The 72,089-nt window shown below is 42.6% G+C and overlaps 3 protein-coding genes and 1 pseudogene across 4 annotated transcripts in view; 2 read left to right on the top strand and 2 right to left on the bottom strand.

The window, feature by feature from the left end:
• Positions 1-20,065: 20,065 nt before the first annotated feature.
• LOC115101136 (intracellular hyaluronan-binding protein 4-like) lies at positions 20,066-26,211 on the bottom strand. 2 transcript variants are annotated; one of them, XM_029620375.2, is made up of 8 exons: positions 25,792-26,211; positions 24,260-24,368; positions 23,807-23,941; positions 23,652-23,723; positions 21,666-21,737; positions 21,242-21,422; positions 20,542-20,736; positions 20,066-20,347 (listed from the first exon to the last, which is right to left on the bottom strand). In XM_029620375.2, the coding sequence occupies exons 1-8, from the start codon at positions 26,060-26,062 to the stop codon at positions 20,282-20,284; spliced, it is 1,101 nt and encodes a 366-aa protein (XP_029476235.2). In that variant the 5' UTR covers positions 26,063-26,211; the 3' UTR covers positions 20,066-20,281. The 2 variants fall into 2 exon arrangements, with proteins under 2 accessions (XP_029476235.2, XP_029476236.2); XM_029620376.2 differs by having other exon boundaries at positions 20,193-20,347; positions 20,542-20,733.
• Positions 26,212-27,020: 809 nt separating this feature from the next.
• Positions 27,021-31,974, bottom strand: LOC115146904 (zinc finger protein 600-like; annotated as a pseudogene).
• Positions 31,975-48,192: 16,218 nt separating this feature from the next.
• LOC115147017 (uncharacterized) lies at positions 48,193-51,337 on the top strand. Its single transcript, XM_029689007.2, has 3 exons — positions 48,193-48,882; positions 49,098-49,208; positions 49,572-51,337. The coding sequence occupies exons 1-3, from the start codon at positions 48,394-48,396 to the stop codon at positions 49,623-49,625; spliced, it is 654 nt and encodes a 217-aa protein (XP_029544867.1). The 5' UTR covers positions 48,193-48,393; the 3' UTR covers positions 49,626-51,337.
• A 9,449-nt stretch (positions 51,338-60,786) lies between these two features.
• Positions 60,787-72,089, top strand: part of LOC115101137 (phosphatidylinositol 4-phosphate 5-kinase type-1 beta-like) — an 18,029-nt gene continuing 6,726 nt past the window's right edge. Inside the window, exons 1-12 of the mRNA XM_029620377.2 lie at positions 60,787-60,982; positions 61,733-61,795; positions 62,312-62,442; positions 66,472-66,589; positions 67,059-67,211; positions 67,386-67,682; positions 70,552-70,748; positions 70,913-70,993; positions 71,095-71,143; positions 71,232-71,316; positions 71,431-71,571; positions 71,692-71,827. Of these exons, the coding sequence (XP_029476237.1) occupies positions 61,733-61,795; positions 62,312-62,442; positions 66,472-66,589; positions 67,059-67,211; positions 67,386-67,682; positions 70,552-70,748; positions 70,913-70,993; positions 71,095-71,143; positions 71,232-71,316; positions 71,431-71,571; positions 71,692-71,827 (1,451 nt within the window). The 5' untranslated portion in view covers positions 60,787-60,982. The remainder of the gene's footprint in view (positions 60,983-61,732; positions 61,796-62,311; positions 62,443-66,471; positions 66,590-67,058; positions 67,212-67,385; positions 67,683-70,551; positions 70,749-70,912; positions 70,994-71,094; positions 71,144-71,231; positions 71,317-71,430; positions 71,572-71,691; positions 71,828-72,089) is intronic.

The following is a 72,089-nucleotide window of genomic DNA, read 5'->3' on the forward strand; positions in this document are numbered from 1 at the left end:
CGATGTTACAGGAAGGCCATAAAGATCATCAAGGACAACAACCACCCGAGCCACTGCCTGTTCACCCCGCTATCATCCAGAAGGCGAGGTCAGTACAGGTGCATCAAAGCTGGGACCGAGAGACTGAAAAACAGCTTCTATCTCAAGGCCATCAGACTGTTAAACAGCCACCACTAACATTGAGTGGCTGCTGCCAACACACTGACACTGACTCAACTCCAGCCACTTTAATAATGGGAATTGATGGGAAATGATGTAAAATATATCACTAGCCACTTTAAACAATGCTACCTAATATAATGTTACATACCCTACATTATTCATCTCATATGCATACGTATATACTGTACTCTATATCATCTACTGCATCCTTACGTAATACATGTATCACTAGCCACTTTAACTATGCCACTTTGTTTACATACTCATCTCATATGTAAATACTGTACTCGATACCATCTACTGTATCTTGCCTATGCTGCTCTGTACCATCACTCATTCATATATCTTTATGTACATATTCTTTATCCCCTTACACTGTGTATAAGACAGTAGTTTTGGAATTGTTAGTTAGATTACTTGTTGGTTATTACTGCATTGTCGGAACTAGAAGCACAAGCATTTCGCTACACTCGCATTAACATCTGCTAACCATGTGTATGTGACAAATAAAATTTGATTTGATTTGATTTGAAGAACAATCTGGCATTAAATGGCCCTGTACTCTTATAATCTCCACCCAGCACAGCCAGAAGAGGACTGGCCACCCCTCAGAGCCTGGTTCCTCTCTAGGTTTCTTCCTAGGTTCCTGCCTTTCTAGGGAGTTTTTCCTAGCCACAGTGCTTCTACATCTGCATTGCTTGCCGTTTGGGATTTTAGGCTGGGTTTTTGTATAGCACTTTGAGACATCTGTTGATGTAAAAAGGGCCATTACCACAAGCCCGTCCTCCTTAATTAAGGTGCCACTACCCTCCTGTGCTCTGTATACCAGCTACGTGGCCATGGCAACATTTCAATTTAGTGGGCCTATTGATTTTACCATTAGAGATCGTATTATTCACAGAGCAAAATGTTGCTCGTCATCTTCTGTCCCAAGTCCTAGCTTGGTAGGGCAGTAACATGCTCTCCATTATGAGTAGGTATCAGACTGGCACGTTTTGCAAAAAGGGCTTATGTCACAGTAGCTGATGTTTTTTCTCAATACATTGCAGTCAATGTGAAAAGATGAGTGTCACAGGGTTGACGTTTATCTCAATACATTGCAATCAATGGGAAAAGATGAATGTCACAGGGTTGACGTTTATCTCAGTACATTGCAGTCAATGGGAAAAGATGAGTGTCACAGGGTTGATGTTTTTCTCATTTATCTCATGCATGTCTCTCTCTCACTCTCTACCTCCTCTTTATGCCCCCTCATTCTCTTCTCTCCCTCCTCATTCTTTCACACTCTCCCCCCTCTCCATCTCTCTCTCAATTCAATTCAAGGGTCTTTATTGACATGGGAAACGTGTTAACATTGCCAAAGCAAGTGAGGTAGATAATATACAAAAGTGAAATAAACAATAAAAATTAACAGTAAACATTACACATACAGAAGTTTCAAAACAATAAAGACATTACAAATGTCATATTACGTATATATACAGTGTTGCAACGATGTACAAATGGTTAAGGATACACAATGGAAAATAAATAAGCATAAATATGGGTTGTATTTACAATGGTGTTTGTTCTTCACTGGTTGCCCTTTTCTTGTGGCAACAGGTCACAAATCTTGCTGCTGTGATGGCACACTGTGGAATTTCACCCAGTAGATATGGGAGTTTATCAAAATTGGGTTTGTTTTGGACAGGAGGTTAGGAAGTGCAGCTCAGTTTCCACTTCATTTTGTGGGCAGTATGCACATAGCCTGTCTTCTCTTGAGAGCCATGTCTGCCTACGGCGGCCTTTCTCAATAGCAAGGCTATGCTCACTGAGTCTGTACATTGTCAAAGCTTTCCTTAAGTTTGGGTCAGTCACAGTGGTCATGGTATTCTGCCACTGAGTACTCTCTGTTTAGGGCCAAATAGCATTCTAGTTTGCTCTGTTTTTATTTATTTTTTATTCTTTCCAATGTGTCAAGTAAATATCTTTTTGTTTTCTCATGATTTTATTGGGTCTAATTGTGCTGCTGTCCTGGGTCTCTGTGTGGTGTGTTTGTGTTTGTGAACAGAGCCCCAGGACCAGCTTGCTTAGGGGACTCTTCTCCAGGTTCATCTCTCTGTAGGTGATGGCTTTGTTATGGAAGGTTTGGGAATCGCTTCCTTTTAGGTGGTTGTAGAATTTAATGGCTCTTTTCTGGATTTTGATCATTAGTGGGTATCGGCCTAATTCTGCTCTGCATGCATTATTTGGTGTTCTACGTTGTACACGGAGGACATTTTTGCAGAATTCTGCATGCAGAGTCTCAATGCGGACCCCAGACCTCACAACCATAAAGGGCAATGGGCTCTATGACTGATTCAAGTATTTTTAGCCAGATCCTAATTGGTATGTTGAATTTTATGTTCCTTTTGATGGCATAGAATGCACTTCTTGCCTTGTCTCAGATCGTTCACAGCTTTGTGGAAGTAACCTGGGGCGCTGATGTTTAGGCCAAGTTATGTATAGTTTTTTGTGTGCTCTAGGGCAATGGTGTCTAGATGGAATTTGTATTTGTGGTCCTGGCGACTAGACCTTTTTTGGAACACCATTATTTTGGTCTTACTGAGATTTACTGTCAGGGCCCAAGTCTGTCAGAATCTGTGCAGAATATCTAGGTGTAGGCCCTCCTTGGTTGGTGACAGAAGCACCAGATCATCAGCAAACAGTAGACATTTGACTTCAGATTCTAGTAGGATGAGGCCGGGCGCTGCAGACTTTTCTAGTGCCCGCGCCAATTCGTTGATATATATGTTGAAGAGGGTGGCGCTTAAGCTACATCCCTGTCTCACCCCACGGCCCTGTGGTAAGAAATGTGTGTGTTTTTTGCCCATTTTAACCGCACACTTGTTGTTTGTGTACATGGATTTTATAATGTCGTATGTTTTACCCCCAACACCACTTTCCATCCATTTGTATAGCAGACCCTCATGCCAAATTGAGTCGAAGGCTTTTTTGAAATCAACAAAGCATGAGAAGACTGACTTTTTTTTGGTTTGTTTGGTTGACAATTAGGGTGTGCAGGGTGAATACATGGTCAGTTGTACGGTAATTTGGTAAAAAGCCAACTTGACATTTGCTCAGTACATTGTTTTCATTGAGGAAATGTACGAGTCTGCTGTTAATGATAATGCAGAGGAATTTCCCAAGGTTACCTTTGACGCATATCCCACGGTAGTTATTGGGGTCAAATTTGTCTCCAATTTTGTGGATTGGGGTGATCAGTCCTTGGTTCCAAATATTGGGGAAGATGCCAGAGCTAAGGATTATGTAAAAGAGTTTTAGTATAGCCAATTGGAATTTGTTGTCTGTATATTTGATGATTTCATTAAGGATACCATCACCACCACATGCCTTTTTGGGTTGGAGGTTTTTTATTTTGCCTGTAGCTAATTCAAGGTAATTGGAGAATCCAGTGGGTTCTAGTAGTCGTTAATAGTTGATTCTAAGATTTGTTTTTGATCCTGTATATGTTTTTGCTCTTTATTCTTTGTTATAGAGCCCAAAAGATTGGAGAAGTGGTTTACCCATTCATCTCCATTTTGGATAGATAATTCTTTGTGTTGTTGCTTGTTTAGTGTTTTCCAATTTTCCCAGAAGTGGTTAGAGTCTATGGATTCTTCAATTACATTGAGCTGATTTCTGACGTGCTGTTCTTTCTTTTTCCGTAGTGTATTTCTGTATTGTTTTAGTGATTCACCATAGTGAAGGCGTAGAATCAGGTTTTCTGGGTCTCTATGTTTTTGGTTGGACAGGTTTCTCAATTTCTTTCTTAGATTTTTGTATTATTCATCAAACCATTTGTCATTGTTGTTCATTTTCTTCGGTTTTCTATTTGAGATTTTTAGATTTGATAGGGAAGCTGAGAGGTCAAATATACTGTTACGATTTTCTACTGCCAAGTTTACACCTTCACTATTACAGTGCAATGTTTTACCCAGGAAATTGTCTAAAATCGATTGAATTTGTTGTTGCCTAATTGTTTTTTGGTAGGTTTCCAAACTGCATTCCTTCCATCTATAGCATTTCTTAATGTTACTCAGTTCCTTTGGCTTTGATGCCTCATGATTGAGTATTGCTCTGTTCAAGTAGACTGTGATTTTGCTGTGGTCTGATAGGGGTGTCAGTGGGCTGACTGTGAACGCTCTGAGAGACTCTGGGTTGAGGTCCGTGATAAAGTAGTCTACAGTACTACTGCCAAGAGATGAGCTATAGGTGTACCTACCATAGGAGTCCCCTCGAAGCCTACCATTGACTATGTACATACCCAGCGTGCGACAGAGCTGCAGGAGCTTCTCACTCTCACCCTCCTCCCCACCTCATCTCTCTCTCCCTCCTACTTTGCCTCCCTCCCACCCTCCTCTTATCTTTACATTTACATTTACATTTAAGTCATTTAGCAGACGCTCTTATCCAGAGCGACTTACAAATTGGTGCTTTCACCTTATGACATCCAGTGGAACAGCCACTTTACAATAGTGCATCTAGGTCTTTTAAGGGGGGGGGGGGTTGAGAAGGATTACTTTATCCTATCCTAGGTATTCCTTAAAGAGGTGGGGTTTCAGGTGTCTCCGGAAGGTGGTGATTGACTCCGCTGTCCTGGCGTCGTGAGGGAGTTTGTTCCACCATTGGGGGGCCAGAGCAGCGAACAGTTTTGACTGGGCTGAGCGGGAACTGTACTTCCTCAGTGGTAGGGAGGCGAGCAGGCCAGAGGTGGATGAACGCAGTGCCCTTGTTTGGGTGTAGGGCCTGATCAGAGCCTGGAGGTACTGAGGTGCCGTTCCCCTCACAGCTCCGTAGGCAAGCACCATGGTCTTGTAGCGGATGCGAGCTTCAACTGGAAGCCAGTGGAGAGAGCGGAGGAGCGGGGTGACGTGAGAGAACTTGGGAAGGTTGAACACCAGACGGGCTGCGGCGTTCTGGATGAGTTGTAGGGGTTTAATGGCACAGGCAGGGAGCCCAGCCAACAGCGAGTTGCAGTAATCCAGACGGGAGATGACAAGTGCCTGGATTAGGACCTGCGCCGCTTCCTGTGTGAGGCAGGGTCGTACTCTGCGGATGTTGTAGAGCATGAACCTACAGGAACGGGCCACCACCTTGATGTTATTTGAGAACGACAGGGTGTTGTCCAGGATCACGCCAAGGTTCTTAGCGCTCTGGGACGAGGACACAATGGAGTTGTCAACCGTGATGGCGAGATCATGGAACGGGCAGTCCTTCCCCGGGAGGAAGAGCAGCTCCGTCTTGCCGAGGTTCAGCTTGAGGTGATGATCCGTCATCCACACTGATATGTCTGCCAGACATGCAGAGATGCGATTCGCCACCTGGTCGTCAGAAGGGGGAAAGGAGAAGATTAATTGTGTGTCGTCTGCATAGCAATGATAGGAGAGACCATGTGAGGTTATGACAGAGCCAAGTGACTTGGTGTATAGCGAGAATAGGAGAGGGCCTAGAACAGAGCCCTGGGGGACACCAGTGGTGAGAGCACGTGGTGAGGAGATGGATTCTCGCCACGCCACCTGGTAGGAGCGACCTGTCAGGTAGGACGCAATCCAAGCGTGGGCCGCGCCGGAGATGCCCAACTCGGAGAGGGTGGAGAGGAGGATCTGATGGTTCACAGTATCGAAGGCAGCCGATAGGTCTAGAAGGATGAGAGCAGAGGAGAGAGAGTTAGCTTTAGCAGTGCGGAGCGCCTCCGTGATACAGAGAAGAGCAGTCTCAGTTGAATGACTAGTCTTGAAACCTGACTGATTTGGATCAAGAAGGTCATTCTGAGAGAGATAGCGGGAGAGCTGGCCAAGGACAGCACGTTCAAGAGTTTTGGAGAGAAAAGAAAGAAGGGATACTGGTCTGTAGTTGTTGACATCGGAGGGATCGAGTGTAGGTTTTTTCAGAAGGGGTGCAACTCTCGCTCTCTTGAAGACGGGAGGGACGTAGCCAGCGGTCAGGGATGAGTTGATGAGCGAGGTGAGGTAAGGGAGAAGGTCACCGGAGATGGTCTGGAGAAGAGAGGAGGGGATAGGGTCAAGCGGGCAGGTTGTTGGGCGGCCGGCCGTCACAAGACGCGAGATGTCATCTGGAGAGAGAGGGGAGAAAGAGGTCAGAGCACAGGGTAGGGCAGTGTGAGCAGAACCAGCGGTGTCGTTTGACTTAGCAAACGAGGATCGGATGTCGTCGACCTTCTTTTCAAAATGGTTGTGACGAAGTCATCTGCAGAGGGAGGAGGGGGAGGGGGAGGAGGATTCAAGAGGGAGGAGAAGGTGGCAAAGAGCTTCCTAGGGTTAGAGGCAGATGCTTGGAATTTAGAGTGGTAGAAAGTGGCTTTAGCAGCAGAGACAGAGGAGGAAAATGTAGAGAGGAGGGAGTGAAAGGATGCCAGGTCCGCAGGGAGGCGAGTTTTCCTCCATTTCCGCTCGGCTGCCCGGAGCCCTGTTCTGTGAGCTCGCAATGAGTCGTCGAGCCACGGAGCGGGAGGGGAGGACCGAGCCGGCCTGGAGGATAGGGGACATAGAGAGTCAAAGGATGCAGAAAGGGAGGAGAGGAGGGTTGAGGAGGCAGAATCAGGAGATAGGTTGGAGAAGGTTTGAGCAGAGGGAAGAGATGATAGGATGGAAGAGGAGAGAGTAGCGGGGGAGAGAGAGCGAAGGTTGGGACGGCGCGATACCATCCGAGTAGGGGCAGTGTGGGAAGTGTTGGATGAGAGCGAGAGGGAAAAGGATACAAGGTAGTGGTCGGAGACTTGGAGGGGGAGTTGCAATGAGGTTAGTGGAGGAACAGCATCTAGTAAAGATGAGGTCGAGCGTATTGCCTGCCTTGTGAGTAGGGGGAAGGTGAGAGGGTGAGGTCAAAAGAGGAGAGGAGTGGAAAGAAGGAGGCAGAGAGGAATGAGTCAAAGGTAGACGTGGGGAGGTTAAAGTCGCCCAGAACTGTGAGAGGTGAGCCGTCCTCAGGAAAGGAGCTTATCAAGGCATCAAGCTCATTGATGAACTCTCCGAGGGAACCTGGAGGGCGATAAATGATAAGGATGTTAAGCTTGAAAGGGCTGGTAACTGTGACAGCATGGAATTCAAAGGAGGCGATAGACAGATGGGTAAGGGGAGAAAGAGAGAATGACCACTTGGGAGAGATGAGGATCCCGGTGCCACCACCCCGCTGACCAGAAGCTCTCGGGGTGTGCGAGAGCACGTGGGCGGACGAAGAGAGAGCAGTAGGAGTAGCGGTGTTGTCTGTGGTGATCCATGTTTCCGTCAGAGCCAAGAAGTCGAGGGACTGGAGGGAGGCATAGGCTGAGATGAACTCTGCCTTGTTGGCCGCAGATCGGCAGTTCCAGAGGCTACCGGAGACCTGGAACTCCACGTGGGTCGTGCGCGCTGGGACCACCAGATTAGGTGGCCGCGGCCATGCGGTGTGGAGCGTTTGTATGGTCTGTGCAGAGAGGAGAGAACAGGGATAGACAGACACATAGTTGACAGGCTAGAGAAGAGGCTACGCTAATGCAGAGGAGATTGGAATGACAAGTGGACTACACGTCTCGAATGTTCAGAAAGTTAAGCTTACGTAGCAAGAATCTAATTGACTAAAATGATTAAAATGATACAGTACTGCTGAGGTAGGCTAGCTGCGTTGTTGACACTACCCTAATCAAGTCGTTCCGTTGAGTGTGAAGTTTCTACAATGCTGCTTTTGGGGGCTAGCTGGCTAGCTAGCAGTGTTGGTTACGTTACGTTGCGTTAGGAGAACGACAATAGCTGGCTAGCTAACCTAGAAAATCGCTCTAGACTACACAATTATCTTTGAAACAAAGACGGCTATGTAGCTAGCTATGTAGCTAGCTACGATCAAACAAATCACACCGTTGGGACTGTAATGAAATGAAATGAAAATATGATACTACCTGTGGAGCGAAGCGGAATGCGACCGAATGCGAAAGTTCTATTCAGTAGACGTTGGCTGGCTATTGGCTAGCTAGGAGTGTCTCCTACGTTAAGGACGACAAAATAGCTGGCTAGCTAACCTCGGTAAATTAAGATAATCACTCTAAGACTACACACTCTAACTACACAATTATCTTGGATACGAAGACAGCAAAGACAACTATGTAGCTAGCTAACACTACACTAATCAAGTCGTTCAGTTGAGTGTGATAGTTACTACAGTGCTACGGTAGACGGTGAACGTGTTGGGCAGATAGGAGACGACGAAATACGATAATTACGCAATTATCTTTGATACAACGATGACTATGTAGCTAGCTAAGAAGAAATTGCTAAGATTAGACAAATCAGACCGTTGTACTATAATGAAATGTAATGAAATGTAATGAAAAAGTTATACAACCTGCAGACCGAAGCGCGGATGCGACCGGCTCGCTCCAACCCGCACTTTCATTATCTCTCTCTCCCTCCTACTTTGCCCCCCTTCCCCTCCTCTCATCTCTCTCTCTCCCTGTCCCGCTTTCTCTCCTTCTCCCTCACTCTCCCCCTTCTCTTTCTCCCCCCTCCCCCTCCATTCTCTTTCCCTCCTTATTTCCTGCAGGCAGGCAGGCAGGCAGGCAGACACAGACAGTTTCAAGAATTTAAGTATGCTCCCTCTAATTCTCTCTCCCTCCCCTCCCAGAGGTCCTCAGCCCTAGCATCATGCCTCAGGACTACCTGGCCTGATGACTCCTGGCCTGATGACTCCTGGCTGTCCCCAGTCCACCTGGTCGTGCTGCTGCTCCAGTTTCAACTATTCTGCCTGCGACTAGGGAACCCTGACCTGTTCACTGGTCTCTCTCTCTCTCTCTCTCCATCTCTCTCTCCATCTCTCTCTCTCTCTCTCTCTCTCTCTCTCTCTCTCTCTCTCTCTCTCTCTCTCTCAATTCGCTTTATTGGCATGACGTAACAATGTACATATTGCCAAAGCATATTTTGGATATTCACAATATAAAAATGTATAAAAATGAGAATCAAAATTGTCAACGGGACAACAGTAACAACAATAACCAAGTGTCAAAATAACCATACATTCATCAATAACAATAAGCATACAGTAGAGTACATGTGCAGGTTGATTGGTCTGTCAGACACTGTCCCTCAATTTATGGCAGGCAGCAATGTAGTGCGCTGCCAACCGACAGCTCTCTGCGTCCTCCCCCAACAGGACGGGTAGCCTATCCTCATCAGAGAGGTCTTTGAAAACTTGAATAAGGGTTTCAAATTTGGGAAAATGACACTCTCTAATTGTTTTATATTTTTTACATTTTGTCAGGAAATGCAGCTCTGTCTCTCTCTCTCTAATGAACCTGCTGTCTCGACCTCTGAATGCCTGGTTATGAAAAGCCAACTGACATTTACTCCTGAGGTACTAACCTGTTGCACCCTCTACAACCACTGATTATTATTTGATCCTGCTGGTCATCTATGAACGTTTGAACATCTTGAAGAGCAATCTGGCATTAAATGGCCCTGTACTCTTATAATCTCCACCCAGCACAGCCAGAAGAGGACTGGCCACCCCTCAGAGCCTGGTTCCTCTCTAGGTTTCTTCCTAGGTTCCTGCCTTTCTAGGGAATTTTTCCTAGCCACAGTGCTTCTACATCTACATTGCTTGCCATTTGGATTTTAGGCTGGGTTTCTGTATAGCACTTTGAGACATCTGTTGATGTAAAAAGGGCTTCAAAATGTTTTTGATTGATTGATTTGATACCATTCCACCTATTCCGCTCCAGCCATTACCACAAGCCCGTCCTCCTTAATTAAGGTGCCACTACCCTCCTGTGCTCTGTATACCAGCTACGTGGCCATGGCAACATTTCAATTTAGTGGGCCTATTGATTTTACCATTAGAGATCGTATTATTCACAAAGCAAAATGTTGCTCGTCATCTTCTGTCCCAAAGTCCTAGCTTGGTAGGGCAGTAACATGCTCTCCATTATGAGTAGGTATCAGACTGGCACGTTTTTGCAAAAAGGGCAAATGTCACAGTAGCTGATGTTTTTCTCAATACATTGCAGTCAATACGAAAAGATGGGTGTCACAGGGTTGACGTTTATTTCAATACATTGCAGTCAATGGGAAAAGATGAATGTCACAGGGTTGACATTTATCTCAGTACATTGCAGTCAATGGGAAAAGATGAGTGTCACAGGATTGACGTTTTTCTCATTTATCTCATGCATGTCTCTCTCTCACTCTCTACCTCCTCTTTATCCCCCCTCATTCTCTTCTCTCCCTCCCCATTCTTTCACACTCTCCCCCTCCTCCCCGCCTCATCTCTCTCTCCCTCCTACTTTTCCTCCCTCCCCCTCCTCTGATCTCTCTCTCCCTGTCCCTCTTTCACCCTCTTTCTCTCCTTCTCCCCCTTCTCTTTCTCCCTCCTCCCCCTCCATTCTCTTTCCCTCCTTATTTCCTGCCTCCCCTTCCTCTCCTCTCGTCCGTCCGTGTGTGTGTCCGTGTGTGTGTGTGTGTGTGTGTGTGTTTGTCAGTTACACATTCATGTCAGTACATACAAAAAGAAGGTCACATGGGGGAGAGGCCGTGAGATGTTGCATTATTTGTTTTTTGAAACAAAGGTTTGCTGTCAAAAAGCAGAGCATCTCTTTATCACAGACCGACTTCTCCACATTATTACAACCATTGAATCAATATGTTCTGACCATGACAGTTTACAATCTTAGGTAACACCATGTAGTCTCCTTAACTTGCTCAAAAGCCACCATTCATTGCCTGATTCAGGTCTAGAACTTAGGGAATGATTTGTACCAAATACAATGCTCTTAATTTTAGAGTTTGGTACTGGCCACCCGTTGTAAAACTGACTACAACTCATTGTTTAGGGTTGCAGTGATTTCACTAGCTGTGGTTGCTGACGTGTATATGGTTGAATCATGAGCATACCTGAATACACACGCTTTGTTTAATTCCAGTGGCAGGCAGGCAGACAGGCAAACAGACACACATGCAAACAGGCAGTTAGGCAGGCAGGCAGACAGACAGAGGCCCGGCAGGCAGGCAGGCAGGCAGACAGAGGCCCGGCAGGCAGACACAGACAGTTTCAAGTTTCAGGGTCAAATTACTTCAAATGTCATATGCCGCGTCATGATGGTCCCCCAGTCACAAATATGTACAATTTAGGAAGATTAAATCTTTTTAACCCTAAGAAACTGCTCCTATGACCTCAATTAAGTCACTTCCTGTAATCGCAGGAAGCTCAAATTCAATGTATGTCCTCCAGGGGGCGCTCTTTAATGATGCCCTTTTCTTCTTTACGTTAAGAATTGACTGTTCTACAGAGGATGGACGACAGTGTTTTGTGTAACTGCAGGGAGAGAATGAAGGACCAGGTTTAGAATTAATTAAGACACTTCCTGTTGCCACACGAAGCTGACCCTCAACACAGGGCATTCCTATAAGGTCACAATTGGTTGTGTGCAAGGATGGTTAGCTAGCTTAATCGCAGTCAACGGGCCATGTGAGGGCTGTAGGTAATGCTTTTCTATGGGACCAAGTTTTCACTGTGAAGAGTTCATTTTACATGGTTAGATATAGGCTTGCCTTCATCTTGAGCGTCTGTTGAATGATCCCATATATCAGGGGTGCTCAACTCCTATTTGAGAAGGTCCAGTGACACAAATTTCCTAGGTGGCAAAGGCCCGGATGGATATCGTCCTTTATCGGCACTGTGGTACAGCGTAGTAACAAACATAGTCATCTATGACTTAGGAAACATGTTGTTATATAAAATGTACATGAAATACATGAAATGAGACTACGAATTTGAATTAATTACAACTTCTTTCAAATGTAAACGTGCAACATTGCATCAACATCACTGAAGAAAAAAAGTGGTTGCATAATTGTCTATGCAAAAAGGGCACTGTAAACCATTGTACATGGGCCTTGAATAAAAAAAGAACAATAATACAAAAATCAGATGCATATTTTCTGGAGAACAAAGGAGAGTTTAACAAAAAATAACAATCTGAATGCACAGAACCTCACTGTGGGCCGTGCAATATTCATGAATAAGTCACTCTGGGGCTTAATGAAAGAAATTTCACTTTCTGTCTCCTACCAATGCTTTGAACTTTGGCACAAAATTGTGTGATAGCAACTCTGAGACACTGGTGTAGGTGTTCATTGGTGATTCTGGTGTGGTATTTGTTTTTAATAAAGTTAATTGTGGAGAAGGCTGATTCACAGCTTTGTGTGAAGCCAAACATGGTCAGGATGTATAATGTCAGTTTCTTGAGAACAGGGACATCAGCTGCAGGCACCATCTTTTCCCCAGAAAGTAACAGGGTCACAATCACCAGCCTGCTCCTTCAAAGCCACCTTTTCTTGCAGCTCAATCAACTCCATCTGCAGTGATGCAACATCTCCCCATCTGAAGATCTGTTTTGCTTCGTCTGACAACTTTGTCACATTTGTGACCATGAAGGGGTTCTGGATGAGCAGCAGCAGTTCTCTTCCAACAGTGAAGTCATCAAAGAGAGCTTTGAAGTTATCCATCAGCTTCTGGATGAAATCAACATGGTTGAGAACATCTTTGTCTCCCTGCGTTTGCACCAGAAGATTGGGGAAGTGGACAAGTTCTCCCTGGAGAACATTCTCAAAAAGCTCACATTTCTACTGGAAAGCCCAGACTGCTGTTATCATATCCCACACGGTGTTGTCCCATCCCTGCAGCTTAACATTCAGTTGATTAAGATGTATTGTCTGTCAAAAATGCAACTGTTTCCATCTTCTCATCATCTTCCAAAAACTCAAGAGAACTGAGTTGCCTTAATTAAGCTTTAATTTCCTCCTGAATGGTCCAAAAGTGTTCCAAAACCCTGCCTTTGCAGAGCCCTCTGACATTGTTGTGTAGTGGTAAGTCATCAAAACTGGCATTGACCTCTGTCAGAATGCCTCGTAGCAGGCGGTGTTGTAGGGGTGATGTTGCTCTCAAAAAGTAGCTAACTTTCATCATAGTTGTCATGACCTCAGAATACTCTTTTCCCAGACTGGCACACAGGACAGATTGATGGATGCAGTGATTTGATGTCAGGTCAGGGTGGTCCTCTTTCAAACGTGCAACCAGTCCCCTACCTCTTCCTATCATGGCTGGAGCTCCAGCTGTCATGATGGAGACCACAGACTTCAGATCTATCCCCCTTTTTGTCAGCATCCCTTTGATGGCCTCATGGATATCCTCTCCTCGCTTCTAGATTTGTTAAACCCAGCAGCTTAAGAATTCCTTTGTTTCATTATAAAATCAAACAAACACCAGAAGATGTGCATTGTCAGTGTTATCTGTTGATTCATACAAAGCTAATGAAATGCATGGTGCATTCTGAATGGCCTCATCAAGTTGTGAAGTTAAATCTTCAGCTAATATTTTGGTTCTCCTCATTGCTGTGAATGTGACAGTGGGATCTGTTTGATCTTTTCTCCAAGCTCATCTTTTTGTTTACTTTGAAGCAAGATGTCAGCTACTTTACACATACATTCTTGTACCATCTCAGTGTCTGAAAATGTTTTTTTGTGTTTTCCCAAAACCTAAGCTAGCCTCAGTGAACACTCCATTGCATGTTGCTGGGCTGTCAGGGAATTGACAAGGACTTTGGTGGACCTCTCATATTGGGATTTCAGTTGGTTAATCTTGTTTGTTCTCACCTCCGTGTTCAGGAGATATGTCTGATCGGATTTACTATGCCTGGTGTTATAATGGCACTTAACATTGGCATTTTTCACGAGAGATAAGGTGCATATCAGGTACATTGGTTTTGTGCTAGTTGCGGGGAGAATTAATAAATACTGTTCCGTCCATTCGTCTTTGAATATACGTTTTTCAAAGTCCTTTTAAAAAAAATTTTTTTTACCGGCCATATTAACAAAGATACTGGTAACTAAACTCTTCTATCTGTGATATTTACAGTTGAACCACGGTCAAATATTTATGTTTCTTTCTGCCTACTTATCCCAAGGTTCCACAGAGGATATTTGGATTCATGTGATCGGGTAAAACGCGGCCTCTTGTATTTGCATATAATCTTGCGTTTGGATAAGACGGGGCACTAGTAGAGGTGGCCATTGCTTCAAGAGAAGAGAGTGAGAAAGAGAGTTTGCTGAGTCAGAGGCCGCTGCGCCCAGTTGATTTCTAAAAAATAATGTATTAACTTTTATATAACAAAATGCAATGTTGTCCGGTCCGGATTGACCCTTCTCTGGGTCCGGACCCGGAACGCAGTCCACCAGTTTAGTTTGGCTGCCATATGTGAATTTTGTTTCTAGCCTCAAACGTTTTGCCAATGTCACTCAAAAGCCCATTACGTCTAGGTCAAGGTTCAAGTAAGGCCTACCTTTCTGCCATGTAGTGGGGGGAGGGGCACATTAGTGAATTGTACATTGGACGGCCTAACCCAAGCTTCATATCCACTCCCTGCCCAACCCTAACTGTAACCCCAACCATAACTAGCTTCATGTCGACTCCCTGCCCAACCCTAACTGTAAGCCCAACCATAACTAGCTTCATGTCCACTCCCTGCCCAACCCTAACTGTAACCCCAACCATGACTAGCTTCATGTCCTCCCTGCCCAACCCTAACTGTAACCCCAACCATAACTAGCTTCATGTCCACTCCCTGCCCAACCCTAACAACCCCAACCATAACTAGCTTCATGTCCACTCCCTGCCCAACCCTAACTGTAACCCCAACCATAACTAGCTTCATGTCCACTCCCTGCCCAACCCTAACTGTAACCCCAACCATAACTAGCTTCATGTCCACTCCCTGCCCAACCCCAACCATAACTAGCTTCATGTCCACTCCCTGCCCAACCCTAACCCCAACCATAACTAGCTTCATGTCCACTCCCTGCCCAACCCCAACCATAACTAGCTTCATGTCCACTCCCTGCCCAACCCTAACTGTAACCCCAACCATAACTAGCTTCATGTCCACTCCCTGCCAAACCCTAACTGTAACCCCAACCATAACTAGCTTCATGTCCACTCCCTGCCCAACCCCAACCATAACTAGCTTCATGTCCACTCCCTGCCCAACCCTAACTGTAACCCCAACCATAACTAGCTTCATGTCCACTCCCTGCCCAACCCTAACTGTAACCCCAACCATAACTAGCTTCATGTCCACTCCCTGCCCAACCCCAACCATAACTAGCTTCATGTCCACTCCCTGCCCAACCCTAACTGTAACCCCAACCATAACTAGCTTCATGTCCACTCCCTGCCCAACCCCAACCATAACTAGCTTCATGTCCACTCCCTGCCCAACCCTAACTGTAACCCCAACCATAACTAGCTTCATGTCCACTCCCTGCCCAACCCTAACTGTAACCCCAACCATAACTAGCTTCATGTCCACTCCCTGCCAAACCCTAACTGTAACCCCAACCATAACTAGCTTCATGTCCACTCCCTGCCCAACCCCAACCATAACTAGCTTAATGTCCACTCCCTGCCCAACCCGAACTGTAACCCCAACCGTAACTAGCTTCATGTCCACTCCCTGCCCAACCCCAACCATAACTAGCTTCATGTCCACTCCCTGCCCAACCCTAACTGTAACCCCAACCGTAACTAGCTTCATGTCCACTCCCTGCCCAACCCTAACTGTAACCCCAACCATAACTAGCTTCATGTCCACTCCCTGCCCAACCCCAACCATAACTAGCTTCATGTCCACTCCCTGCCCAACCCCAACCATAACTAGCTTCATGTCCACTCCCTGCCCAACCCTAACTGTAACCCCAACCGTAACTAGCTTCATGTCCACTCCCTGCCCAACCCTAACTGTAACCCCAACCATAACTAGCTTCATGTCCACTCCCTGCCCAACCCCAACCATAACTAGCTTTATGTCCACTCCCTGCCCAACCCTAACTGTAACCCCAACCATACAGTGCCTTGCGAAAGTATTCGGCCCCCTTGAACTTTGCGACCTTTTGCCACATTTCAGGCTTCAAACATAAAGATATAAAACTGTATTTTTTTGTGAAGAATCAACAACAAGTGGGACACAATCATGAAGTGGAACAACATTTATTGGATATTTCAAACTTTTTTAACAAATCAAAAAACTGAAAAATTGGGCGTGCAAAATTATTCAGCCCCTTTACTTTCAGTGCAGCAAACTCTCTCCAGAAGTTCAGTGAGGATCTCTGAATGATCCAATGTCGACCTAAATGACTAATGATGATAAATACAATCCACCTGTGTGTAATCAAGTCTCCGTATAAATGCACCTGCACTGTGATAGTCTCAGAGGTCCGTTAAAAGCGCAGAGAGCATCGTGAAGAACAAGGAACACACCAGGCAGGTCCGAGATACTGTTGTGAAGAAGTTTAAAGCCGGATTTGGATACAAAAAGATTTCCCAAGCTTTAAACATCCCAAGGAGCACTGTGCAAGCGATAATATTGAAATGGAAGGAGTATCAGACCACTGCAAATCTACCAAGACCTGGCCATCCCTCTAAACTTTACGCTCATACAAGGAGAGGACTGATCAGAGATGCAGCCAAGAGGCCCATGATCACTCTGGATGAACTGCAGAGACCTACAGCTGAGGTGGGACACTCTGTCCATAGGACAACAATCAGTCGTATATTGCACAAATCTGGCCTTTATGGAAGAGTGGCAAGAAGAAAGCCATTTCTTAAAGATATCCATAAAAAGTGTTGTTTAAAGTTTGCCACAAGCCACCTGGGAGACACACCAAACATATGGAAGAAGGTGCTCTGGTCAGATGAAACCAAAATTGAACTTTTTGGCAACAATGCAAAACGTTGTTTGGCGTAAAAGCAACTAGCTTCATGTCCACTCCCTGCCAAACCCTAACTGTAACCCCAACCATAACTAGCTTCATGTCCACATCCCGGCTCAACCCTAACTCCAAGAGACAAGATGAGGGCTATGGTTGAGCCGGGATCTGGATATGAAGCTAGGGTAAGGGTTAGGTTTAGGGTTGAGTTTAGAGTTTGTCTGTCTGCCTGTCTGTGTCTTTAACCAATTTACCCATTGCAGCTCTGTCACCAACTTTTTTGCCTTGAATGCACTGTATTGACTTATATGCCAATATCCTTGATGCATATCTATGCGTCAATATCCTGTCTGTGGAGGGGGTAAGTGGAGAGAGGTGGAGGTGGGAGACAGAATGGAGGGGAGAGAGGGAGGCAGGGGGGAAATAGAAGAGTAGGGTGTCATGTATGTGATGCCTTTCTCTGTGTCCATATTGTGATGCTATTCTTCCCCCATTAACTGCAATTTATTGACATACGCTTCAACCCTGTGACATCTTTTCCTATAAACTACATGTGTTGACATAAGATTAAATTGGTTTAAGCTTGTATTTTCCCATTGACTGCAATGTATTCAGAAAATCAGATGCAATGACATATTTTTAGCAACAACAAAAAAACGTACCAGGGTGATGTTTTCAGGCTAATAATGGTCGGATCAGCCTATTTGGGCCCAATAACAATTATAATATATGCCATTTAGCAGACACTTCTATCCAGACTGAGTCTTAGTGGCATCATTAGAGTAGAAGCAGTGTGTACGCCATATATCCACTTATTTTTCAGTGGGCATTGCGTATACTCACTTCTTAATCCCCACGATGTGTATCAAAGTAGTGTACGGGAGGTACATGCCGTATCAATTAATAAAGCTGATTGAACAGATCAGAATGTTTAGATTCAAATGTTAAACTATTATTTCTTCACATCATAGGCGCAGCAATGTGCACACGGTGGTAAGCCTACGCAAATGTATTTTTTGGGGGATATTATCAATGTACTAGGACAGAGCCAAGAAAAAACACAATACTGTCTGGTGGTCTTTGTGCACTTTAACCAGCCTCGATGGGTTCATAAAAGCATAAGGACATGCTACAGACATGATTAAGTATTGTTTCTTAATGTTCATTCCCCACCCTTAATTTTTTAAAATACATGTTCATTTCAGCGATGTGTATTATGATTTTGGCTTATGTGATATTTACTTGGGCATTTACAAATTCCTTGTAAATAACCAGACTGAGGCATTGACAGATGAACAGCACTCAAACCACTCGGCCCTCTTCTGAGAAAAATAAATAACTTCCCTCACATCCTTTGCAACAGGGCCTTATGGGGCTCCACTAAGAGCCTTGTTTTGATTTCCTCAGATGAAATACAGATAACCAAAATAAAGGGAACACCAACATAAAGTGTCTTAATATGGTGTAGGGCCACCGCGATCTATTTTGAGGGATGGAACACCATTCTTCCACAATAACTTCCATCATTTGGTGTTTTGTTGGTGGAAACCGCTGTCTTCGCTCCGGAATCTCCCATAATTGTTCAATTGGGTTGAGATTTGGTGACTGAGATGGCCATGGCATATGGTTTACATTTTTCCCTTGCTTACCAAACCAATGCCCCCATCTACTCGTGCCCTGTAGATGGGGGCATTGCCAAGGTAACCAAAAATAATGGTCTGCCCAGCATTGTTATAGATGACCCTAAGCATAATTGCTTAACTCAGGAACCACACCTGAGTGGAAGTGCATGCTTTCAATATACTTTGTATCTCATTAACATAAGTATTTCCATTATTACCTACATCAACCCCCCACTGACCTTTACCTGCCAATCAATATAATGAGCACTGCTTTCAGAGAATCCAAGGAAGAAAGGTGTCTGCACATTGGTTCAAAACCCATTGAGTGTCAACTTCACTAGTATATTATATTTTCTCAATATAGTCACTGTTCCGGTAGGTCTACATACAAATCACTATCAGCTGTGCTGCTAGATAAATATATATTTTTTAAACTTAAGTCAACTTGCAGTTAAAATTTCTCACACACCTCTGCGAGTTGATTGACGAGTCCACATGTAAAGACTATACAGTGCTCTACAGAGCGTAATTAATGGTGTGCATAGCCACGGTCAGTGTGGATGGCTGATTGAGCAACATGCTGATCAGATGACACATTGATTTAGAGCTCAGCTCCTCTACCAGAGGCTCTGGCCATCCATCTACCCATTTAGCCAATATATCTTGCATGGGGATTGGTTCTCCCAAGACCTTAGTGGTCATACTGGGGCCCAATGGGACTAAGAACCATTCATCATGTAGCCTAGCCGTCTCTCTAATAAGAAAATATTTCCTTATAAGAAATGACAGGTCAGACTATTTTCAGTGAATAGCTTAACTAATGAGCAGACCAATGAGTGTTGCTCCCTGACTAACTGATTCTAATAGTTAAGCCCAGTAAGACCAAAGGAAAGTAGGAACTTTAGAACTGACCAGCCTCACTAGGGGACAAAGTGTAAACACCAAATTCTTGAGCATCAACACAAAAGGTTGAACAAAATTCATTAAAATAGCATTAAGTGAGCGACCAGCTTAGTTTCACAGGAGAAAAAGGTGAAGCTGGCTGGGGCACTGGCGCTAGGAAAGGTCTATAATGACAGGAAGCGTCATGGATTGAAGTTCATTACCAGTGAACAGCAGGGGGAGAGCTCAGTTACTGACACTACTTTTACAGAATGGAAAACGTACGCAGATGTTTACATGTCCTACAGACAACGCATTTCTATAGCCTATAACATTTAACAATAAAGATGAATACACCAAACAATTTACTCTAATGGGCCAAGTATCACATGCAGTTTAACATTTGGATGAGTGGTTGTTTGAAGGCTTGAGGCAAATTTGAGAAATGATCTCGACTCCCCCTTGTGGCTGACAAAGGCACGCTGCAGGTCTAGGCATTGGCACAAATGGCCATCAACTACAGTAATTAATGTGCTCAAATTAAATTGATACATTTTCACTGGAGCAAACAATAAGGGGTCCATCACCATGTCAATATACACAAGGTTGTACAAACTGTATCCTATACCAGATGTGTCAATGTCAACAGTGCATTTATTATTATAATCAGGTCAAGTATTCATATTTCCCATTACAATGAAAGGCCATTCATCTGAACTCTGATTTATATACAGTTCTTTGGGATGTATAAGAGTTACTTCTCTTGGGAAGTGCAGCTCATTCCACTAAGGCACAGTACAGGTGACAGTCCACCAATGGACTGGGCTCTGGTCTAATGCTGAGCCCTTTCCTTTAGGCCAGGGCAGGGAAGTCCTCTGGGTCATCAGGGTTTGGTGCCTGTCCCTGCTGGACCTGAGCCTGGGGAGAATCAGAGTCAACTTAGTGGGATGCCTGCATCAAGACATGAGCAAAGAACAAAGGCCAGCAGGCAATTGTAGTGCAATTCACAAATGCATGAGGCACTAGGGATGAAAGAAAACACTTTGCTGCCCTCTACTGTGGTTTGAAACCCCTTCATGTACAGCCAAAAGGACCCAGTCAACCAGACAAACCTTTTCAGGAGGCTTCTGAGGAGAAACGGTCTCTGGCCGTGTGGCTGGGCCACCTCGTCCACCCCCACCTCTTCCTCTGGTCCCCCGTGAGGGTCGTCCCAGGCTGCCAAAGTCAATCTTCAGCTTGGCTGTGATGTCATTGGCAGGGCGACGGAGAGATGCAGCATCATCCTCCTCAACCTCAACCTGCTCCTGCTGAGTCAGAACCCAGGCAGCACAGACAAACACTGAGAAATCAGTACTGTGACTAGGGTTGTAAAACCACCAGTAATTTAACAAAGATACTAGAATTTTGGTAATTGAATAAGTAATCTATGGTAACTTGTCATTTGTATTCATATTCAAAAAAAGATAAACCGTGTCCATAAGTTTCTAGTGGATTCATTTTCAATCAGGTCTTCAAAGATTTACCACCATTACAACTGCCACCAATTTGGCACAAAAACATTTTACAACAAAGACATTGAAAGATAAATAAGTATAAAAATATCCTTCAATATTGCATGCCAAAACCCTCATATTATACAAACAGTATTCACTTATATCGGTTATACAGCATTGTCATTAAAAAATATATATTCAAGTTCCCAAAATACAAGTTCCCCTTTGCAACCTTAATTGTGATTCAATGAGAGGTACCAAACAGGAAAACGAGTGATTAAGCAGCCTGTATTTGCAGCATTTTACCAGTATTCCTCACCTCAACCTGTTTCTTGGACTTGTGGATGACCACTGAGTCAGAGGGCACAATGGTATCAGCCTTGCGCAGGTTGAACTCCTTCTTGGGACGGTTCTGTTCTTGCAGGGCTTTCCACTCATCCAGAGACATCTCCACAGCAACATCCACCACTGCTTCCCCCTCGCCTTCATTCTCAGGGGCGCTGCAGAGAATCAACAGTTTACTATGGCATAGGAAAATCCAACACTCCAAAACTCATTCTATAACTAGAGTGAATTGTGAGTTTTTAAAATGGGAATGTCAGAGCATGTATAGCCTAGTCTAAAAAAATGGAGAGAAAAAATGGGTATTGCAGAAAGAATTAAGCTATACATGTATACTGTTTGCATAGTCTCACTGGCTGATTAAATAGTGGTGCTGTGCTGGTGAACCATTTGTCACTCACAGATTTTCACCAGTCTCTGCCACCTCATCTCCGTCACCTCCCTCAGTCGCCGCAGCCCCATCAGCCGCCGCACTAAAAAAACACATCAGGTTTAACTACGGTAACAATCACACAAGACAATTCTCAGATGACGAACACTTGAGACATGGTTGTTGAACCACTCAATGAGGGCTTTTCTAATTCAGATCAGAAAGGAAAACATTGGCTTTCATTTATATTTTTTATAGACACAAGTCACAACGTTCCGCCATCCTTCCAAATCTCATCTTGTTGACTACTATTGGAAGTGTGGAAAACTTCAGTATCTGATTATGTGTTCAAATTTATCCTTCTTCCTTATTTGACCAAATTGGACATTTAAGTAGCCTGTGGCGTTAATTTGGAAACTTACGCTAGCTAGCTTGTTGCAAGTCAGAAATGTTTTTCTTAGAACCTCTGGACCGCCAACCACGGGGAAATATTTGATTGGTTTTACAAGTGGCAACAAGTCACTAGCATCCTCCTAGACCACGAGTTCCAAAACTTTCTCCCTCGGGCCGCCCTTCTAACCTTGTGCATTCTATTACAACTTTCAAAAGTTGAAAGCCGGACTGACTTTTGGGGGGGACCCCACAACCCCTACTGGGGGCGTGCCCCAGTCTGGGAACCACTGCCCTAGATTAGTGATGCACCGATATGACATTTTTGGCATAAGAGATATTTTCCTTTAAAACAAAAAAAAGATACACGATAGATAACCAATATTTAATTTTAGCAGCCTTACGCATTCTAGTAGTTACACCACACACGGACGCAGTTGTCTAAGGCACTGCATCTCAGTGCAAGAGGAGTCACTACAGTCCCTGGTTCGAATCCAGTTTGTATCACATCCAGCCGTGATTGGGAGTCCCATAGGGCAGCGCACAATTGGCCCAGCATCATCCGGGCTGTGATTGTAAATAAGAATTTGTTCTAAACTGACTTGCTAAGTTAAATAAAGGTTACACACTACACTGACCAAAAAGTTATTTTTGGGGCATTTACGCATGTCCCCATTACCAGTAAAACAATCTAAACCCATTTCTTGCACTTACTTACTCGTTGTTCATTTGTTCAGCCGTTTCATTCTCAACCAGGATTTCTATGGAACGCCGTTTGGGTCTTTGCATGTCAAAAGAGATAAGTCAAATAACACTACATAAATCTGTTTAAGTAGCTAGTTAACTATATAGCTATGCGTCACTTAAAATAACCCTAATTTACAAGACAGATTTCGCCTTGGAGTTGTCTCGCTGAAATGATCTTACTCTTTCAAAATGACTGCTCGATCCACACAGCAAACATTGTGTGGGCTAGGTTAGGAATGCCGTTGCACATGTAGCGCACAATTTTACATGGCGTTATTACATCATGTACCATGTTATACAAGTATACACGGTAGCTTTGACATCGTTTTTTAACATTGGCGTTAAACTAGACATCTACCAATACCAATGTTATCATTTTTAGCTAATAATCGTCCGATTCCGATATATTGTGCATCCCTACCCTACTGTAATCCACCCCTTTTTATAGTCTACCCGATGAGAACTTCCCCAGGCTTTTGAACAGAATGTGAAATGCCTGGGCTTCAGAGGCTACTCCCCCAATTATAGCAGAGCTCTCCTATAGCTAGTTAAACACTGCACTGAGCAAAAGCAAGGCGCTACAGAGGGTAGCGCGTACGGCCTACAACAGGCTGTGTCAGAGGAAGGCTCAAAAATCGTCAGACTCCAGCCTCCCAAGTCAGACTGTTGTTACCGCACGACATGCAGTACCGATGCAAGTCTGGAACCAACAGGACCCTGAACAGCTTCTACCCCCAAGCCATAAGACTGCTAAATAGTTAGTTCAACTACCTTAGTTAGCTACATTGTTTATCTTTCCTGTTGCCTCGTCACTTAATCCCTACTGTTCGTCTACACCTGTAGTTTACGAAGCACCAACGGTCCTAGTGTGCATACTCACCTTATGTGGTCCCTCATAGATCCCCAGTTACGTGGACCACTGCCCCCTCGCTTCTCCTCTGACCTCACACCACTGAAACAGGCAAATGCTCAAACGTCACCAACCTCTACGTCACGAAAAAAATTGATACGGGTTAAGTGGAGTATTGATCTTACGTTCTATCACTGCCACTGTGGCGCTCGAACTCCCTCTTGCCTCTCTGGTCAAAGCCATCTGTGGATCTTATGTTGCCCCCGCCACGCATTCCTCTTCCACGGCCCCTTCCAGGACGCTCACCCTGATCCACAGGCCTGTTGGGGTAGAGTGAGTAGTTATTACAGTCCTTGTGGCCAGAGTCAAAACACATACTCTAGACGAATGATAAGCCTTTGTTCTATCCTAGCTGATCTGAGAAGAATAGAATGGGGTAAGGAGCATGACAGTTCCACCAAGGGTGATGTTGGGCCAGGTAGAGTTTGAACTTGCATACAAGTAATCAGTTCTCAGATCTGCAAAGCAGTGTCAGCATAGAAAATAAACTGAAGGAAATTACACATGGGAATCCTTGAATAGCCAGTGTCCAGTTTAATATGTGAAACCAGAAAAATGCCCACCTCGTGTATAACTACCTTTCAATAGAGTACCCTAAGGGTGCTTCACTGTCATTCTGCCTTCGATCCCGGAAGCCAACACGTCGCTCCTCTAGATGGCCAGGTGCACCTTGAGGATATTTCGAACCTGCACATAAATTAAAGCTTAATGTAGATGAGAAATTATGCAACCAGCACCACACAAAACCAGTAGAACAGCCAACTAATCCAGAGGATCCAATTACCTACAATGTAACGAAGAGCGAGCTAGCCGATAGGTATTATCGCAAGGCCACAGCTTTGTTTCTACCATTTAATGGGTAGCTATACTGAAGAGAAAAAATGATTGAAGGTTTTACTAAGCTACAGTTCATACAAGGAAACCAGTCAAGTTAAACAAATTCATTAGGCCCTATTCTATGGATTTCACATGACTGGGCAGGGGTGCAGCCATGGGTGGTTAGAGGCCAAACCACTTGGTAGCCCAGCCAACCAGAATGAGTTTCTCCCACAAAGGGGCTTTATTACACCACAGAAATACACACCGCCCCCACAATCTTGCAGGTGAAGAAGCTGGATGTGGAGTTCTTGGACTAGTGTGGTTACAGTCCGCGGTTGTGAGGCCGGTTGGAAGTAATTCTCTACAATGATGTGGGGGCAGCTTATGATAGAGAAATTATCTTTAAATGATCAGGAAACAGCTCTGGTGGATATTCTTGCAGTCGGCATGACAATTGTACTCTCCCTCAACTTGGAGACAACTGTGGCATTGTGTTGTGACAAAACTTCACATTATGAAAGCTGTCTTGTTGTCCCCAGGACAAGATGCACCTGTGTAATGATCATGCTGTTTAATTAGTTTCTTGACATGACACCTGTCAGGTGGATGGATTATTTTGGCAAAAGGAATTCACTAAAAGGGATGAAAAATAAAAATGAAGTTGTGCGTATGGCAAAAGTACTTTTATTTCAGGTCACGTCATGTCAACACTTTACATGTTGCGTACATTTTTGTTCAGTACATTTTCAGACATTGCTAACCTGTACAGTGGTGTTATGACCCAAATCCAGGCTTAAGCCATCGTTAGCTAGCTGACTACCGTGGCAAGTCTACTAGCTAGATACATTCAAAGGCCTGTTCTGTACCGACAACTAACGTTAGATTGCATGTCATCGATTTAGCCGCAGCCTACCTGATTGCTAACTAAATTGCTAGCAATTTCACGAAAGTAGTACTGATTCAAGTAAAAATACCCTAGTTAGAGTAAACCCATGTTGCACCGAACTAAGATGTTATCTACAGTAGTTACCGTTACATTTGGATAGCAACAGTAGTTAACTACCCAAAACATCTAAACCCCAAAGTCTTACAATCCCAGTTCCATAAACACGAAGGACAAACAGGAAGAGACTCTTATTAAAGTTCACTAGCAAGCAGAGTTCGTCACGCCGGAAGTGTGTAAATTTAACTACACATGCAATACACCCGACACGTGCTGTCAATCTTTACTAGAAGTTAGACACTTTCTTGAAGTAAACTAGATAGGCCTTCAACTATCGCATCGACTTACCCTGTAAACTTTTAACGTGTGCATTGTCGCATTCCCCTGCACTCAATGGAGTTCTCCTGTCCTTTTGAGAGTCCTTCTTCACAAGTTTATCTGTAGTGGCAGTTTTTTTAGGCTCATCTTTCTTCTTTTTCTTTTGCTTCTCCACCTGAGCCTCGCGAATGATGTCGAACGGGTCGGCATCGTCGTCTAAAAGATGACCAAAGCGGTTTGTCACGGAGCACCCAAAACCAGCACTTTCGGTGTCGGTGGGTTCTTCAACAATTCCCTTCATGTTGAGAATGGAATTTTCCCCCAAAAATCTACTGGAATACAATCTGGATTACACCTCTAAATCTTGACCTTCTTTACGAGCCGAAGACCTCAAGAACATACATATTGACCCGTGAATAAATCACGACTATTCCCCCTGGCTAAATTTCGAACAAACTCACTTGCATATTTGAGCATGCGGTTCGTCCAAAATGGCGGATAATTTATATTCAACCCATAATATTACAATATTATTCATGAGGTTAAGGACACCCCCCTTTTTAATATCATCATCATCACAGCCAAACAACATTTATTGGGCGCGTTCGAGCGGATCACTTTTGTCAAGTTAGTGACTATTGCTGGTCACCACCTTTCAAACTGTGTTGCATTCTGTGGATAAAAATGGTTCGACTTCCGCCTACATGACGACTGTATGAACTTTATAACAAACATTTTTATCATGATATATTCTGCAAATCCAGCACCTTGCATACAGTGCCAGTGTATGAAAATGTCAATTTTTAACTATTTATTTAGTCATTTCAAAAGTAAATTCAAATAATGAAATATATCCCTTGATTTAACCAGGTGAAGAGAACTGATCTTTTGCACAGTGTGGCTGCAAAATAGATACCTGTTTTCATCATGCCAAGCATCAGAAAATAAAACACCACTGCTCATAGCTAATGAAATCAAATGGTTTTCATCATTAGTTGTGATAACCGTTGATCTCTCAGGCAGCTGTACACCCGTAGCTGGATAATTTTTGACCAACAGTTTCTTGGCGATACTTTCTTCGTTCTCAACTTAGAAGAAAATGGTGATTTATAAACTTCCATCGATAGTTGCAGGTGGAACGTTGGAATTTAGAAAATGCTCTATTATTTAAAGCTTCAATATGTAACTTTAAGGGCATCCTGACCAAATTCACATAGAAATGTGAGTTACAGATCTGTCATTTTCTATGCTTCCCGTTCTTAGGCGTAGCTGCAAATACAATAGTTTTGGTTACTGCAAAGATAGCTCACAGCGGTTTAGATGATCCAATGATTCTGTACACTATACATTGCTTGTTTTGTTACAAACAGAAATTAGACAAACTATTTGAATTTTTGCAACCAAGAAATTACAGTTGAAGTCGGAAGTTTACATACACCTTAGCCAAATACATTTAAATTCAGTTTTTCCACAATTCCTGACATTAAATCCTAGTAAAAATTCCCTGTCTCAGGTCAGTTATGGTCACCACTTTATTTCAAGAAAGTGAAATGTCAGAATAATAGTAGAGAATGATATATTTCAGCTTTTATTTCTTTCATCACATTCCCAATGGGTTAGACGTTAACATACACTCAATTAGTATTTGGTAGCATTGCCTTCAAATTGTTTAACTTAGGTCAAACGTTTCATGTAGCCTTCCACAATAAGTTGGGTGAATTTTGACCCACTCCTCCTGACAGAGCTGGTGTAACTTAGTCAGGTTTGTAGGCCTCTTTGCTCGCACATGCTTTTTCAGTTCTGCCCACACATTTTCTATGGGATTGAGGTCAGGGTGTTGGGATGGCCACTCCAATACCTTGACTTTGTTGCCCTTAAGCCATTTTGCCACAACTTTGGAAGTATGCTTGGGGTCATTGTCCATTTGGAAGACCCATTTGCGACCAAGCTTAAACTTCCTGACTGATTGTTTTTCTGAGGTCTTGGCTGATTTACCCATGATGTCAAGCAAAGAGGCACTGAGTTTGAAGGTAGGCCTTGAAAAAACATCCACAGGTAAACCTCCAATTGTCTCAAATTATGTCAATTAGCCTATTAGAAGCTTCTAAAGCCATGACATCATTTTCTGGAATTTTCCAAGCTGTTTAAAGGCACAGTCAACTTAGTGTATGTAAACTTCTGACCCACTGGAATTGTGATACAGTGAATTATAAGTGAAATAATCTGTCTGTATATAATTGTTGGAAAAATTACTTGTGTCATGCACAAAATAGATGTCCTAACCAACTTACCAAAACTATAGTTTAACAAGACATTTGTGGTGTGGTTGAAAAACAAGTTTTAATGACTCCAACCTAAGTGTATGTAAACTTCTGACTTAAACTGTATGTAGCGACTTCTGCATATTGCATCTTTAATAATAATAATAAAAAATTGCTCTGTGAAATAATCAGACTATTTGAGTATTTTTGTAGGCTGCTCTAGTGTAATTGGTGTTTCCATTGTCTTGTAATTCCAAGCTGGAAAGTACCCAGGGCCTTGCCTTGGCTCCAACATAGAGCAGATCCGCCGCAGCCATGGCCCAGTGAGAAACGGATGCTGAAACGTGTAGATGGAAACAGACAAGTCTGAGCCTTTTGGGTTAAACACCGGGGTAAATTCACCTCACAAAGCAACTGTCTTGATTGATGGAGGTTGTTGATTCTTCTTGCCACAAGTCTTTAGTGTCACACAGAGCCTACATTAACATAAAACACTGGCAGCCCACTGGTGTGGGGGTAAGTCTCACTGGAACAGCAATGGTATTGTGTTCAGATTTCTATCACATGAAGCGTGCCTACACACAGCGTGAATACACAAGACGCAGCATGCATACTCACCAAGCTCACCTTTACATGGTTTTGACCATGCTTCAGTTAATAGAAATCTGAACACACAACCAGCACTTTGAAACGTTGGTTTAATAATACTTTCCGGTGGATATATTGTCAAATCTCTGCCCACATAAGGACCAAACACGCAGGTAACAGGTAGAGTAGGTTCAAATGTAATTTTAGTCAACATTCCAGCTTGTAGAGGACCATAACCTGAATGAAACACAAAGATATTCCAGACATTAGTGGATTTAGAAATTCACGCATCTGGTCCCCGGGCAAATCACTCTGTGACCATCATATTTCATTCCATTCCAGTCTTTAGTCCGGTCATGGCCAGCTCTGAAATTATTTGCCTATTAAATCAATTTATGCTTGATCTAGCAATAGGGTCCAGAGGCTCTGTAAGAAGGGTGTGGCACAATTGAGGTGCCTCTGGAGGTTTGCAGAGGACAAATCAAGCTCTGTACTGCATCGGCAAGCGCCTCGCACATTTTGTAACAATGCGGAGTGCTCCATATAGCTCCGCATTGACATGATTTGCTGACGGTAGGTTGGGGTGTGAGGTCCTGTGTGAACACACTGGTGAGAAACTAAATGACTTGTCTGTGAGAATCTCTTGCCACTTCACAAGCATCTGGTCTGTCCCGTGTGAGTGCTCATGTGGTTTACAAGAGTACACTTTATCGTGAAACCTTTCCCACAAATGCAACAGTTGAATGGTCTCTCGCCTGTTTGACAAATGTAGCCTTCATTGTGAAATTTTACCACAAATATAACAGTTGCATTTTTTTCTCCTATGTGTATGTGCTGATAGAGCACAGATTTGTGATAGCAGCCTTTACCACAGTGGCTACAGACGTGACGTTGAAGTTAAGAAGGCAAGTGAATCATCTTGTGTTTCTTGACGTCGGCACGCGATGATGCGAGGTAAAGCCTTCCCCACATATATTACACGCGTAAGGCTTTTCACCCGTGTGACTGCAATGACGTATCTTAAGGATTGTTAATTGGGTGAAACCTTTACCACCAGTAGTACAAACGTACAATTTCTGCCCTGTGTGAGAAAGCTTGTGTCTTGAGATTGTCTGGGTTACAGAACTTTTTACCACATATTACAGGCAAAAGATTGTTCACCAGTATGTACGATCGTGCCATTTGAGCCTGGTTGCATCAGAGAGATGTTTGCCACAAACATCACAGACATACTGGTAGTCTCTTTTTCTGGTATGGATGGAGGCCATATGTCATTTGAGAGCACTTGCACCCTGGAAGTATGCCACATGAATTAGAGACAGGTTCTTGTCCAGTGTGCATGGTTTTGTCTTTCAAAATTGTGCGAGATGACAACACTTGCTGCATACGTCACAGGCAGTCGGTTTCTCTCTGATATGGGCAAACGTGCTTTGAGCTGGCTTGCACAACAGTAACTCTTGCCCATAAACCACAGACAAAAGGTTTCTGTCCAGTTTGTAAAGTCATATGATCTTTGAGACCGGTTGAAAGACGGAAACCTTTGCCACGTGCATCAAAGCGATAAGCCCTTGCTTGAGGAGTTGCACTCTGACTGGATAAGGATGAAAGGAAAAGCTTGCCACAGGTTTCACAGCAATACTTCTCCTTCGAGTGCTCTGCTTTATGAAGATCCCATTGATACCATGACTGAAAGGTCTTAGACAGCAGCTGTGTGCCCTTTCCGCGTGATCACTGAAGTTGTGCCTTTTCAGAGCACTTTCCCCACAGAATATTTTCTCACATGTTGTGCAGGTGTTCCGAGTTGGGTTAAGAACCCTGTGTTTGACCTAACTACTTCTCAACGCAAACATCTTCCCACAATCTGAGCATTTGAAGGTCTTCTCTTTAGAAAGCACCACCAAGAGGTGATTACTACACCCTGTCTTTGTACTAAAACCTTTCCCACACTTGCGGGCAACTAAAGGGTTTGATGTGAGAATTAAGGTGGGCTTAAGCATATATCTCCAATTGAAACACTTTCCACAAAAGTCGCAAATGAAGGGCTTCTTCGCTGCTCCGGTGGCAGCGCTTCTATCCGAACTTTGGGCTGTATTTAAAGAATCACCATTCTGGACATTATCTCCAATCCTGCCTGGGTTTGGTTCTGTGTTTGAGGGATGGCCATCTTGTTTCTCTGGGTCTGATGCAGGTGAGATCTGGGGATTAAGGTGAACTTCCTCTTGATGATCAAATTCAGAGAGCAATACCACATCTGCAACAGAGAGGGACATTGTGGTTGCTGAGGCATAAATGTAAAACAAACTACTGCATTACATATATGAATAAGATTGTGGATATGAATGACCATTTCTCCTAAATAACTTTAACGGCAATGTACCCACCCTTAAAAAGTATTCCTTAATAGTCTGATGGTCGTATTTACCCCAATAAATGCATAGGAACACTAACTTTAAATGTTTTTTTGACAGATTGTCCTCAATATCCTTAATCATAAAAAGTCACTCAAAAGTTGGCTAAATGGTAGTGGTACCACGATGCCATTAGCTGACTGATTCAAGTCATATGTTTCAAAAAATTGCACAATACAATACGGCTATTGGACTTGACCATGTCTACCCGTATTCAGTGTGGTCTTGTCGACGTCTCAGTGTTTCTCTGGTTATCTTGTGTTTGAGTCAGCCCAAGGGGAGGTCTGGGAGTAAAAATCCTCTTCCTCTTGATGAGCCTCCTCAGAGAGAGGGTCAGAGCAGTAGTTGTAGAAATGAATACGGTCTCATAAACAAATCAGTATGTGTAAAAAAAATAAGACATGCAACAACACCAAAAATATTCCTCGTTATAAATCTGCTAGCTAAGAATTTAATTCCAGTGTTTGATACTTGTCAAATGTATTCTCTTTTTGGACATAGAAATCAGCCTAGTATTGACATCATGCATTACACATGTGCACTGTTCATGTTGATATCATTATCTGTTCAGGTAGCTAGCTAAGTGGGATATTATATGGGGCGGCAGGGTAGCCTAGTGGTTAGAGCGTTGGACTAGTAACCGGAAGGTTTCAAATTCAAACCCCAGAGCTGACAAGGTACAAATCTGTCGTTCTGCCCCTGAACAGGCAGTTAACCTACTGTTCCTAGGCCGTCATTGAAAATAAGATTTTGTTCTTAACTGACTTGCCTAGTTAAATAAAGGTAAATAAAATACAAAATTAAGTAGGGAGGGAGTACAATTGAACTCGTCTAGAACACTTGCTGATTTTGGCTGACAGGTTATACATTTCCACACAATTAGCATACTTCAGCTTTACAGTCCCCTTTTCCAGACTGACACTCATGCCTGTGGAGGTCTTCTCCCTTTTGACCATCATCACGTTCGCCCTTTTTTCCAACATTGTATCTGAAATATGAATTGCTTGCAAACGAAAACAATTATATTCATGATTTATGAAATCACCCTTCTCAAAAAATTATAATTTCGATTACTGTTAAGTATAGATGTGACAATCTTTTTTAAATCATTTTTAATTAAAAAAAAATCATAATTCAAAAATCAACTTACATGAACTACATCAAACATGTCTAACAAAACAAAACACAGGAATTAACAAGAAAATACTCAAACATACAAAAAATATCAATAATACAAAAAATAAACAGTTTTAGTGCAATTGTATTCACTCTGAAAAAATCGTATTATAATGATTCAGGAAGATGTTATTCTTGTTGTTATTCACTAGGGTTAATGTTTTAATAAGATAATTAAATTCAATCAGAAAAATTTGTAATTTTGGTATAGAATTTTGTCATTTTTGTTTGTGTATGAAGTATTTGGCAACAATAATTAAAAAAATGTACAATAATTTCAGTGGTCTTATTATCATTGCAAAAGTAACATTATATATTTCATGTCAAAAACATAGGCAGTGTTCATAATGGTAAATAAGTATTTTGCAAGGTTTTCCCAAAATTCTGACAAATTTACATTCAAAGAACAAGCGAGATAGATTCTCACCTTCTTTTTCACAGAAAACACAGATATCAATAACCACAAATTTGGAAATCATAGAATTACATGGATATATCTTATGTAAAAGTGCACTTCCTTAACTTTGTTTGGTATACAGTATTTGTAAGGCCTTAACCATGCATTTTTCCAGACAATGTCAGGAATAAGCATGTTTCAGAAAAACTTTCCTCTCTGTGTAAGTTGGTTTTGTGAATGAAGAATTTGTCTTATATATTTATTACAGCAACAACCAGGGGGTATTCCAGCAACAACCAGGGGCGTTGAAGCATGAGGCTAAACTTCTCAGCTATTTTGGTCTCAGTTGTGTCCCACAGTTGTGAAGCGCACCCGTGCACATACTCTGCACTGTAATTTTTTTTTGACAATGTTGATTCAAATGTACAATTGTAAGGCAACCAGCTGCAATAGGATTGAGTTGCCTCAACCTTTGGGCATATAGCTAAACCAACATATGTTCTCAAGATTTTCTTTAATCTTTATTTAACTAGGCAAGTCAGTTAAGAACCAATTCTTATTTTACAATGACGGCCTACCCCGACCAAACCCTCCCCTACAACGCTGGGCCAATTGTGCACCACCCTATGGGACTCCCGATCACGGCCGGTCGTGATACAGCCCGGGATCAAACCATGGTCTGTAGTGACGCTTCTAGCACTGAAATGCAGTGCCTTAGACCGCTTTGCCACTCGGGCACCTTATAACTATTTGTTGAACTGTATGCTTACTCAACTTACAATTTTAGGTTGAGTGAACATATAATTCAATTTAAAAAATGTATTCCTTATTTGCATATTTTCCAGTGTAGAATGTAACTCCTTATGACAATACATTACATATATCATAAAGCCTTCTTTGCCAAGTTACACCTTAACGCAGTGGTCTGAAACTCCTGGTTTACAGGCCACATCAAGCCTGCAAGTCACATTATGCTGGCTTGCAAAGTGATCTGTTATTCCTATTGGAATCAGGCAGAGTGAGTTAATCACCCACAACCTGCATTGTTAATAATTTCCAGGGTAGATGATATTGATTATTGAGACTACCTAAAGCACAAAAACTGATGTTATTTACTTTTGTGTAGCATAAGATTAATCGACCAAGCTATGTACATGCAAAAACACAGGTATTGAAATCTGAAAATCAATCTGCAATAGAGCATGCTGGGAAATATGATACTGATTGAGCAGACATACATTTGTAATTTTACTCAACTAGCGTGTTCAAATTCAGCTCACTTCAAGCAGTTTGTTGATTTAATGTACAATTGTATGGCAACCTGCGTCTGCTAAATGACTTAAATGTAATGTAAATGTCTGAATAGGATTGGGAGTTTGCTCAACATTTGGGTGGATAGCTGAACCAACATACAGTGTTGCCTTCCAATGGCAACCTTTGTAATTCTGACTTTTTATCAATTCAGCTCACTGTGAGCATATGATGCGGTTTGCTGATATGTAAAATACCTATCCAGACATTGTAAGATCTGGCAGGTGTCAGTAACGTCTGAGTAGAGGAACAAAACCGACATGTTATAGCAATCTGGTGCCCGACTGCACAGTCAATCACATGGCATGCAACCATTGGTTCAATCACATGGCATGCAACCATTGGTTGACTCATGCAACGTTTGAGCAGGGTAACGTGACCAATATCTGTGGTGCTGCTTGTGGCAACGTCATCCTGCTGAGTCTACTTTTAAATGAAAGTAAATCTCAATGTGACCCTTCACACACAGAAGCTTGAAAACCCCATTAGAAAAAAAGCATGAAAAAACCCATTTGTTTTATGCCCAAAATTTAGATGAGAAAAAAACGGAACATCATTTTTGATTGTTTTTATTTTAGTTAGTTTGAGTCAAAGATAATAGTTTTAGTATTTCAAATTGGTTTGTTAATTACTTTATTTCAGTTTACTAAATCGTTTTTTCACGATTTGTTTTTGATTTAGTTCAGTTTTTGTTTACTATAATAACCTTGGTGCAGTAGCGACCCATCATTCAGGGCAGGTGGGGCAGAGCCCACCCCACCTGTTTTAGCTAAATATATATATATATATATAGTTGTTGCCTGTTTTGAATGTTATTTTGGCATTAATACGTGTCACATATCAGTTTGCAAACAATGTAAAAGTCTCTTTTTTGCTTTCTTGAGTAAGGCAGCTCCAAAATGCAGGTGTTTCAGCCTAGCTCAGTGCTTTCTGTGGCGGTGGGGCAGTCAGCGGAAAATACAGAGCGTAGGGGTTGGTAATGTAATCTAGTTGCGCCGTGACGTTTTTTGTCACTCATGGGGACACTACATCACTGCAAAATCAACAACAAAAAAATCAAGCCCCTTGGGTGCTGCCATAGAGTTACACTAGAAGTGCCCATCCAAGAAGGCTCAAGGACATTGGCCACAGATAAAATGATATTAAATCACATTATATCTATAGTAGCTTTGACAACATCATACTTTCAAAATCTTAGGTAGCAAGCAGTCATCATCATGAAACAAGTCGACAATCTACTGGCAACTCCTTTTCAATCCTTGTAATTTGAAAGGAAATAATGAAGTGAAATTGTAGATAAAATGTTACAGTGCTCATCGGCCATTGGACATAAACATTACCAGTGGTGGAAAAAACACCCAATTGTCATACTTAAGTATAGATATCTTAATGGAGAGTTACTCAAGTAAAAGCAATAGTCAGCCAGTAAAATCTACTTGAGTCAAAGAATTTTGTTCTAAATATACTTAAGTATCACAAGTAAATGTAATTGCTAAAATATACTTAAGTATAAAAAGTAAAAGTATTTGACATTTTCTTGTTTTTAACACTCAGACATCGTTTACAAAAAATGCATTTGTGTTTAGTGAGTCTGCCAGATCAGAGGCAAAAGGGATGACCATGTGTTGTCTTGATACGTGAGTGAATTTAACCATGTTCCTGTCCTGCTAAGCATTCAAAATGTAACAAGTACTTTTGGGTGTCAGGTAAAATGTATAGAGTAAAAAGTACATTATTTTCTTTAGGAATTAAGTGAAGTAAAAGTAAAAGTTGTCAACAAAAAAAAAATAGTAAAGTACAGATACCCCCAAAACTACTTAAGTAGTACTTTAAAGTATTTTTACATAAGTAGTTTTCACCACTGAACATTACACAACAAGTTGGAAATTGCAAATTTAACAATGAGTGGATTGGAAGGAATCAGTGCCTAACTGCAAGCATTGAAAAGCAATCACTGCTAGTCAGTGGAGTGGGTGTGTAGTCCCAAGTCTGAGTTTAAGGGTCTCTTTTCCAGGCTTCAAAGGATAAATATTCAACATTGGCCATGCTGTCAATCCAGCATCACTTCTGCCACGTTCAAAACAACTGGAAACTCGGAAAACTGGGAAATCTCAGACTTCAGTGAGCGCCGACTGGGAAAATACATTTTGAACGGTCATCCAACTCAGAATTGCAAGTCGGGAACTTGGGTCTCTTTCTAGAGCTCTGACCTGAAGATCACTGATGTCATCATGATTCAACCTTGTCTTGAAAGCACCATAAATCCAGAGAATGACAGAATTTTATGACAAAATTTGCCCATGAAGGACCGTAGCGCCACCTTCCTGTTTAAGTGAGCACAGCACAACACGGTGAGTCCAAAGATGTATTGTATGCTGCTGAATAAATTATGTAGTATGCCAGGGAGATATGAATACTGTAGTTAAGAAAGCAATGCTAAGTATGTTGTGAAGTAAGATGTTAGTAGCCCATGTGCCTCACCCTAATAATTTGGTCCCTTTTCCCTTCATAATTTCACCTAATGTTCTGACTTAATGGTGCACATGTAGCCTATTGCCTGTTTTAGGTAAATGTAATCATTGTAGAGTTGAAGTCGGAAGTTTACATACACTTTAACCAACTAAATTTAAACTCAGTTTTTCACAATTCCTGACATTTGATCCTCGTAAAAATGCCCTGTCTTAGGTCAGTTAGGATCACCACATTATTTTAAGAATGTGAAATGTCAGAATAATAGTAGAGATAATGATATATCACATTCCCAGTGGGTCAGAAGATTACATATACTCAATTATTATTTGGTATCATTGCCTTTAAATTGTAACTTGGGTCAAACGTTTCGGGTAGCCTTCCATAAGCCTCCCCACAATAAGTTGTGTGAATTTTGGCCCATTCCTCCTGACAGAGCTGGTGTAACTGAGTCAGGTTTGTAGACCTCCTTGCTCACACACGCTTTTCCAGTTCTGCCCACAAATTTTCTATAGGGTTGAGGTCAGGGCTTTGTGATGGCCACTCCAATACCTTGACTTTGTTGTCCTTAAGCCATTTTGCCACAACTTTGGAAGTATGCTTGGCGTCATTGTCGATTTGGAAGACCCATTTGCGACCAAGCTTTAACTTCCTGACTGATGTCTTGAGATGTTGCTTCAATATATCCACATCATTTTTCTACCTCAATGAGCCATCTATTTTGTGAAGTGCACCAGTCCTTCCTGCAGCAAAGCACCAGCACAACATGATGCTGCCACCCCCGTGCCTCACGGTTGGGATGGTGTTCTTCGGCTTGCAAGCCTCCCCTTTTTTCTCCAAACAGTTCTATTTTTGTTTCATCAGACCAGAGGACATTTCTCCAAAAAGTACGATCTTTGTCCCCATGCGCAGTTGCAAACCGTAGTGTGGCTTTTTTATGGCGGTTTTGGAGCAGTGACTTCTTCCTTGCTGAGCGGCCTTTCAAGTTATGTCGATATAGGACTCGTTTTACTGTGGATATAGACACTTTTGTACCTGTTTCCCCCAGCGTCTTCACAAGTCCTTTGCTGTTATTCTAGGATTGATTTACACTTTTCGCACCAAAGTACATTCATCTCTAGGAGACAGAACGCGTCTCCTTCCTGAGTGGTATGGCGGCTGCGTGGTCCCATGGTGTTTATACTTGCGTACTATTGTTTGTACAGATGAATGTGGTACCTTCAGACATTTGGAAATTGCTCCCAAGGAAGAACCAGACCTGTGGAGGTAAAAAAAAAAGATCTGAGGTCTTGGCTAATTTCTTTTTTTATTTTCCCATGATGTCAAGCAAAGAGGCACTGAGTTGGAAGGTAGGCCTTGACATACATCCACAGGTACACCTTCAATTTACTCAAATGATGTCAATTTGCCTATCAGAAGCTTCTAAAGCCATGACATAATTTTCTGGAATTTTCCAAGCTGCTTAAAGGCACAGTCAACTTAGTGTATGTAAACTTCTGACCCACTGAAATTGTGATTCAGTGAATTATAAGTGAAATAAACAATTGTTGGAAAAATGACTTGTGTCATGCACAAAGTAGATGTCCAAAACCAACTTGCCAAAACTATAGTTTGTTAACAAGAAATTTCTGGAGTGGTTGAAAAACAAGTTTTAATGACTCCAACCTAAGTGTATGTAAACTTCTGACTTCAACTGTATATTGTAAGAGCTTTCATTGTCTTTTTATGTCCCCTTTATTTATCCTATGGTTCTGACTTGGTGTACAGGGAGAATACTGTAAGAATGGTCCATGTTCTGAATTCTGTCTTGGTACATTTCAAAAGTGCTGAACAAATAGTTATATTGACTACGTCCGTTCTAGCTTGCTCATTAATGTCTTAAATTCAATTTACGGATTGCCTGTTCTCTGCTCATCGTTCCCTTATGCCATAGTTTGTACATCTCAATTCTCAGTAACCACATTTGTTTAAGCAACTTAGCCGTATCAGATGTTTTATTTTAAAGGCAGTAAATGAGTCTGAATGAACTGTTTAGCTCCCAGAAAAGGCTCCGCTGATAGCCAGGTGTAGCGGTGGTAAGGATTCACTCCATGGTGCTGAAAAGAAAGCTCTGCTTTTGGGACAGCTTTATGTAGGCCCTAACAGTTTGTGGGCACTGTTTGTCACCGTTATAGTGCAATTAATGTATTGTTTAGTGTTGTGGCTTTACTGGCATGCATCTGCAACCTTTCTATTTTTTGCCCCCACCACAATTTACATGCTAAAATCACCACTGCCTTGGTGTAATATTTCCATTGTAAAGGGAACTGTAAAATCCCTTTTACATACACCACATGGATTTGCACTGAACAGAAATATAAATGCAACATGTAGAGTGTTGGTTTCATGAGCTGAAATAAAAGATTCCAGAAATGTTCCATACGCACAAAAAGCTTATTTCTCTCAAATGTTGTGCACCAATTTATTTACATCCCTGTTACTGAGGATTTCTCCTTTGCCAAGATAATCGATCCACCTGACATGTGTGGCGTATGATGAAGATGATTAAACAGCATGATCATTACACAGGTACACCTTGTGCTGGGTACAATAAAAGACTACTCTAAAATGTGCATTTTTCCCCCTCATTTTTAATCTCAGCCCCCATCCCCGCAGGAAGCCTTTTGCCTGGCATCATTTTAAATAAGAATTTGTTCTTAACTTACTTGCCTAGTTAAATAAAGGTTAAATTAAAAAATACACTGAGTTTCAGAAACATTAGGAACACCTTCCTAATATTGAGCTCCCTCAGAACAGCCACAATTCGTTCAGGAGTTGACTGGGTGTCGAAAGCATTTGACAGGGATGCTGGCCAATGTTGACTCCAAGGCTTCCCACAGTTGTGTCAAGTTGTCTGGATGTCCTTTGAGTGATTGACCATTCTTGATACACACAGGAAACTGTTGAGTGTTAAAAATCAAGCAGCGTTGTAGTTATTGACATACTCAAACCAGTACACCTGGCACCTACTACCATACCCTTAAATATTTTGTTTTGCCCATTCATCCTCTAAATGGCACACATACAATCAATCAATAACATTTATTTATAAAACCCTTCTTACATCAGCTGATTTCTCAAAGTGCTGCACAGAACCCAGCCTAAAACCTCAAACAGCAAGCAATGCAGGTGTAGAATACACAATCCACTTCTCAATTGACTCAAGGCTTAAAAATCCTTTAACCTGTCTCCTCCCCTTCATCTACATTTATTGAAATAGATTTAACAGGTGACATCAATAAGGGATCATAGCTTTCACCTGGATTCACCTGGTCAGTCTATGTCATGGAAAGAGCATGACTTATTTGCTCTATGATAAGATATTTTTTAAATATTTTTTATAATGACAGTTTGTAATATTCCTCCCATTCAGAATGGACCTGTTAGTTTTATGAGACTCTATATACATCTAAAGCGGATCCTAACCCCTTAATTATGCAAACATTTTTGGAGGACTGTAATCTTCCTGCCCTGAACCAGGAAGATTCTAACTTCCTGAATGAGGAAATATCTCTTGATGAAATCCGAGAAACAATTAAATCTCTAAAGAGTGGCAAGACCCCGGGCCCAGATGGATACCCTGGTGAATTCTATAAAACATTCAGCAACATGCTCTCCCCCTATCTGCACAAAATGTTGATTCAGGCCAATGAGGATGGAGCTCTCCCTTCTACTTTGGACGAAGCGTTCATTACAGTTATACATAAGAAGGGTAAAGATCCAGAAGAGGTAGGGTCATACAGACAAATATCTCTCCTTAATACAGACCAAAAGATTTTAGCAAAAACTCTGGCTAACAGGCTTAGCACTTTAATTGGCAAATTGGTCCATTCGGATCAGACCGGCTTTATCCCTAACAGAAACTCATTCTTCAATCTCAGGCGCCTCTTCAATATTATGTATTCTCAGAGGTTACCCAACGTGGACCTTGCCGTCATATCTCTTGACGCCGAAAAGGCCTTTGACCAAGTTGAGTGGCCCTATCTATTTAAGGTCCTACAGAAATTTAATATTGGAGATAGGTTCATAAATTGGATCCAGCTTTTATATAGGAACCCCTGTGCCAGAATACTCACTAACCAATCATTGTCGCCCCGATTTAACCTCAACAGGGGGACAAGGCAGGGTTGTGCGCTGTCGCCTATGCTCTTCGCCCTAATTATCGAACCGCTCGCTCAGACGATTAGATCTCATGCAGCAATACACGGCTATAATACTAAAGATACTCTAAAAATAAGATCTCCTCTATGTAACAGAACCCCAGGCTAGTATCCCAGCTATTCTTGATGTGACACCTTCCTACATTACATTCATTTATTTGTCAACAGAACTTACAAAGGCTAAGTCCAGTGGAACAGCCCCAATAGTGCATCTAAATCTTTTGAGGGTGATTACTTTATCCTATCCTAGGTATTCTGAAAAGGTGGGGTTTTGTCTTGTGATTACCTGTCGTCGTGAGGGAGTTTGTTCCACCATAGCAGGAATAAATTGGAACAAGAGTGAATTAATGCCCATACGGTCGCAAAATACCTCTTGGCTAGAACATCTCCCATTTAAGTTATCTTCAGAAAAATTTACCTACCTAGGAATTGTAGTTACCAAACAATACTCCTTACTATTTAAAGAGAATTTCCCCTCTCTGATACAAAAACTCAAAGCAAACATACTATTTTGGAGAACTCTCCCAATTTCTCTGCTCGGAAGAATTAATGCCATTAAAATGGTCTTCCGCCCACAACTGCTCTACCTATATCAGAACATCCCAGTATTCATACCTAAATCCTTTCATAAACAACTGGACTCAATTATCAATCCTTTCATCTGGGATTATAAAACACACAGGATAGGTAAAAAACACCTCTGTAAATCCAAGATGGAAGGAGGATTGTCTCTCCCAAATTTTATATTTTATTACTGGGCCGCTAACCTCCGCATTGTTACGTTTCTGTTGGATGACGTACTCCCGGCACCCAGCTGGCTTAGTATGGAGCGTGAGGAGTGTCACCCCTTCTCTATTGGCGCTGTGATTTTCTCGCCTGTCAATCTGGAGATGTCACTTTATTGTAACAATCCTATAATACATAGCACAGTCCGAATCTGGAAGAAAATTAAAGTCCACTTTGAGCTCAGACCAATGTCATTCATGCTCCCTGTTGCCAGGAATCCCTCCTTTGCCCCTTCTAACCTTGATAACACCTTTGAGCGAGGGGGAGAGTTGGGGATAAGTACCATAAGGGATTTATACATAGAAGGGACCTTTGCTTCCTTTGAGCTGCTGAGGGAAACTTATAATCTTCCCAGAAGTAATTTTTTCAGATACCTACAAATTAGAGACTACGTTAGAAAACACCTCCCAACATTTGGGAATGCTAAACCTTCCATGTTTGACGGATGCATAAAAATATGCCCCACTTCAGATAAACTGATATCGCGTCTATATGATGCTTTTCAATCTGTTAGCACACCTTCTACTGATGCCATCAAGGCAAAATGGGAGGAAGAACTAGGGACTGACATCTCAGTGGCAGACTGGGAAGAGAGCTTGGAGTATATCCACACATGCTCCATTAATTCCAAACATCGTCTCATACAATTCAAGGTATTACACAGATTACACTATTCCAAAACTAAACTGCATAGGATATTTCCTGACACATCCTGACACATTGTAATATTTTAATCTACCTTTGGGCAGCGTGTGCTGGCCCTACCACCCGAGCAGTTGGGAGGGGGGGGGGGATAGGGGGGACATCTTCCCTCTTTCTTTCTACGTGTCCTTGTTTTGTATGTCGTGTTTTGTATTATTTGCTCTGCACCCAGAACTCTGGGTCTTGTTGTTCCTGTATGCTCTTTTATGTTTAGATAAGAATTGTATACCTGTCATGTATACCTATACACCATTCTTGTGTGTGTTTAATAAAAATATTTGAAACAAAAAAAAAGAATGGACCTGTTTTTACTCCACGTCAGTTATCATATTTAGCACAATCCTACACAGAAGACGCGCTATTTTGTTCTCCAGCATTCTGACTTTCTATGTGATTCGTCAGTCCGATAGGTTAGGCCAGCTCCATTATTTTACCCAGTCTCTGTTCCGGTGAAGAACTTGGCCAGCTTGAACAATTTGAAAACACTTGCTGTTCACTAGTCAAATAAGCTCTGCACACAAACACACAGCTCGGATGTTTCTTGCGTCAGATGAGTCTCCTCCAGCTACTGTCACAGACGCCAAGGCCATGGCAGTGTGGTATCCCTGGCAATGTGATTTTCACAAATTAGTCACAAATCAGCATGCCAGAGACACACACACAGCCACAACAAAGGAGAACTCCACACTGCTTTAGTATCAGAAAAACCTGCGACCCTCATCTTTTGCTTCTGTCCTCCCTCTCCTTCTCCATCTCCTTCCTCTCTCACGTTCCTTTCCCCCTCCCTCCCTCCACTCTGCCATGCTCTGTTTAACTTTGGGTATTCCCTCATTAACTGCTACGCCTCAGAAATAAAAAGATGACATGCTACTGATAGCTGTTAATGATTAGCCTGTGATTTGATGTCAAAGACCCCATAATCTCACAGCAGGTGTGAGGGAAATAAGTGTTGAATAGTCAAAGAAAAATCTCAGAACACACACAGTCCCACACATACCAGTCCAGGTACACTGTTGTTCAAAACATCCCCACGTACCAGCAATATCTCACGTGTCGTATCCAGCCAAACGCCTTGTGCCTGTCTCAATCTCTCTGTCATTCCCATGTGAGCAGAGAGGCTGTGTAACCTGTTAGAGCAGCCCCAGGCAGAGACCTTGGCTCTCTCTCCCCTTGTATTTTTATTGGTCCTGGCGGAGGACTGTGCATGTGAGCGCCACCTCCAGAATTTAATGAGAAGCACAAACCCCTCGTGGGAACACATGTTCCCAGCAGCAGGTCATAGGGCTGCTCGTTAGAGAGAGACGGGAAGAGGAAGGTAAGAGCAATAAAGGCAGGGTTGTGAGAAGGGAATAAATAGACTTATGTTTCCTTAGACTATATACTGTGTGCTGACACTGATGACATGGTTGATAGAATAGTACACTCTCAAGCGCAAATACCTGTAAAGTCAAAAGGTCACACATGAGCACATGCACACACACACACTTTCATAGAATGGGTCTTCTGGTGAGAACAGTACACACGGCATGTGGGGACTTGACCCTGTGGGATAGGTCTGATAGAACGGACTCACTTATGTCATGATCTGTTAGGGCCTCAAACGGATTAGGGATACATTTCAAACACTGTTTTTGCGCTAGGGTCTGGGTAATTATATGCTGGAAACACAGTCGTGTCTCTGTAAGAGTGGTCACAGTCACGTCAACACTTTACTCACAAGACCAGCTGCAGGTCGCTCACTGTCTGCATAATGCTTACATGTTACATTTGGATATTAAACTGTCTCGTCTTTCGGATGGGACGTTAAAACGGGTGTCCTGACTCTCTGTGGTCACTAAAAATCCCACGGAACTTATCGTAAGAGTAGGGGTGTTAACCCTGGTGTCCTGCCTAAATTCCCAATCTGGTCCTCGTACCATCATGGCCACCTCATCATCCCCAGCTTCCAATTGGCTCATTCATCCCCCTTCCTCTTCGTGTAGCTATTCCCCAGGTCGTCGCTGTAAATGAGAACGTGTTCTCAGTCAATTTACCTGGTAAAATAAGGGTTAAATAAATAAAAAGCTCTCTCACTTGTATAATACATCTGAAAATGATTCATATTTAGAGTTGGATAAATGTAATTATTGTTGTTCCTCTATGAACAACAATCACTGGTGCCAACAGTGAATAAATAAACTCGTCAGCCAATCTGTGATGATTTATGTTCTGTGACACTCCACAGCTGCCTAGCAAACCGGTCACTCATCCCAGCTGCTCATGGCACGTAAATAATATGGCTCATAAATTCACAGCTCTCACTCCCTCAGTCTAATTGAGCAATCGCTGAACTATAGGGGGATTGTACAAGCTTTACGGTAACTTGTTGGGACTCCTGTTCAGGACTGCAATCCTCTGATAGCTGTGCTATCGGTGTGTGAGAGTTGGAGCTTGTTTAATGGGAATCACACTACAATAACACCTAGATTCTCCCATACCTGAGATCTCTCCTTACATGTTCAGCTCCGGGAGACGTCGCCCTGCTCCACATGCCTGTCGTGATCTCGGCATGTGATCCTTTGTTTCACGCCCGTTTGTCCTCGTCCAGCTTCTCAGAGCCCCTTTCCCGTAGATTGACATTTACTGTCATGAATCTTGCACTGGAGGCAGAACTGAGTGATGTTCGCTAGATGGGACAGCTGCAAAGTCAAATTGGCTATAGGCTTATTGTAAAAATGTATGAAAACAAGGGTTAGCAGTATGGTTAAGGTTAGGTTTCAAATCCAATTTTAATACTTTGTAGCTGTGCCAGCTGTGGAGACTGATGACAATAAATTCCGACCTGCCCCCATCCCTGCCCCTCACGTCCCCCTTCCCAACTAGAGGGTCCGGTCAGGGCAGCCCCGGGGGCGGGAGTCAGTGACTGCCCATAAATGGGGGGAGATTGAGTGACCAAGGCAACTTGAGGGTGAGTGTGATCAGAGAGATTACAGTAATACCACCCCTCTTTCTCTCTCTCTCACAGGTTCCTCATCTATCCATCCAACTATACATAATCAAGTACTACCATTTCTCTCCTTCTAAATGTGTTCCCCCTATTCACTTCCTGCGTGTCTGACACACTGAATGAATCTATTTCCTGTGTTTTTCACAGACTGCATGCCCCTCTTTAGCCCCACCTAAAGAGAGTCAGGATGGAGACGTTTTTAACAGCATCAAAAGACGTCACTGAAGTCGATTGTGATTTACTCTAAAAGTTAATAATAAGGGTCAAGATCTTTCTGATCTGTCTTTTTCTGAAATATAATCAAACTAGTCACCTTGAGAGAGAGAAATTTTTTTTCTCTCTTTCTGGTGGATATAAATACCAAGTGTCAACCTATAGCTGCTCCATCCATTTTTGGTATGTATCCATTGGTATGTACCCATTCATTCTTGAAGAATATAAGTTATAAATGCCTCATGAGTTGAGTTCAACTGTCGTACCCCATACCCAAAATATAAGATTGTTTTACTCCAATGTTTGTAAACAAAGCAATTGTAAACAAACACCAGTGTTGTGTTCAAGACCACCTAAAGTGAGACCGATTCAAGATCAAAACTGGAGCAAATTGAATCCGAGTCAAGACCAAGACCAGAGGGGGTGGTGAGCTGTCTGAGACCGAGTCAAGACCGACACCATAAAAATGGAGTCCAATTCAAGACCATCATTGTAATTGTGTCAAATCGCTACCATAGTATTTCTGTGTTCATATTTCAGAAGAACACATGGATTCTTTGGACCTGTGTTCCCCAACTGGTTTTTATTTGCCCCCCCCCCCTCCAAGTATGCTGAGCAAAAAAATAAAAATAATGTATCATTTTAATTTTTTATTGTTGGACATAAAAAGACAACAACAACAAAAAACACCAGGAAATCAGCGCCAAGTGATTTTAATTTTGGATATCTGTTCTGAAGTATTCCCACACATAGAGTGATGGTATACTAATAATAATACATAATAATTGGTTAGATTTATATAGCGCTTTTCTACCAACTGAGGTACCCAAAGTGCTTTACATAGTAGGGGGAAACTCACCTCAATGTGTAGCACCCACCTCAGTGATACACGGCGACCATTTTTGTGCCAGAACCACACATCAGCTATCAGGTGGAGAGGTGAGGTGCAATATATGCCAATTAGGAATGAGGAGGATGATTAGGTGGCCATGATGGAATGTGACCAGATTGGGAATTTAGCCATGACTGGGGTGAACACCGCTACTCTTACAATAAGTGCCATGGGATTTTGAATGAGCAGATAGTCATGACACCCATTTTAACGTCCCATCCGAAAAACGGCACCCTACGCTGGGCAATGTCCTCCAATTTAATTAAGGTTTGAAATTATTATGTTTATAGTCAAATATTATATCTGTTTAGGCTTCTTGTGGTCAATTTGAAATGTGAAAATATGTTTTTTATTGTGTTCCGGCCCCGACCATCTGCTCAAGAAAAAATAGCCTGCAGCTGAATATAGTTGAGGATCCCTGCAGTAGACATTCAGAATGGTGAAAAAATGCATGCTGAGGGCAAATAAACAGCCACTACATATTATCACCAATTCAAACAGATCTATAATAGATAAAAAGACAAAATATGTTACAACTTCCCCAGGTTTCCCCTTACTAATAGTGAGTACACAACTTTAAAATAATTTCCCTCATTCTTCCCTACCAGGAAATCAAGGACATTCTGATAAGCGAATGTTTGAGGATATTTTTCAACTAAAGTAAAGGACAGTAATGTTAGGAGTAAAGTAGGAAGCCCAGGTCTCAATAGGCGGAAATATATTAACGTGTCATTAAAGGAGTGTGGCCTGGCAAAGCGGTTTTATCCGCTGGCTGAATGGGAGCTGATTATTATTGAGTTTTTTTAGATTATGAGTTGATATTTTTATGTTAGTAGCTAGGATGTTAAAAATTCCGCATAAAGAAAATATGAACATGTGGATTGTGGATAAAAATCAGTGTGTAGAGACGTAGTGCACACAAAATGTATTTTTCAATGTGTTTCTATAGTTATGTCACAACTTTTTTTGCGTTAAATAGTGAATGTGCCTACTCAGGTGTTTGAACGTGCGTTCTAGCCAACAGCTCGCAGAAACTAGGCTGTGAGCGTAGACTAAACTACATGATGCGATTATTGTGAATAAAAGTGAGAATATTTGTGTTTGTCAAACGGCAGTCAAGCATCGATCATCATATCACTAGAATCAGACCATCGATATTTACTGGAAAGCAGCATCAAGATCACGTGCACTTTCACCAACCTGTGAAATTTATTTATTTAATCTGTAGCCTAATAAACTTCATGCTTTCGCTCTTTTGTCCATAATATGAATATCATTATGTATGTAGCCTACCTACATCTACTGTATCTCCGAGCTGTTGGCTGGAGCGCACGTGCAAAGACGCGAGTGGACACATTCGCTATAACCCAACATGTTTTGTCAAAATACGATCAGTAGATTTAAAAATGCGATGGAAACCAATATCATTGTATTTTTTATTCGGTATACGGGAAATTAACAGCAAAATGATTTGTTCTGTGCATTACGTCATCACGGACGAAAAAGTAAATGTGATGCAAACACACCTAGCCACTGACACACTTGTTAGATTACACAGGCTTTGCCAGAAGTCCACACCACACACACGAATAGTGGTAACACCTTCAGCATTCTGTATGTGTCTGCACCACCACAGATGGCCAGCAGATATAACCCTTGCTTCACTTCCATCAATAAACTAAGGCCAAGAAAGATTTTGTAATTTCTCAAATGTTTCCCAAATTGCACCTACGGTTTTGATTATTAGAGTCTGTAAATGTCCGATTCAAATTGAATAAGTAGCCACATTTTTAAATGTAAATTCAAAGCAGATTTATTTAACAGTTTGTCACTCCTCTGAAGGGAGGGACTGTATGACTTATCTTTAGTAGTGGCAATGGTTATTAATGGAACTGATCATTCCAGTGAATTATAAACTATTTGAGTCAATGGGGCTGTTTGGCTGCAAGGCTGGTGTGAGTCTGGGAACACCCACTGTCTCTTTCCAGCCCCTCCCTCTCCTCATCTCTCTATTCAACATCAGTCTGAGCTCCACACCTCCTCAGGACAGACCTGCAGTACACCCAGAATTCTGTGAGGTCTCATCAGACCTGAATTTTCCTCATTGCCATCTGATCAAGATCCAACAGGTTCTGGGTATAAAGGCTCATCACATCAGCTTACTGGATCCACAACCACATTTATCTAAAATAAGATACTTTCTCGCTCTAGACTGAGTTGAAGGGGATCTCTCCATAACAGGCCATGAGGGTGAGCCGGGTGTTACAGCTGTCCATCTGCCTGGTGGGCCTCAGCCTGGCATGGCGCTCCCCACCACGAAGCAAACCCTCCATAGAGGGGGGTAGCCAGGTTCCTGTGGGCCAGATACAGGTGCTCTCTGTGGGGCTGCTCCAACTGCTCCAGGGGGTGCAGGAGAGTGCCTGGAGGATGGAGAGGCAGGGCGACCAAGTGTCAGAGGAGCTGATGGGAGACACCCAGGTTGTGGAGAGGCTACGAGAGCAAAGTGTGCAGGTAGGAAGGACCCACAGGCAGGTGACGAAGAACCTCCAGATGATGACAGCACAGAGCGACAGGCTGGAGAATGCAGCCCAGGACGTGCAGCTGGGACTGGAGACTTTATTGGCCGAGCAAGGTGCCTTGGAGCTCAGGATGTGCCGTGTCCTGGAGAGGGTGCAGAGCATAACCAAGCCAGTTCTAAGGATGGAAAATCAGCTTAATATGAACCTGATGAAGGTGAGCTATTACACATTTCTAACTATATAACCTGCTCCTTCTCTCCTCCCTAGTCACCACTTCTCAGTTTTCTTCAGCTAATGAGTCTAAAAGAAGAACATTTGAATATTATGCCTTTCAATTGATAATCACATCCAGGTGTTTCATGCCTGTATTTCCGCTGTTCTGTATTTGGTCCGAACTTACATCTGTCTATCAATACGTGTGTGCTTTAGGTGTTAGTGGACACTCAGTCCAGACGTCTGGCTGACCTAGCCTTGGAAGTTATGACCCGAGACAGATTGATTGATAAGCATCTGCAGCTCATTGTTGACCTGGAGGAACAGGTATAGTGCATTGGCGCCACGGTTGTACACCGACAAAATACAAATTGAGACATAACTAGATAGAAACCCTTGTTCTCATAAAACTAATGTACACGACCAAAGAAATACCAAAGAGCATATAAAGACCAGCACAAACTGTACATAAAACATCCTGTCTTACAATCAGAGACAGCAATGGGTATGGAAAGTATAGGCTACACATTTGATTGAGTCTTTAGAGAACAACTATTTGGGGTGATATCCATGTTTTTTCCTATGTGTGCTACTGATGTAGTGTGTTTTTCTCTGTGAAGCACCATATGTTTTAGGAGTGTAAAGGAATGGAACATTGCTGTTCCTTCTCTGTGTTTGTGTGTGTTCCAGGCGTCTCGTATCAGAGGGGAGAGGCCTCCCACCAGCGCTGAGGGCAGATTCTGATGATGGCTCTGGCCCTTGTCTGGGCAGCAACCACAGCTGCATCAATATAAACACTCCATTCAAAACTATAAGAAAACAACATAGTTATAGTGGAAATCTGAGAAAGAAAGACACATAGCATTATTCATACCATATTCAAGCTTCATTTCTTCATCCAGATACTATGAGATGATCTAATTGGAATTTTAAAAGGTAGACATCCTTGTTGGGTAATCTCCAAAGTGGTGTGGCTCTGTGTTAATGTTTGAGGTTCATATTTGGAAGCTTTGTATTGCAATCCCTTGTCAGCTGGTGCCTCTAGGGCAATTCAGGCAGATGTTAGAGGGCCCTTTTACTGAAGCATGTGTTTGTTTCATACAATTGTGTTTTGCTTTTGTTGTTATCTTTTCTTTTCATGCATTGTGTAATTGATGTGTATAGATATCCATACTAGTGTAAGGGTTGTTTATTGATGTGTTCATGCAGGGCTCATCTACAAAAGAGACCTTGGTCTCAGCATGACTCAATGCTTAAAACTGCAATATGTAACTTTTTGGGAAACTCCACCAAATTGACATAGACATTTGTGTTATAGATCTGTCATTCGCATTGAAAGCAAGTCTAAGAAGCGGTAGATCTGTTCTATGTGCACTATTTCTATGCTACCCATGCTTAAGTTTTGTTTTTGCATCTTTTACTTTAGCTTTTGTACACCAACTTCAAACAGCTGAAAATACAATATTTTGGGTTATGGACAATATATTTTACAGTGGTTTAGATGGTACAATGATTCGCTACACTATATTGCTTGTTTTGCCACATAAACTGAAATTAGGCAAACTATTAGAATTTTAGCAACCAGTATATTTCTGCATAGTGCATCTTTAAATAAAGGCAAACCCTTTTTAAATAAATGCAACCACAATTAAATAAACAGATTCAAGGTAATGGACTGGATCAGACTGCCTGGAAAAAATTATTCCTGTCAACTTTGGCTGATTGGCTAATTCTCCTTGAACGTAAAAAAAAAAAAAAAAAAAAGGGCTCTGGCTGTATTCTAGAGGTACAGGATACCTCCTACCGCCAAAATCAGGAGATTCTCATCTTCTCAGCTGTCCGACAACTAAATGTGGCAAAGGTTGTGTGTGAAAGCTTTGAGGACTGAGGTCCTATCTGATTGCCTCAAGTCTGTGAGATCTAAATGCATGAATGCTGTCCGACTGGTGTTCCCCCCCCAAAAAAACAGCCAGAGCAACAAACTCTGACCCAACATGACAAAGAGAATACACAGTAATGTTCCTGTAAATCTATTTGAAATGTGCCTACAGTTCTTCATTTGACTTGGACATTTTAGCCATTTAGCAGACGCTCTTATCCAGAGCAACCTACAGGAGCAATTAGGGTTAGGTACTTTGCTCAAGGCCACATCGACTGATTTGTTTCACCTAGTTGGCTCGGGGATTCGAACCATCGACTTTTCTGTACAACACTCTTACCCGCTAGCTACCAGACACCCCACTGACATACTCCAACAGGTCTTTACTCTTGAATTAATTTACATTTCATTTCAGTCAACCTATGTTACCAGACATGCCTATTGAAGATGGAAGATCAAAGCATATTGAGTGGGCAATTTCATTGTCAGGTATGATCTTTGTCATATTGTGTAGAGTATGATGATGAGCTTCAGAGTATAGTACCTCTAGGCTATCATGATTCTGAACTACACTGAACAAAATATAAATGCAACATGTAAAGTGTATGTTTCAGCATACAACATGTTGAAATAAAAGATCCCTGAATATTTCCGTATGCACAAAAAAGCTTATTTCTCTCAAATGTTGTGCACAAAGTTGTTTACATCCCTGTTAGTGAGCATTTCTCCTTTACCAAGATAATCCATTAACCTGACAGGTGTGGCATATCAAGAAGCTGATAAAACAGTATGATCATTACACAGGTACACCTTGTGCTGGGGACAATAAAAGTCCACTCTAAAATATGCAGTCTTCTCACACAACACAATGCCACAGATGTCTCAAGTTTTGAGTGAGCGTGCAATTGGCATGCTGACTGCAGGAATGTCCACCAGAGCTGTTGCCAGATAAAAAATACAATGCAGTGGCTCCCGCGAAACTACGCTAAACCGCTGCATTTACTCAAATGTGACACCTTATAATAGGTTTGTGGGTTTACAGACTCAATTCAATAGGAGTACTGGAATGCATTCAACTATAGATACGCTTTTTCAATGTATCTTATCATTTAAGTAGCCAGCCCATAGTCGCCCACAACAGCTTTGTGCGAATATGCGGACACTATACCTCAGGGTTTTACACAAAGGTGCGTGGCATGACAGTAAGCGGAGGATGGCTCGAAGTACAGAGGATGCTAGCGCGTCACTGACATCATTACCAAAAGCCTTCAGAGGAGTCAGAAACGATGAAACCTGGTTGGAAAAGTGACTCTTCTTTGTTGTTTTATTTTCATTTTACAACGACGGTAATATTTAAGGTAAGGACGCACATACATTTGACCTACGAAAATTAATATGTTGTCTTCTTGTCACCAATTGTTTGCAAACTTGACACCGCCTGAATATGTCGGTCATTGTTGATGCCACCTGTCGACGTTTTGGCTACCACTTTTTTGTTTCATAACATAATTAACTGTTCTTTTATTGACATAGTCTTAAGTTCTCACTGCAAATAACTTATTTACTGTTCTAAACCTATTCAATTCAAGCAATTTGGTACGATTGCATTTGATCATTACAATGAAGGCTATTGATGATGATACGAAGTTGATTTGCTTAACCACAGGAGGAAATACTGGCATCCAACTAATATAAGGATTACATCAAATTAAATCACTATTTTAAATAAAGTTTGATTAGATTTAGTCATATTCTTTAATTAACATATGTTTGGTTGAGATGGAGAGGTGAATCCAACATATCAATGATTAATTTGTAGACAAACTGGAATTAAAACCGGTCTAAGTCAGTGGCACAGACGGAACTATCCAAATGTTGATATTTGGTTGCATTGACAACTTAACACAATTCAATATCTCTAAATATCATTACATTTGAAATAAACCAGACCTTGAAACCGTGGGCCTATTGTATTGTCTATTTTTAGTTGAATTCTGTGTTGAATTGAAACAATAGCTGTTGATTACTTTGTATATAGGCCTAAATAGCACCATTAAAGATATGAGTGATACAGTATGGTCACATTCTCCAGTAGGAGGTGCTGCCAAGCCTATAGGAACATAATTATAGTTGATATAACATTGTTTTAAAGGTACGAATTCAACATATTTAAACAAGATTGGGTTATGTTGAAATGTGGTTACCATGATGATAATGTTGGCATTGAAATTTCACCCTCAAAACAACAGTTGATTACTTTTTTCAAATCCACTGTATTTTCCATGTAGATTCCACGTCACAATACGTAGACAAATGATGTTGAAACGTTGATTCAAACAGATTGGCCCAGTGGGCTGTCACTTCCCCATAACCTGACAGAGTAAGAACTTCACTTTGTAAAATAATGTAGGCTCCCCATTATTGTTTATATGCATAATTATGGAATCTATGAATACGATTGGCCTGTGATAAAAGTATACACAATTCAGTAAACTAGTAACTGAGTTGTTGCATATGAAATTATGTAGGTCACAGGATATTATGCGTACACTATTTTAGCTGTGTGACTGTATTCAGGCATCAGATATAAACCAGATATTTATACGAACTTCTACTAGAATAGTCCCTATGGACAGACCGTAATAGGATTTGCATTCAGGGATTTCTTTGTTCACATTTGGTTATTCCATTATTTTATTACATCCCCTATCTTATGAAACAGTATGTGTAGTGTGTGTGAGTGGGTGTGTGTGTGTGTGGACCATATTTGACTATGGCTGATCAACAAATCTTCAGCTCAGATTTCACAGTTCCCCAGTATGATAGCATCACACATCAACCCTTTTTGATGTTAAGGTTAAGTGAATGGTATTCAATCTAAAGTCTGACCAGGCACAACTTTTATTTGCATCATTGTTTTTGATGGGGAGAGCCTTTCACGACTGGTAATCTCTTAACACTCTTCAATTATTCTAAGTAGAATAGCAGTGACTGCTCAGAAGTTCCATGTTTTTACTCACGTTGTGCTGTACGTAATATTATGTAATCCATTGATTGGGTCATCAGTGATTGACATTAAAGGTTTCCCTTAGTGGCATCAGTTCAGTTCAGCTAAACCTAGGGTATGGCAAAGTGGGGCATTTCTACACAATTTAAAAACTCTAAAATGCTATTTGGAGAACAGCAAAAACTAACAAAAATGACTCCAGCCATTAATTATCATCGCAATGTTAGGTTTACAGGTGAACGGCATATACAATGTCAACCACGACTCAACCTCATCATAAATGTACTAATTTACTTGTGGAACTGTGCATACAGTGCAACGTGACAATTTAGGCTAATAAGATAACTCAATCACTGTTAGCAAAACCTGCAGTTATGAACAATGCAAACCTGTACGTGTAGTGACAGTAGGCCTCTAATCAGAGACATTTCTTCTCCTTTCTTTGCACAGGAAAAATGTAGCCTTTTATAAACACATGTCATGCAATTCTACTACACCTTATATGACTGGAGACATATGCAACATATTTTTTAATATGACACATTAGTAGCCTATTCTGCTGACACTGACAAACAGATCAGTAAAAATGACCTTGTCTTGAATGAAACCATCTAATCTAGACCTACGAAAAGGGGAAACACAAATTCAACAATATGATGCACATCTAGCCTGGAAAAGGACATTGTTATCCACAAAAATGTTTCCTGTGGAACTGATCCAGTGATAAAGACAGTGAATATGCACAATAAGATATGCTACTGTTCGCTCAATTGGGAGTTCAGAATGTTGATAACTAGTGACAGATGAGTATATTCTTGTCTTCTCTTTTCAGCAATAGTCATTTGCTTTCTAAACTATGTTTTTCCTACGATTTGAATTTTTGAAATATTGCGAAAGGCCTAGGCCAATTTAACTGCTTTTCACTGACTGGAGCAATTCAACAATCAGCTATGACGGCGCCGGAAGAAATGGCAGCCGTTTTACGGGCGCCTAACCAATTGTGCCATTATGTGTTTCTGCCACTGTATTTTACGGCAAAAAAGAGCTTCTGGATATCAGAACAGAGATCACTCACCTTTTTTCTCCAATAAGCAGGATGCACAGGATGTACTTCAGACACCCGACAAGGCCAATATCCCCGTCATTGGCAGGAGAAAGAGACCCAGGCATAGGGGACACAGGGCGGGGTACCTTGTAAGGATCCGCCGACAGCGAGTGGGAAATCTGCCTTTACCATCAATATTACTTGCCATCATACAATCATTGGACAATAAATTAGACGAGGTACAATCACGAATATCCTACCAACGGGACACCAAAAACTGTAATATCTTATGTTTCACCGAATCGTGGCTGAATGACGACATGGATAACATTCAGCTGACGGGATATACGCTGCACCGGCTAAATAGAACAGCACACTCCGGTAAGACAAGGAGGGGCGGTCTGTGGATATTTGTAAACAACAGCTGGTGCACAAAATATAAGGAAGTCTCTAGATTTTGCTCCCCTGAAGTAGACTATCTCATGATAAGCTGTAGACCTCACTATTTGTCAAGAGAGTTTTCATCTATATTTTTCGTGGCTGTCTATTTACCACCAGAGAAGAATGCTGGCGCTAAGACCGCACTCAGTCAGCTGTATAAGGAAATAAGCAAACAGGAAAACGCCCATCCAGAGGCGGCACTCCTAGTGGCCAGGGACTTTAATGCAGGAAAACTGAAATCAGTCTTACCTCATTTCTATCAGCATGTTAAATGTGCAACTAGAGGGAAAAAATCTCTAGATCACCTTTACTCCACACACAGAGACACATACAAAGCTCTCCCTCGCCCCCCATTTGGCAAATCTGACCATAATTCCATCCACCTGATTCCTGCTTACAAGCAAAATCAGGAAGCACCAGTGACTTGGTCAATAAAGAAGTGGTCCGATGACGCAGATGCTACGCTACGGGACTGTTTTGCTAGCACAGACAGGAATATGTTCCGGGATTCCTCCAATGGCATTGAGGAGTACACCACATCTGTCACTGGTTTCATCAATAAGTGCATCGATGACGTCGTCCCCACAGTGACTGTACATACATACCCCAACCAGAAACCATGGATTACAGGCAACATCTGTACTGAGCTAAAGGGTAGAGCTGCCGCCTTCAAGGAGCGGGACTCTAACCCGGACGTTTATAATAAATCCTGCTACGCCCTCAGACGAACCATCAATGTAATTCTCCGGGTGTCGTGGGTGTGGAGTCAAACGCAGGAGACAGAGAGTGCAATTCTGTGCTCTTTAATTGCACCAACACAATAATAACGGCCCCAAAACACAAGGAATGAAAAATGACTACTGAAAAATGCACGACCAGGAACTAACACGTTCCTCTACTACAGAGCCGAAGGTTACAATGAATAATCCCGCACAACAAACAGGCTGGCCGGCTGTCTAAAGAAGCCCAACTAATCAACACAAACAGGTGCTACCAATAAACATACAAGGAGGGGGAGGAAAGACAATCAGTGGCAGCTAATAGGCCGGTGACGACGACCGCCGAGCGCCACCCGACCGGGAATGGAAGCCACCCTCGGTCGGACTCGTGACAATCAAACAGGCAAGCGCCAATACAGGACTAAGATTGAATCGTACTACACCGGCTCCGACGCTTGTCGGATGTGGCAGGGCCTGCAAACTCTTACAGACTGCAAAGGGAAGCACGGCCGCGAGCTGCCCAGTGACACGGGCCTACCAGACGAGCTAGATCACTTCTATGCTCGCTTTGAGGCAAGCAACAGTGAGGCATGCATGAGAGCATCAGCTGGACCCTGGGACTAAACACCTCCCTCTGCAACTGGATCCTGGACTTCCTGATGGTCCGCCCCCAGTTGGTGAGGGTAGGTAACGACACATCTGCCCTGCTGATCCTCAACACTGGAACCCCTCAGGGGTGTGTGCTCAGTCCCCTCCTGTACTACCTGTTCATCCACAACTGCATGGCCAGGCACGACTCCAACACCATCATTAAGTTTGCAGACGACACAACAGTGCTAGGCCTGATCACTGACAAAAACGAGACAGCCTATAGGGAGGAGGTCAGAGATCTGGCCGGGTGGTGCCAGAATAACAACCTATCCCTCAACGTAATCAAGACAAAGGAGATGATTGTGGACTACAGGAAAAGGAGGACCAATCACGCCCCCATTCTCATCGACGGGGCTGTAGTGGAGCAAGTTGAGAGCTTCAAGTTCCTTGGTGTCCACATCACCAACAGACTAGAATGGTCCAAACACCAAGACAGTCATGAAGAGGGCACGAAAAAGCCTATTCCCCCTCAGGAAACTAATAGGATTTTTCATGTGTCCTCAGGTCCTCAAAAGGTTCTACAGTTGCACCATCGAGAGCATCCTAACTGGTTGCTTCACTGCCTGGTACAGCAACTGCTCAGCCTCTGACCACAATGCACTACAGAGGGTAGCTCGTACGGCCCAGTACATCACTGGAGCTAAGTTGCCTGACATCCAGGACGTCTATACCAGGCGGTGTCAGAGGAAGGCCCTAAAAACTGTCAAAGACAGTTTATGGCACTGGAGTGCCAAATCTAGAACCAAAAGACTTCTCAACAGCTTTTACCCCCAAGCCATAAGACTCCTGAACAGCTAGACTCCTGAACAGCTAATCAACATACAAGGAGGGGGAGGAAAGACAATCAGTGGCAGCTAATAGGCCGGTGACGACGACCGCCGAGCGCCACCCGACCGGGAAGGGAAGCCACCCTCGGTCGGACTCGTGACAATCAAACAGGCAAGCGCCAATACAGGACTAAGATTGAATCGTACTACACCGGCTCCGACGCTTGTCGGATGTGGCAGGGCCTGCAAACTCTTACAGACTGCAAAGGGAAGCACGGCCGCGAGCTGCCCAGTGACACGGGCCTACCAGACGAGCTAGATCACTTCTATGCTCGCTTTGAGGCAAGCAACAGTGAGGCATGCATGAGAGCATCAGCTGTTCTGGACGACTGTGTGATTACACTCTCCGTAGCCGACGTCAACATTCACAAGTCCGCTGGGCCAGACGGATTACCAGGACAGGTGCTCCAGGCATGTGCTGACCAACTGGCAGGTGTCTTCACTGACATTTACAACATGTCCCTGATTGAGTCTGTAATACCAACATGTTTAAAGCAGACCACCATAGTCCCTGTGCCCAAGAACACTAAGGTAACCTGCCTAAATGACTACCGACCCGTAGCACCTACGTCTGTAGCCATGAAATGCTTTGAAAGGCTGGACACGGCACATTAACACCATTATTCCAGAAACCCTAGACCCACTCCAATTTGCATACCACACCAACAGATCCACAGATGATGCAATCTCTATTGCACTCCACACTGCCCTTTCCCACCTGGACAAAAGGAACACCTATGTGAGAATGCTATTCATTGACTACAGCTCAGCGTTCACCACCATAGTGCCCTCAAAGCTCATCACTAAGCTAAGGACCCTGGGACTAAACACCTCCCTCTGCAACTGGATCCTGGACTTCCTGACGGTCCGCCCCCAGTTGGTGAGGGTAGGTAACGACACATCTGCCCTGCTGATCCTCAACACTGGAGCCCCTCAGGGGTGTGTGCTCAGTCCCCTCCTGTACTACCTGTTCATCCACAACTGCATGGCCAGGCACGACTCCAACACCATCATTAAGTTTGCAGACGACACAACAGTGCTAGGCCTGATCACTGACAAAAACGAGACAGCCTATAGGGAGGAGGTCAGAGATCTGGCCGGGTGGTGCCAGAATAACAACCTATCCCTCAACGTAATCAAGACAAAGGAGATGATTGTGGACTACAGGAAAATGAGGACCAATCACGCCCCCATTCTCATCAACGGGGCTGTAGTGGAGCAAGTTGAGAGCTTCAAGTTCCTTGGTGTCCACATCACCAACAGACTAGAATGGTCCAAACACCAAGACAGTCGTGAAGAGAGCACGAAAAAGCCTATTCCCCCTCAGGAAACTAATAGGATTTTTCATGTGTCCTCAGGTCCTCAAAAGGTTCTACAGTTGCACCATCGAGAGCATCCTAACTGGTTGCTTCACTGCCTGGTACAGCAACTGCTCAGCATCTGACCACAATGCACTACAGAGGGTAGCTCGTACGGCCCAGTACATCACTGGAGCTAAGTTGCCTGACATCCAGGACGTCTATACCAGGCGGTGTCAGAGGAAGGCCCTAAAAACTGTCAAAGACTCCAGGCACTCTGCTACCGCATGGCAAGCGGTACTGGAGTGCCAAATCTAGAACCAAAAGCTTTTACCCCCAAGCCATAAGACTCCTGAACAGCTAATCAAATGGCTACACAGACTATGCATTGTGCCCCCCCCCCACCCCCCCAACAGGTCTGTTGTATTCGGTGCATGTGGCAAATAAACTTTGATTTGATTTGGTAGGCTATTTGCTGTGCGCCACCCAATTTGTGCATTTAAAACAATTCACAGCTCATTCTTTAAAAGAAACAAATTATCCTCCGTGGCCAAATCATGCTCTTTGGTTTAGTATTTTGAATCATTGTATTTATTTCTGTATTGGCAGAAGTAATTATAGCTAATTTGGGTAATTTAATTCAATTACCTTTATGGGAAGCTTATCTTTCCATAGCCTATTATTGGACGCGCCGCTTATGCCAACATCAATGTAAAAGCAACCGCTGCATAAAACAGCTGGCCCTGAGGCTTACAAGGCCGAGTTCAAATGCAGACATCAAATTCAAAGCAATTGTCTGGCAGTGTCTCTGCTTAAAATGAAAGGCATGCAGGCTGGTAGCTTCTCTCCCAGCGATGCTCCGCATGGTCCTAAAGCCAGCTATTCTAAACGCTAAACATGGCATTTTAATCGGGATTGGAATGATTTTACTCTACATTTTTGACGCCTACTTTTACATTTTTTTTAAGGAACGAACTCAGTCTGGCTTTCAACTTACTCTTGAAAGTTGCTGCACAAATATTTGACGGGGGGTGCTGAGGAGTATGTCAGTCTGTAATAAAGCTCTTTTGTGGGGAAAAACTAATTCTGGTTGGCTGGGCCTGGCTCCCAAGTGGGTGGGCCAATGCCATCCCAGGCCTACCCATGGCTGCAACCCTGCCCAGTCATGTGAAACCCATAGATTAGGGCCTAATGAATATTTTAATTGACTGATTTCCTTTTAAGAACTAGAACTCAGTAAAATCTTTGAAATTGTTGCATGTTGCGTTTATATTTTTGTTCAGTATGTAACTTGTCAGAAATTCCCAGATCAGCTAACATTTTTTTAGCCCATAGTAATGAGTCACTGAAATATCACATGAATACACATTAGACATTGCAAAAAAGTATAGAATTGCAAGACCATTCTCTCTCCGCCAACAAGAGGGCTGTGAACAGTTTGTGTCTAGAACTGTGCTTGTGCCCATAGAAATACACATTCATTTCCCACCCAAGTTAACCAGTATGAACTGAAACCCCCACAATGAAAGACCACCACACAAAATGTACAGTACAAGAGTCCAGGACAGTACCAAAAAAGTCAGGGAATGTGAGCTATGGTAAACCTAAACATCAAATTGAACACTTGCACATTCTTTGGCACTTTGAATACATAATCTATTTGATGCATCATTGATGGTGCCTTCAGACACTTTAACTCTATGACGACTTAGATGCTCATATAAGTTGCTTGAGAATGTGAGTGGTTGGTATGAGTCTAGCAGATGAGTTGAATTTACATTGAATCTGTTGATAAAGTAGCACAAGTAAATACTTTTTTGTCATTGTTTTTTCCAAACTCGACGTGACAATGTGTCGAATAATTGCTTTGCTTTCCAAGATTTTGAGTGGTGCGTTATTGTGGTCATCATATTGGCAGAGACTATAAATCATGAATGAATTAATGAATCATGAATAAGCCCTTGTAACAATGGGTCTCGTGTCCACTTCACCCAGCAGCTTTACCTCAGTGCTACTTGTTGATTTGTTTTGTTTCTTTGGGAGATGTAGCCTAATTGAAAGAGGCTTGAATTTCAGACTTCCTCTTGGAATGTCCCTGGGGGAGATTTAGCCTGAACAGGTTTCTCAATCCTCCCTTTATTGGGACCAAGAGTTGTTCCCGGGGGTTTCAATCAGCAGAGGTGAGCTTTTTTTTTGGACCAAAGGTTTCTCACAGCATAGTCCCGGCCAGAGAGGTATGTATGTCTCTCTCTCTCATTCTAGAATCTAGACTACAAGATGCCCTAGGTATGTGCTCTGGCAGAAATGATCGGACAGACGTAGACGACATTACTACGCGGCTGGGAATGGAAGATTGTTGATGTTGTTCCCCTGCGTGCTCTCTTGACTTAAATTGTCATAGTTGCTACAGTATAATGTATTTTCAGCAAGCTGATTGCAAAAACGTCTCCGTTTTGTAGATGGGGAACTTGATATGGATAATGGGATACAGATGTTTTGTGTGTTCTCTATAATGATATACAGTGCTGAGAATTTTTGGACTTGGCCCTCTCTTTCCATCTCCTCTAGGAAGTGTGAAACTGGGGTTGGCAGTAATTGCTAAATATTTGCTTTAATAGGTCAAATCAGCCCTCGTATCACACCATTTATTGTGTTGTGGAATAGGAACTCACCTGTTCCCTGTTTATGCTCAACAAAAGAACCAGAAGGATGGCCTTTTAGGGAGTTGTTCTTCGCCACTGTGGTTCTGCCTCCTGCATTGCTTACGCTTTGGGGGTTTAGGCTGGATATACCAAAAGCACTCTAATAATTGCTGATGTAAAGAGGGCTTTATGAAATAAATGTGCATATTTGGTTAATAATGAAATACCACAACCATGATTTAGATGATAATAAATCTATTATTATTATGTCATGTTAAACAGGGTGAAAGGGTATATAATTAATATTGTGTTAGATTAATCTATATTCTTTCTGTCCAAAAGATGGAAACAACAACCACTGAGAATGGAGGTGGAGGAACCAGTGGGTCAAAAGATTACAAAAAGGTATGGATTCTTTGGGCCCCGGTAATTGATTCCTAATTTATGGCACACATCTACAAATCCTGTATAATGTCCTTCTGAGTGTGAACAAGGTCCCATTGGTGAACTGAGCTTCAAGAAGGATTACTGCCATTCCTCTTAATATTGGGCAATGCTTTGCCCTCCCTGGACTGGAGATGGTGTTGTGGTTGAGCGTTACATAATGGGGCTCAGTGTGGCTGTTTGTTTGCTGATGGAGGGGCCGGAGCGGCGGATAACGTGATTAGGTAGATCAGCCACTGTGTTTAGCCACAGCCATGCCGACTGCCCTGTAGATTCTCTGGCTTTCCATCAGTTCAGAGCGGAAATGCCAAAATCAGTTACAAAGCTACAGGTGGTCCTGGTATCCATGAGCGTGCTGACTGACATGCATCAGATGTACCTTTCAGATGTACAAAAATGGTATGGTTTGATCTGAAATCCCTACACATTATGATCAGTGTTGTATTGATTGAGAATATTATGTTTGTGTGGTCCCAGCCAACTGCTGCTGCACTGAAAGGAGCCATCCAGCTGGGCATTGGGTATGCTGTGGGGAACCTGATATCCAAGCCTGACAGAGATGTGCTCATGCAGGATTTCTACATTGTGGAGAGTGTCTTTCTACCCAGGTACAGTACACAGCACTGGCATCACTCAGCAGGCTTATATACCATATTCACCCTAGTGACATGAATACAGCACAAACCCTGTTAATGAAGCAAATCTGACAGATTTTCCCATTGACACAGAAGTCCCTTTCACTACAAAAGTCCTACTCCAGTCTCCTCACCTCATTTAACACCTGCTCATTTCCACGTTTTCATACATTCATAGAATGTTTGGGAATGACGTTAGAGTAAAGCATATGTGAAACTTCGCTGACAATATAGAGGGAAAGTGGCGGTGCGTTTGGACAATTAATAAACACTGCAGTGAATAAAACCTAATAAAAAAAATCTGTCTTGTCCTGGACTGGACTCTACACAGACCGGTACTACATAGCCAATCAGAGCTACAGTAGGCTTATATGCAAATGCTATCTGCCACACCGGCCTGCCATCACTCACTTTCAACTTTGAACTGGACTGTGTGTTTACAGGCAGTAGCAACAGCACAACTTTAGATCATTAGAACGCATTCGGGAAAAGCCACAAAATACACCTGAATGAATTTCTGCAAATAAATAAAGTACCACGGGTGTCCTCTTACATTTGCAGACTTTACAGTCCTATTGATCAAACAACCATGAAAAGGTAAGCTATCTCTCCCACAGATAGCACTGTAACTTTTTTTGAACATAATGTTTCCTCCATCGTTTCTTATGACTGAAAAAGCTTCTAGACATCAGAAGAGCAATCACACACCTCGATCTGGACGAAGACATCTACGTCAATGAGTCTACGCCACAGGACATACTGCTCATCTCGAACCAGGCCCTATTCCCCGGAAGAGGAAAACACATAGCTATAGAGGTCGCAGTGCGGGTACATTGATGAGACTACAGTGACGAGTGAATAAACTGCTCCTACCCTCTGTTCTGAGATACTCTTAATGATTGGCTATGAAAAGCCAACTGACATTTACTCCTGATGTGCTGACCTGTTGCACCCTCGACAACCACTGTGATTATTATTATTTGACCCTGCTGGTCATCTATGAACATTTGAATCTCGATCTGGCACAGCCAGAAGAGGACTGGCCACCCCTCATAGCCTGGTTCCTCTCTAGGTTTCTTCCTAGGTTCTGGCCTTTCTAGTGAGTTTTTCCAAGACACCGTGCTTCTATACCTGCATTGCTTGCTGTTTGTGGTTTTAGGCTGGGTTTCTGTAGAGCACTTTGTGACATCAGCTGATGTAAGAAGGGCTTTATAAATACATTTGATTGATTGATTGTTCAATTGGTGAATGTGCAATCGCTGGAGAACAAACTAGACGAGCTCAGTTTGAGACTATCCTATTAACAGAACATTAAGAACTGTAATGCACTATGCTTTTCGGGGTCATGGCTGAACAAGGACATGGATAATATACAGTTAGCTGGGTTTTCCATGCATCGGCAGAACAGCAGAATCCAGTAAAATCTGTGGGGGTGGGGTGTCTCTCTTTGTCAACAAAGACTGGTGCTCATTCTAAAGGTTCTGCTCGCCTGAGTTAGAATACCTCATGATAAGCTGTAGACTATACTATTTACCAAGAGAGTTTTCATCTATATTTTTCGTAGCTGTTTATTTACCACCACAAACCGATGCTGGCACTAAGACCGCACTCAACAAGCTTCTTAGGGCCATAAGCAAACAAAAAAATGTCAATCCAGAGGCGGCACTCCTAGTGGCTGGTGATTTTAATGCAGGAAAATTGGAATCCGTTTTACACAAAAAAAAATCCAACAATTGTTTACAGACAGATTATTTCACTTATAATTCACTGTATCACAATTCCAGTGGGTCAGAAGTTTACATACACTAAGTTGACTGTGCCTTTAAACAGTTTGGAAAATTCCAGAAAATTAGAAGCTTCTAAAGCCATGACATCATTTTCTGGAATTTTACAAGCTGTTTAAAGGCACAGTCAACTTAGTGTAAACTTCTGTGTAAACTTAGTGTAAACTTTGTGCATGACTTGTGTCATGCACAAAGTAGATGTCCTAACCGACTTGCCAAAACTATAGTTTGTGAACAAGAAATTTGTGGAGTGGTTGAAAAACAAGTTTTAATGACTCCAACCTAGGTGTATGTAAACTTCCGACTTCAACTGTATATATATATAATGTACTGTAATAGAGGTCCTGGATGGCAGGAAGCTTGGCCCCAGTGATGTACTGGGGGGTACCCACTACCCTCTGTAGCGTCTCACGATCTGATGCCAAGCAATTGCCATACCAGGCGGTGACGCAACCAGTTAGGATGCTCTCGATGGTGCAGCTGTATAACTTTTTGAGGATTGGGGACCCATGCCAATTCTTTTAAGTCTCCTGAGGGGGAAAAGGCATTGTCGTGCCCTCTTCACAACTGTCTTGGTTTGTTTGGACCATGATAGTTTGTTGGTGATGTGGACATGAAGGATCTTGAAACTCTCTACCCGCTCCCCACAGCCCCGTTGATGTGAATGGGGTCGTGTTCGGCCCTCCTTTTCCTGTAGTCCACGATCAGCTCCTTTGTCTTGCTCACGTAGAGGGAGAGGTTGTTGTCCTGGCACCACACTGACAGGTTTCTGACCACCTCCCTATAGGCTGTCTTAAGAACAAGAGGAGACTAAGCATGCACCCCTGAGGGGGCCCCCGTGTTGAGGATCAGCGTGGCAATGTGTTGTTGCCTACCCTTACCACCTGGGGCGGCCCGTCAGGAAGTCCAGGATCCAGTTGTTTAGTCCCAGGGTCCTTGGTGATGAGCTTTGTGGGCACTATGGTGTTGAACGCTGAGCTGTAGTCAATGAACAGCATTCTCACATAGGTGTTCCTTTTGTCCAGGTGGGAAAGGGCAGTGTGAAGTGAGATTGAGATTGCGTCATCTGTGGATCTGTTGGGGCGGTATGCGAATTGGAGTGGGTCTAGGGTTTCTGGGATGATGGTGTTGATGTGAGCACCAGCCTTTCAAAGCACTTCATGGCTACCGACGTGAGTGCTACTGGGTGGTAGTCCTTTAGGCATGTTACCTTCGCTTTTCTATGGTGGTCTGCTTGAAATCAATCAATCAAATGTATTTATAAAGCCTTTTTTACATCAGCAGATGTCACAAAGTGCTATACAGAAACCCAGCCTAAAACACCAAACAGCAAGCAATGCAGATGTAGAAGCATGTAGGTATTACAGACTCGGTCAGGGAGAGGATGAAAATGTCAGTGAAGACACTTGACCCAGACATGCGTGACCTTCGAAGCTTCACTGAAAGATGCACATCTGTTGTGACATCTGTTTGGCACATCTTATCGCACAGCTGATGCTTCTTGTATACTTCAATACTTTCCTTGTAGTGGTCCATCACTCAGTCACAATATTCTCTGTTTGCTCAGTGGTTCCCAAACTCTGGGGCCAACTTACTCTTGAAAGCTGTAATAGTAGAATACTTCAAAATGAGGTAGTGCATCAGCAGTTTTCCTCTTGTCATTGCTCCCTCAGAGAGCTATTTAGGTAGCGATGGTTAGCGGTTAAGAGCGATGGGCCAGTAACCGAAAGGTCGCTGGTTTGAATGCCTGAGCCGGCAAGGTGGAAAAATCTGCCGTTCTGCCCTTGAGCAAGGCAGTTACACTGTGCCGTGGACTTTGTTAAAGGCAGCCCCCCGTATCGCTCTGATTCAGAGGTGTTGGGTTAAATGCAGAATACACATTTAGGTTGAATGCACTCCGTTGTGCAACTGACTAGGTATCCCTTATAATGTTTTAGAAATGACCAGAACCAACTTACTAGCCCATGTCAGCTAATGTTTTTTTTATCTAGGTTTTTTAATCCATTTTTTTGTTCCCCAATGATGGAAGGGGGGCCCCGACTGGAAACGTTTGGGAACTGCTGCTCTAACTGATACATTTGTGTACTGTACCCTGTTCTATTGGGATGCAAATGTACGTATTTTCAGTGGTAAATTAGTGTTTGTATATGGATGTATAGGGCTGCTGTTGTACACTGATAACACTGATCTGTTTGTGTGATAACGCTTGTGTTGTCAGTAAGGGGAGCAACATGACCCCAGCGCACCACTTCCCAGACTTCCGCCTCAAAACCTACGCCCCTCTCGCCTTCCGCTACTTTAGGGAGCTCTTTGGCATCAAAGCAGATGACTACCTGGTTAGTGTGGAAAGCCCTTTACAGAAAACACTCCTACACACCATGTGCTTCTCTGATAATACAGCATACAATCATGTAGTAATACACCCCATTAGAGTTGTCTGATCTATAAGTAAGAGCACAGTGTTCACACTGGGCACAGATGTCATTTCATTGTCTAGTTTGAGTTGTCAACTAATGTGAATTCAATGTGAAATCAACAAAACATTTCACCATGTCATTGGATTTAGTTTAAAAGTTGGGTGAAAAAATTACAATTCCCTTACGTTGATGCCTTTTTTCAAATCCAATCAGTTTTCTATGTTAATTCAACGTCATCACATTTACATTTTTGGGTTGAAATTACTTTGAAACAATGTTGATTCAAACTGTTTTTGCCCATTGGGTTTGTTTTGTTATTTGAAAACTGCCATGTTGCTGTCCTGTCCATATGAATGCATGCTATTGGCTCTTCCTGTATGAATTCCAGTACTCCATCTGTAATGAGCCTCTGATCGAGCTGTCCAACCCCGGGGCCAGCAGTTCCTGGTTCTACCTGACCAGCGACGATGAGTTCATCATTAAGACAGTGCAGCATAAAGAGGCTGAGTTCCTGCAGAAACTCCTTCCTGGTTACTACATGGTGAGCCCCTCCCTTAACACAAACACCATTCCTGGCATAAGAAATAGGGCAACTCCTATCAGTTCTAGTGCCTTCAGGATATTCTTATTCAAAGATTGTAAAGTTTAATTTAAATGTTGGCAACGTGTGAACTATTCTCAGATGTATCTCTTTTTCCATCTTGTTTTATTTCAGAATCTGAATCAGAACCCGAGGACACTGCTACCTAAGTTCTACGGCCTGTACTGCATCCAGTGTGCCGGGGTCAACATCCGTCTGGTGGTGATGAACAACGTGTTGCCCAGGGCCCTCCAGATGCACTACAAATACGACCTGAAGGGCTCCACCTACAAACGCCACGCCTCGTGCAAGGAACGCGCCAAGTTCTCACCGACCTTCAAAGACCTGGACTTCCAGGAGATGCTTGAGGGCCTGCACTTTGATGGCGACACGTACAGTGCCTTAATGAAGACACTGCAGAGGGACTGCAGGGTGAGGCCGCTTGCAGTAGATTCACTTACTTATTGGTATTGAATATTCAAAACATGAAGGCTAGTCAAGTGTGTGTTGTTAGAGGGACATTTTAGTTCCTTCAATAGCATTTGGTTGGATATTTCTCATTGAACTTTGAACCCTCATTGGCAATCATGTTACATAAGGATGACTGGCCTCTTCTCCATCACCATTGAGCCCTTCTGAATGACTGCATTATTACTCAACAGAGGAACTGGACATGTGGTAGGTAGGCAGCAGCACAGTAAGCTAACTCAGGCATTGTTAAGGCCTTTGTTTAGAGGAGTTATAGTGTCACATCAGTGATGGTCAGAAGCAATGTTCCCTCTAAGCTGTGCACGAGATTGAACTTCACTCAATGTTCTACAGTTTTCCCCTTGAGTTAGCACTATCAACATTTCGCTCTACTGTGGTATATGTGATTGAATCAATGCAATATTAGCCACGTATACAGACCGGTGCGCCATAACCAATCTTCTTCTATGGTATGATGGCATTCTTAACAATTAGATGTGCATTCCGTCACCTACTGTGCAGGTGCATAATAAGGATCCCAAAAAAGGAAATAATGTGGGTAAAAATAAATCAAATATCGTACAAACTATCAAAAAATAAATGAACAAAATCAACCTTCTTTTCTGTAAAACACTCAGAAGACTCCTGTGAGGGCGGGACATTTCCTAGAGACATTAGTCCTTGCAGTGCTTCTGCCGTGCAGTGCTTCAGCACTCCAAAAACGTATCGGCTGCAGATAAAATTACAATTGTGCTGTACAATTAATCACTGTGGCTATAAATGCCACAAAATCCATATTCTTTACAATGAGTGTATGCAGATCACTCGATTTACTTAAAACACTAACAACTGGTTGCGATGCATCCACCGCCATATCTTCAACACTGTTGCCTCTTGACCTTTGAGTCTCTTCACGCCTCCACATAGGAGAACCGGTACACAGCTCTGATCCTTGACACCTCGAACCTCCTTCACCCTAACAGGGCACTCAAGAAAGTCCAGAGTATGATCCCCACCACAGTTGCAACATTTTCTATTCACCGATTCTTCAATAGCATACTTCTCCCATCTGCAAACATTTCACACGTGCCCATATCCTTTACAATTCCCACACTGTAATGGTTTGGACACAAATGCTCTCACCGCATATCGTACATATCTCTGACCACATACTGTACATAGCTTCACATGTTCAGGTAGTCCCCTCAAACAACAATAATAGGTTTATCTCCTTCCTTCCATTTACAGTATGAGTCAGGCGACGTGCACTGACCACTCCTGGGATTATCTGACTAAGTTACTCGTCTTCTATATCCAACGAGACTCCAGCTATAACTCCTTTGGCAGGCGCCCTGCTCCGAAGAGCAATACAGGTTACTTCTGACGTGGGCAATTTTGCCAGATGCAGTGCACGCTTCTGTTCTTCGACACAATTAACCAAAACAAGTCACCTTGATTGAATCCACCTTTCCTACTGCTTTCTTCACAGTGCTCGATATTACAAATGGATTTCCCAAATGAAACTCATTGTCCAAAAAATGCAGTCCAATAAGAAATTAATTATTGGGCCGGTCTTCTACTATAGCTTTTGCTCGTTTTGTTCCATTCTTTGATTTCACTATTTTCCATTCATTATCCCGCACTTTCAGATTCAAGCACAGTCTCCATTTCCCCACCTAACCACCTAGGGCCTTCCCACCATAACCAATCAGAGCTGCAGTAGGCCTATATGCAAATAGCCATGGCCATATATGGATCTGTACCATTCACTTTGAACTGGACTTTGTTTAGACTACAGTATAAGCGGTTGCAAGTAGATTTGCTTGTTTTGAGAACAGTGACAGCTGCATGTAGCCAGGTGTGCAGATTTGTTCATATTCTTTGCTAGTTGGTGAGTTATTAGCCCAGTTATAGCTCATTTCTAGTAAACAATAGGGGAGTGGCTGCTTCCAACGAGCACAAAATGTGTGCATTTCTAGCCATCTTTGAAAAGCCAGTCAGGTAAAGAGTTTTTTTAATGTCTTAAAGGGGAGGTTCTGTATTTTAAGACGGTCTTGAATAAGCTAAGCAGCCAATAGGCAGAGCGTAGCATAATTTGTCTTATTCTTTGTAATAATGGCATTAGAATAATAATACATTTTATTTTGTAAAGTGGTTTCTTGCATCACACAACATTTTCAGTCACCTCCTTGTCTGAAGGACAAGTGGATTAACAGGTGAATGTCAAGCCCTCATTTTTTTTCAAAAGTCTCATGGAATGTAGGCATTGAACACCACATGTTGGCTGCTACTGTAGGCTGAATGATAGAACAGGTATTTCCATGTTAACATTTTAACATGGAAATACCTGTTCTATCATTTTGTGTTTTTTTTCTCCATTGCTTTTGATGGTAGGCCACTCTGATAAGCCTACATTATGATCAAATAGCCACAGTAACCTACTTGGCAACTGTTGAAACTGTAACTTTAATAGTGGGTACAGCCTCAGAGTTCACAGGAAACACGTGCCGGAAGTTGCTCAGAATTTTCACAATGTTCAAGTTTGCGCTCAGCAGACCAGAAATGTGCTCAGTGGCGAAAGAAATAGAGGGAACATTGGTCAGAAGGCTAGAGGTTTAAGTGTGTTTGGTTTGCTAATCCATCTTTGGTGGCTAGTTTGACAGGACTTTCAGCATGGGTGGTTGTTGAAGGTCACGTGGAGTGGTCAGTTAAGAGGATTGTTGAGAATTTAAGTGGGAACAAAATGTGGTCATGTTTGCTTTGGTCATGTGGCCTTTTATGTTCCTGTCATCTTAATGTGTGTGTGTGGATTGTGTGGTCATGTGACGGTCAGGTCCTGGAGAGTTTTAAGATCATGGACTACAGCCTCCTGCTGGGGGTGCATGTGCAGGACAAGAAGTGTCTGGACAGAGGGGCCAGGGCGGACAGTAAGCGCCTCAATGGCCAGAGGGTCCTCTACTCCACCGCCCTGGAGTCCATCCAAGGGGAAGGGGACGGCAAGGTTGCAGAGCCAGTGGCCGACGATGACACGTGAGAGAACATTCACCTTCATAAGGCCCTTTCACCAATGACATATCACTGACTTCACAATGAGTCATTGTAAACATTAGTGCATTGTATTATTCACACCATAATTCAGTCACACACTGCATAGCAGCTGTGTGAGATGTAAATTCCTTTTTTTTATCCATTAGAATGGGTGGAATTCCAGCTAAACACAAAGATGAGAAACTGCTGATCTTCTTAGGGATCATTGACATCCTCCAGTCCTACCGGTGAGGACTTTTTGTGGAACCACTGTCGTCATTTCCATCAAGACAAACGTATCAATGTTACACAACATAAATGATATTTGTAACACGTGCTTCTTTTTAAGGTTCATCAAGAAGGTGGAGCACTCCTGGAAAGCCCTCGTACACGATGGGGTAGGCTACAGTGTGTGTGTGTGTGATTGTATTCATATTCCATTTTGCTCTCATAGCGGCCGGACACCTGTGTATCTTTGTGTTTCAGGATACAGTGTCAGTTCACAGGCCCGGTTTCTATGCAGACAGATTTTTGAAGTTCATGGGCGGCACTGTATTCAAAAATATCCGTCGTAAGTGACCTCTTTCACTTAAACATCCTCAATATGACCTTATATATTTCCCCATTCCTTTTCTTCGTAATTTCACTAATGCTCTCTGTTTATCTCTCTCCCACTCTCTCTCAGCTCTAAGAGGAGCATCCTCCAAGAGGAAGAGGAGCTCCATCCATGCGATGAGGTCAGCCTCCCAGGAGGTACTGTCCCCCCAAAAGGAGGAGAAGAAGGACGAGAGAAAGGCCCAAAGCATGGAGAGCCTGGGCGGACAATGTAGTCACCCTTTATTTTTAAAAAAGACACAACCCACAATCTAATGGGCCTGTACACACGCCATGCACTCTCTGCTTTATCCTTTGACGTTTTTTTGTATTTCTCTGTTTTGTTCAACAGTAATGAGTTCCTCCAAGCACCCTGACCTAGTCCTACTTCCGAAATGTTTAAATCAGGCTGTTTCCTCATCCTTCTCCACTCTTGAGAAGATCAAGAAAGACCTTGAGGAGCACCTTGAGGAGCACCTGGTGAATAGGTACAGTGTCGACTGCACATTAAATCTTTACACCTTCACCACTTAGCACAAACTGGTTGAGTCAACATTGTTTCAGTGTCTTTTGTCAACTTATTGTGACATGGAATCTACATGGAAAATACATTGGATTTGAAAAAATGTTAACTGTTGTTTTTGAGGGTGAAATTTCAACCACCAGATTACGTATGTGATATTTGTAACCAATTTTCCACATAGACAAACTGTGTATAAAATATGTTGAATTTGTACATTTGAAACAACG

Source organism: Oncorhynchus nerka, linkage group LG19 (assembly GCF_034236695.1).
Source record: "Oncorhynchus nerka isolate Pitt River linkage group LG19, Oner_Uvic_2.0, whole genome shotgun sequence".
In the NCBI taxonomy this organism is placed as follows: domain Eukaryota; kingdom Metazoa; phylum Chordata; class Actinopteri; order Salmoniformes; family Salmonidae; genus Oncorhynchus; species Oncorhynchus nerka.

Coding starts and splice junctions, on each gene's coding strand:
- LOC115101136 (XM_029620375.2), bottom strand. CDS start 26,062: ATGAAGGGAATTGTTGAAGAACCCACCGACACCGAAAGTGCTGGTTTT. Junction 24,369..25,791: donor ACACGTTAAAAGTTTACAGG/GTAAGTCGATGC, acceptor ATTTATGTGCAG/GTTCGAAATATCCTCAAGGT. Junction 21,738..23,651: donor TCTATGAGGGACCACATAAG/GTGAGTATGCAC, acceptor GTGTTTTTTTAG/TGCGGCGGCTGATGGGGCTG.
- LOC115147017 (XM_029689007.2), top strand. CDS start 48,394: ATGAGGGTGAGCCGGGTGTTACAGCTGTCCATCTGCCTGGTGGGCCTC. Junction 48,883..49,097: donor TTAATATGAACCTGATGAAG/GTGAGCTATTAC, acceptor TGTGTGCTTTAG/GTGTTAGTGGACACTCAGTC. Junction 49,209..49,571: donor TTGTTGACCTGGAGGAACAG/GTATAGTGCATT, acceptor TGTGTGTTCCAG/GCGTCTCGTATCAGAGGGGA.